This window comes from Notolepis coatsorum (genome assembly GCF_963971535.1).
Source record: "Notolepis coatsorum genome assembly, chromosome: 1".
Lineage (NCBI taxonomy): Eukaryota > Metazoa > Chordata > Actinopteri > Aulopiformes > Paralepididae > Notolepis > Notolepis coatsorum.
This window is the reverse complement of record NC_140165.1, coordinates 166,336,346-166,408,434: the sequence shown is the minus strand read 5'-3', so window position 1 is coordinate 166,408,434 and position 72,089 is coordinate 166,336,346.

Genomic DNA, 72,089 nt, shown 5'->3' with positions numbered 1-72,089 from the left:
CGGTGCCCTAGACCCTTGTCGTGATGATCTCCGGGAGCTCCGTGCGGAGAGAGGGGGTGTCGCCCTGGCTATCAATTGTTCTATCATCTGCGCCTGCAGCCGGTCGCGCTCTACTTCGCGCTGCGCATTGGCGGCGTCGCGCTCTGCTTCGCGCTGTGCATTGGCGGCGTCGCGCTGTGCATTGGCGCGGTCTCGTTCGATGTTCTCTTCCGTCTGAAGGCGTCTCTCCTCCAGTCTGATGCGGTCATACTCACTCCTTTGTTGCGCCTGGAGGCGCTCTCGTTCCGTTGCAGAGTGTTCGCGCTCGCTTAATTGTTGCGCCTGGAGGCGCTCTCGTTCCGCTGCAGAGTGTTCGCGCTCGCTCAATTGTTGCGCCTGGAGACGCTCTCGTTGTTCGCGCTCGCTCATTTGTTGAGCCTGGAGGCGCTCTCGTTCCACAGCAGAGTGTTCGCGCTCACTTAATTGTTGCGCCCGGAGGCGCTCTCGTTCCGTAGCAGAGTGTTCGCGCTCACTAAGGGCTTGTGCTTGGAGTTGCGCGTGAAGGCGCTCTCGTTCCGTGGCAGAGTGTTCGCGCTCACTAAGCGTCTTTGCTTGAAGCCGGTCGCGCTCACCCTGGAGTCGGTCTCTTTCGGTTGAAGCTGTCAGCGTGGCGATCAAGGCTTGCGCCAGTCTCTGGTCCGCCTCGCTGGGGGATGACACTGACGGAGGTGATCGGGTGCTGACAGTGCTTGTTGGAGATCTGTTCTCCTGGAGCGCTCCGGGGTCTATCCCGGTGACGCTGTCTGGAGGTATAGTCACGTCATGTCCCACTTGGTCCCCCCCGTGAGCTAAGTCAGTTTGGCTTGAACCCACTGGGGTCTCTACTGGCGGGGTCGCCAAGTCGATAGGATTGGGCATGCTTAAACTATCCGATTTATCCGTATTTAACGTCTGTTTAGATAAGCTAGGGGGTAAAACGACAGCGAAGTCCTCCAGATATGGAGGTAGCTGACGTTTGCGCTGCGGGCGTTCTAGCTTAGGGGAGCCGCTTGGAGAGTGTTCACCGCTGGCCATGTCAATATTAATATTATATTAAATATTACACTGATACCCTCCGGCTCGAAGGACCAATTGTAACTGAGGGGTTACAAAACCCTGACTGTATTAAAGATTGTGATAGATTAAACCACTGCTAGGTATGTACTTTAATTACTGGCCAGACAGTACATCAAATATAGATGGTGAACACTCACAAGAACACGGCATTGACAAAGAAATAGTATTTGAGGGTATTTTATTATTATGCAACATTAGGTTACAGAATGAGAATTAGGGTTGCGCTTGTATGGCGAAGAATATGAATAAAGTCAGTCAGCAGCATGAGTCACTGGGAATAGCAGGATTCCTACGATGGGTCTAAGTTGACGCCACCTGTCGTATAATAGCAACTATATAAGGCAATGCTGGTACCGCCTGGAGACAATGGGTTCCCTCCGGGGTGTAAGGCCTGGAGGGTAGAGGAATGTTCGGATACTCAGTCTGATTCAATGAAGAATAAAGAGACTCCACGTACAGGAGTCGGTCCTTGTAAATCCAACGATCAGCAGCAAAGCAATAGTTGTAATCCAAATGCTCGATAGCACTGATGACAGCTAGCCAGCCTCTGTCCATGAGGCCAGCCCGAGTTGTAATCCTCACGAGGTTGAATCCCAAACGATAGTGGAAATCAACGAGGCTCTTCTCCGGGTAACACGTTCCAAATCAATATAATCCAACCAGTAATGGTTCTGCAATCGCCGACGCTGTTTCTCCTGTGCACATGTCCAACGGTTCTCCGACTAGGCCTCCTCGGGTGCGGGCGACATATTTAGGCCACACACCCTGGCTAAGGTACACTAGCTAAAACACGACGAACCGCTGGGTAATGCTACACACGAACGAACTGTGGTTGCACGATATACAATAAATGAACGACTATTTACTTCACATTAGATTAGGTCGAACTTGACGTTACTGCATTAAACTCTGACACTTTACTATTCTATTCGCACATGTTCTCAACGCACGAGTGCTCAATTTACACGATGAACTACGTTGGCTTGTTTAGATGGACAAGCAGGTGATCTACTGCTGTGCGCACCTTGCGCTGTATATATACTTAAGTGATTATCTAGTCCCAAACCGCAGTCCTTGTCTGGGATCAATACGCTGTCTCCGGGCATGTTCTGACATGCCTGAACTTGTCTTTGAACCTGACGTTGGGGGCTTGTGAGGTGGCGCCTAGGGCGCTGTCCAATAAGGAGAGCGAATATTACTCTGGTTTGAATGCAGGTAAAGGGATATTCCGTGTATATATAAATAATATACAATGTTACAAAGGGTCAGATTAAACCGAATATATATATTTATTACTTGAGATATATTGTATAATATTTGTATATCGTCTGATATCCCTTGTATATTCTTTGTACATATACACGGAATATCCCTTTACCTAGGTACAGGCCAGACCATAATATTCGTTCTCCTATTGGACAGCGACCCCCTAGGCGCCAACGGCCATACCCCCAATGTCGAGTTCAAAGCCACCGCCAAGGCTTGTCTCAACATGTCCAGGTTTGCGCAGTAATACGAGACAGAACTGAGGTTGGCACTAGATAATTCACCTTACGTATAAATACGGTGCAGGTGGAAACAGCAGCACTTCGTTCAGTTCGTTCAGTTCATTCAGTTCATCATTCGTTCAAAGTAACGTATCGTCTTAACGTTAAAGCCTTCACCACGAGTCAACGACCAAGTGAAGTGAGCAACCTTGCGTCTAAATAGAGCACTTAGAACCGCGTGCGAATAGGATAGTAAAAGTGTCAGAGCTTAGTGAAATAACGTCAAGTTCGACCTAGTTAATGTGAAGGATAGTACACCGGAGAATCTACACCGGCGAATGCAGAGCCTTTTCCGGCTGGATTATATTGCTTTTGGTACTGTGGCTGCTGGAGCAGAGAACCGTCTACCCCACTGCTGTGTGGGATCTACCCGTGAGGAGCATCACTCGAGCCCGTCTCTAGGAAGAGGCTGGCTGGCTTTCATCTATGCTGTCGCGCATACTTGGATTATAGCTGCTGCTTTTGTCTGCCGATCGAGGGGAGTATATGTACCGACTCCCGTAGCTGGAGCTTATTGATTCCTCGTTGATCCAGACTTTTGCTCCCGAACATTCCTCTCCCCTGCTGGCTTACAACCGGAGGGAACCCCCTTAGTATCTCCAGCTGACTACGAGTGTACCTTATGTAATTCTTATGCTACAGGTGGTATTCAATTATACCCATCGTAATATGCTCATGGACTTACGCTCTTGACTTACTTAAGTGTTCTTCGCCATATAAGCGCATTCATAATTCTCATTCTGTAACCTACTGTTGCTATAATAATAAATCCCTCTCACTAGAACTTTAGGTGTCATTGTTGTATTCTTGTGTGGGTGTTCACCATATATACCGTGTACTGTATGGCCAGTAATTAAAGTACATAACTGAGTAGTGGTTTAATAATACCATACTCTCAATACAGTCAGGGAATTGTACCCCTCAGTTACAATTGGTCCTTCGAGCCGGAGGGTAATCAGTGTAATATCTAAATATGAACACTCCCCAAGCAGCTCTCCCGAGCTAGAACGCCCGCAGCGCAGACGTCAGCCACCTCCCTATCTAGAGGCATACGCTGTCAGTCTAATACCTAGCTTTATAAAGACGTTAAATACGGATAAAATAAATAAAGCGGATAGTCAAAGCATGTCAAATCCTACCGACCAGACGACCCTGCCAGTAGAGACCCCAGTGGGTTCTAACGAAACTGACCAAGCCCACGGGGGGGACCAGGGGGGACATGACATGACTATACCCCCAGACAACGTCAACGGGACGGTCCCCGGAGAGCTCCAGGATAAAGAAAGCGCTCCAGGGACAGAACCCGACCCACTACCAGAAAAGAAGCGCGCCCCGGAGACGGACCTCGAGGCGCGCCCAGAGAACAAATCTCCAACGAGCACTGCCAGAAGCCGATCACCTCCGTCAGTGTCTTCCCCCAGCGAAGCGGACAAGATGCTGGCGCAGGCATTCATCGCCACCCTGGCAGCCTCCGCCGAACGCGATCGACTTCAAGCGCAACAACTAAGTGAGCACGAACATTCTACCATGGAAAGAGAACGCCTCCAGGCTAAACAGACGAGCAAGCGCGAACACGCTGCAATCGAGCGAGAGCGCTTCCAGGCGCAACAAAGGAGTGAAGACGACCGCATAAGACTGGAGACCAGACGCCTTCAGACGGAAGAGAACATTGAAAGAGGCCGCGCCGATGCACAGCGCGCCGCCGCTAATGCACAGCGCGACGCCGCCTATGCCAGCGCCAATGCACAGCGCGACGCCACCCATGCCAGCGCCAATGCACAGCGCGACGCCGCCAATGCCCAGCGCGAAGCAGTGCGCGATGCCGCCCATGCCCAGCGCGAGGCAGAGCGCGACCGGCTGCAGGCGCAGATGATGGAACAATTGATTGCCATGGCGACACCCCCTCTCTCCGCACGGAGCTCCCGGAGATCATCACGACAAGGGTCTAGGGCACATTCCCCTACCCGACCAAGCGACCCGGGACCCCGCCAACAGGAGGATCCTGTCCACGTCTCCGAACCCCCTCCCCGGCCGGTCCATACGAGACCCAGCAACCGGGAAGAACCGGCCTACGTCGCCGAGAGACTGACTAGAAGACTCCAGGACCTAGCAGAGGAAGAGGAAGAGGAAGAGGAGGAATGTCAAGCCGACCAGCAGCAACGTACTCTGGACCAGGAGGCCCAGTACAGCCCCGACCAGCAGCAACGTACTCTGGACCAGGAGGCCCAGTACAGCCCAGACGTCAGCCCCGAGTCACTGCGCTACAAACCCCCGACTCAACTCACGGGTGAGTTTGACGCACCGTCAGCACCGAGGAACAGCACCTGGGTACCCGACCCCTGGTACCCACCAAGTACCAACCCACGACAACACGTACGGGGAGACTCGCCCAGGAGGCCTCTTCCCCAACGCTCACCGATGTGCCAGCCATCCATGGCATCGTACCTTGGCACACCGACGTTCCCAGACTTTACGCGCGAGGACAGAGCACAGTACACAGAATTACGGATGTGCTTGGAGACTATGATGTCCGACGTCCCTGATGAGACGTATAAATATGCTATCCTCCTCAAGCACCTGAAGGTGCCCAGAGCGCATAATATAGCGCTGGCATATTCCAACTCAAGTACCCCATACACCGCGGCTCTAGTAGCCCTCGACCAGCGTTATGGACGCATATGGGACTACGTGATACAGGAAATAAGAGATATCGACCGCCTCCCCCCAGCCAGAGACAATAGAGCATTGGATGACCTCTCTATCAAGGTACAGTCCCTGGTAGGGATGCTGGGGTCCCAAAAGGAGAAAGGGATATATGAACTGTATGCTAACGCTAATGTAGAAAGGATATTAGAGAAGCTCCCTCCCGCCCGACAAGATCGCTTCAGGCGGCAAAGAGACCACCGCGACCCCAACGGCCCAGAGGCATCCCTCCTAGACCTATCTGATTTCCTCGCCAGGGAGGTCAGCAGCCTACGACTGGACACGTTCATGTGGAGTGGACCAAGCCCAAGACCAGGACCTCGGGGATCAAATGATAACCGCCGGTCGGTGACCGTTATGCACCAAGCCGAATCAGTACCGCAGCACAAGAACCACAACACCCCCTCGACAAAAGAGGAGTGGAAGATTGAATGCCAGTACTGTGAAGGGGAACATCGGCTGTATCAATGCGACACTTTCAAGAAGCTGACCACGGACGAGGTGAGTCAGTGGATCAAAGACCACCGCCGCTGCTTCCGCTGCGCGCGCAGCCATATGGCAGCTGAGTGCCGTTTGAAGAAGAAGTGCAGCAGGTGCGGCGGCGCCCACTTGGAGGTCCTGCATGAGATCAACAGGCGTCCGTCAGGACAACAAAGTGGGCCCGTCACGGTAATGTACCAGGCCGAGGCGGTGGCACCAGTACCGAAGATCCACCAGACCGCCCCCTGGTGTCCCGACTGCTACAGCAGACACTGGGAGTCACGGTGCTACTCGGACGACCGCGAGTCGGCACCACCCCAGAAGATCCAAGGCAACCGACCAACAGGAGTGCTCCATATAGACCAGCATAGCGGGACCCCCCGAGTGCTCATCAAAGTGGTCAGAGTGCTCCTGAGCTATGAGGACAAGGTCCTGGACACTTACGCCGTCCTAGACGATGGGTCTGAAAAGACTCTCCTTCTCGCTTCCGCCGCAGCCCAGCTGGGTCTGCGGGGTGCCAAAGGAACAATGACAATACGTACCATCAGAAGAGACCAGAAGACCATAAAGGGTGAAAATGTCTCCTTCAAGATAGCAGCGGTGGACCAGCCCGAGAAGCAGTATAGTATTACCAATGTCTTCACCAGCCACGACATAGGCCTGTCACAGTACACCTACCCCATCCCACAGCTGATGGCGAAGTACGTGCACCTACGCAGACTACCTATACCGCTTATCGACGGCGCCACACCGACCCTGCTCATAGGCTCCGACCACGCTGACCTCATTCTCCCAATTGAGGCGGCCCACATCGGACCCAAAGGATGCCCAGTCGCAGTTCAGACCCGACTGGGGTGGACGCTCCAGGGCCCCCTCTACGGACTTGACAGTAAACCCACGTCTACACGCTGCCTGCACACAAAGGTGAGCGACACCGGCCACTCTCTCGTACAGCCCGTTGAGAGGCTATTGACATTAGGCGAGAGGCCTGTGAGAGAACCGTGGGCACAAGAGGGAGTTCCGAACTCCACCCCCCTCAGCTGCGCTCCAGACGTAGCTGACCTCGAACCCAGCACCCCAAGCGACTCCTTGATGGGGCGGCCGGAACCGGCCCCTCCTCAGACGGGGTACAGACCAAACAAGAGAAACAGACGGAGGAGGTGGAGGCACAGCCAAGCACAGATCAAAGCAGTCTCAGGCCCGCTTCCTCCTAAGCCCCCCTCCATCCCGTCCAGCCCGTCAGAAGCGGGTCAAGGACAGGGACAACTTAAAAGTGGACACAATCGTCATGATCATAGACCAGTCACTACCCCGAGCTGCGTGGCCGGCCGGCCGCGTAAGCAAAGTGATCACTGGTGCCGACGGAAAGGTCAGAGCGGCAGAAGTTCTCGTCCAGGGACGGACATACACCCGACCCGTGGCGAGGCTGATAGAGTTGCCAAGGCTCCCTGACTCCCTTAATGACGACCATGACCCACTGACTTTGTGAATTGCCCTACTCCTCACCACGGACATTGAGTAGTGGACAAGACGGTTAATCTGTCTCTGCTTATCTAATTAGGTGCGGACTAATTAGGAGGCGGCTGTTACAAAGGGTCAGATTAAACCGAATATATATATTTATTACTTGAGATATATTGTATAATATTTGTATATCGTCTGATATCCCTTGTATATTCTTTGTACATATACACGGAATATCCCTTTACCTAGGTACAGGCCAGACCATAATATTCGTTCTCCTATTGGACAGCGACCCCCTAGGCGCCAACGGCCATACCCCCAATGTCGAGTTCAAAGCCACCGCCAAGGCTTGTCTCAACATGTCCAGGTTTGCGCAGTAATACGAGACAGAACTGAGGTTGGCACTAGATAATTCACCTTACGTATAAATACGGCGCAGGTGGAAACAGCAGCACTTCGTTCAGTTCGTTCAGTTCATTCAGTTCATCATTCGTTCAAAGTAACGTATCGTCTTAACGTTAAAGCCTTCACCACGAGTCAACGACCAAGTGAAGTGAGCAACCTTGCGTCTAAATAGAGCACTTAGAACCGCGTGCGAATAGGATAGTAAAAGTGTCAGAGCTTAGTGAAATAACGTCAAGTTCGACCTAGTTAATGTGAAGGATAGTACACCGGAGAATCTACACCGGCGAATGCAGAGCCTTTTCCGGCTGGATTATATTGCTTTTGGTACTGTGGCTGCTGGAGCAGAGAACCGTCTACCCCACTGCTGTGTGGGATCTACCCGTGAGGAGCATCACTCGAGCCCGTCTCTAGGAAGAGGCTGGCTGGCTTTCATCTATGCTGTCGCGCATACTTGGATTATAGCTGCTGCTTTTGTCTGCCGATCGAGGGGAGTATATGTACCGACTCCCGTAGCTGGAGCTTATTGATTCCTCGTTGATCCAGACTTTTGCTCCAGAACATTCCTCTCCCCTGCTGGCTTACAACCGGAGGGAACCCCCTTAGTATCTCCAGCTGACTACGAGTGTACCTTATGTAATTCTTATGCTACAGGTGGTATTCAATTATACCCATCGTAATATGCTCATGGACTTACGCTCTTGACTTACTTAAGTGTTCTTCGCCATATAAGCGCATTCATAATTCTCATTCTGTAACCTACCGTTGCTATAATAATAAATCCCTCTCACTAGAACTTTAGGTGTCATTGTTGTATTCTTGTGTGGGTGTTCACCATATATACTGTGTACTGTATGGCCAGTAATTAAAGTACATAACTAAGTAGTGGTTTAATAATACCATACTCTCAATACAGTCAGGGAATTGTACCCCTCAGTTACATACAAAGTATATCAAACAATAAAGGTAGATTCTCAGTTTTAATCTGGCCCTTCACAACAAAACCATATAGTCACATTTTAGAATACAATAGAATAGAATTTTAGAATACAACTAGAAACACTGTCCTGGCCTGCTTCTAAGTTCAGTGGCCTGATTTTTTTTTTTTTTAAATCATCTCGCGGCCCGTGGCTGCTCGCGGCCCACCTTTGGGTCGCGACCCCGACTTTGGGAACCACTGATCTAGCACACTCTCAGGAGCAAAGCAGAAAGAAACATTTCATGCAAAGTATTCTGTATTTCTGTATGACAAATATTAAAGAAACTTGAGAAACTTGACTGTGTGTATGTGTAACTAGGAGGAATATGAGGACTGTGTGTATGTGTACCTAGGAGGGATATCAGGACTGTGTGTATGTGTAACTAGGAGGGATATGAGGACTGTGTGTATGTGTACCTAGGAGGGATATCAGGACTGTGTGTATGTGTAACTAGGAGGGATATGAGGACTGTGTGTATGTGCAACTAGGAGGGATATGAGGACTGTGTGTATGTGTAACTAGGAGGGATATGAGGACTGTGTGTATATGTAACTAGGAGGGATATGAGGACTATATTTGTAATGTGTAACTAGGAGGGATATGAGGACTGTGTGTATGTGTAACTAGGAGGGATATGTGGACTGTGTGTATGTGTAACTATGAGGGATATGAGGCCTGTGTGTATGTGTAACTAGGAGGGATATCAGGCCTGTGTGTATGTGTAACTAGGAGGGATATGAGGACTGTGTATATGTGTAACTGGAGGGATATGAGGACTGTGAATGTGTAACTAGGAGAGATAACCGGACAGTGTGTATGTGTAAATAGGAGGGATATCAGGACTGTGTGTTATGTGTAACTACAGTAGGAGGGATATGACGACTGTGTGTATGTGTGACACATTTAAATTCCCTTGTGTACATTGACAATAAAGTCATCATCTTCTTCTCCTTCTAGCAATGTTAACTAGATGGAGGTGCCTGGTCTCTGACAGGGACAAGTTGCAGGTTGAAAAAGACCTCAGCTCTGAACTCGGCAGAATCTGCACCTGGTTCGCTGATAACAAACTATCATTAGCCCTGGGTAAAACAGAGTCCATTCTCTTTGGATCAAATAACAAACTCAGCAAGACCAACTTCTCTGCTTCTCTGTTACAGTGGGTGACAATATAGTCACAAGGAAAGATGAAATTACATACCTGGGTTCCATCCTAGAGGCAAATATTTCCTGTGACAAAATGGCAACCAATGTAATAAAAAAAAATCAACCAACGAACAAGATTCTTGTACCGGATCTCCTCTCTGGTAAACAAGAATACCCTGAAGACTCTAACAGGAGCACTCATTCAAGGGTACTACGACTATGCTTGCACCTCATGGTACCAAAGCACCTGTGGTAACATTGACTGTGAATTTCATAACTAATATGTGTGAATATTAGAAAGCCATAAATGCAAAAGGAAGTGTACCTTTCAAAAGCAGAATGGATTTTCAGGGCTCAGCCAAAGGTGATATTATTGGAGTTACAAGAGACAGACATTCCAAACCCCCCCTCAAGCAATGACTAATCTAGAGAACAAACAACACCTTCTCGAGTTGACTGTATGTAAATGTAGGAGCAGAGACAGCTGGTCTAGCAGAGACCAGCACAGACTGGCTAAGGAAAATATAATTACATTATACTAGATTAGAATGAAAAACAATATTGGAATAATAACTATATCATATTAATCTATCTGAGGTATTAGAGTAAATTGTATTTGAATATCATTCAGAGTGTCAAACTAATTATGAAGATAATAGTGTCATTTCACTCTTGTTGCCAACCATATATAGAAAATAAGTCTCAATTACAAAGGTTTAGTCTAGTAAAATACACGTATAAAGTTATTCTTTATCACTGTTTGATATCAAAATGTAAGCCAAGAGTAAAACTGTGATAATATTAGAAGTGTGTAAATTCATATACACGGGAGATACATCTTATAAAATGTTTATTGGAACATGCCTCTGTGAAGAAAAGGCCACACCGACGGGGGCCATGAGCCCCCCCTCTGATGCAGCAACAGACCCCCACACAGGAGATCGATTGGGTATCGCCTCCCAGAAGACCAACCGGATTGGACCAAACGTATTATTAGAATGTGCTAGGATTGGTGGAAAATGATAGTATTTAAGAGCAAACAGTGTTAATTCAGGAGCCCAGACAGCCCAGAGGTCTGCGGCTCCCGCTCCCATCCAGACTGCTGATTATACGTGAGTAAAATCATGGACCCAATGGTTGGTTAGAGTAACGTGTACAGATCCCTGATCTGGAAACCAGATTTACTCATGTGTAATGCTTACAGTAGATTCTATTTTCATTAACAATAAGGTTAAAAATAACCTTAGATATTGATTAAGAATATACCACAGAAATGGTGCCGTTTTTAAGACCCGTTCTGATTTGTTCACATGTGAGCAAGCAGTAATAACTAGTAATAAATAACCGGGGGTTGAGGGATTTACAGTGCAGAGTGGTGACTGTCTGGGAGGGGAGAACGGGGCCAGCAGCCACCAGTTGGGGCCAGAGCGTGAATGTTGTTTAGCATACAGGGGGGTGGGACGGTAAAGCAGGGATGAGTTCTATTGCGTATTAAGTTTAAGCCGCGGCTCTCAGGATGAAATGTATTGTGTTGGCGAGGACCAGGGGAGTCGGAGATCACAATGATCGGCTCTGGCCTCGGCTGTACAGGCTGATTCTGAATGAGGGCGCAGAATAGGACATAGGGTGCTTGGTTAATTTAATCTTAATTTAATTTAATTTAATTTAAAAAGGGGGGATGGTAACACCTGTTGTGTATGATCACTGTTACAGGTCACAGGTGAAGATAGGAGAGAACAGTCAAAGTGAGATAACAGATGAAGTTATTTTTACAACTGGGAAAGGGGTTGTGACAATACGTGATCAAAGGCAGCATGCTGGCCATAGGAAGTGACAGAGAGGTGTGACAGGAGGGGGGCTAATACAGAAAGCAGCTGAGTGAGTGAGTGAGGAGATCAATAGGGGCCAGTGCAGACGCTGTTATGACGTTGAATGACTAACTAATTGATTAGAAGGAATAGCGTTAGACTCTCAGGGTACTAGGAATGCTTTGAGATTCTATCGTTGAGAGGGAGTTCCTAGACTCTTTCTGGCAGTGGGTAAGGATACAGTAAGGAGGCTGTAGTGCAGAGATTGAGTGTAGATTGTGTTTAGCCTGAAGAAAGTTGAGAGCAGAAGAGGGAGAAATAACTAACCATTGTTTGTCTGTCTGTTGGTTGATTAACGAGTGTATGAGAGAGAGTTTGAAAGTATTTGTTTATGATATGTGTAATATATGTTGAAAGCAATGGTGTTTGCAGAAGACATTGTTAAATGATCAGTGACTGTGAAAGATTGAGATGTTGTCTGTTTTTGTCTATGTCCTTTTGATTTCAGTGAATGATTGAGGCTGGTGATGACAGGTAGTAAACCGATTCTGTTATCTAGTTAAGGCCTAACAATATACAGGATGTTAGATCTTGTGTCGGGATCAGATGTCAGCTGGGTGAGCCAGCAGACCACTTTTGGTATAAGTCACATTTAGGTAAAATAAAACAATAACGACGTTAATGAGTAGTAAGGCTGTTATCTTGTCTATCAGAATGAGAAGGATATCAAAACACTTGGTCTATACTACAAATAGAACGTTAGGTTATGGCTATAACCAAGTTCTGTTAGTTAGGGGTGACGCTTGGCATCACTACTGCACTCGCTCACGTACGTGCACGCGCACTGAATAAATTCCACAAATATACCTTTAATACCAGTATTAGTCTGACCACACCCCTCATCAGCTTACCTTCATAAGCAGGTGTGTGGTCACCTGCTCTCCTCCTTCCCAAGCTTTCACCACAAGGTGAGGTCAAGGGCTGCAGCGGCCGTCTGATGCCAAGCGTCACCCCTAACTAACAGAACTTGGTTATAGCCATAACCTAACGTTCTGTTTCGTTAAGGGGCTCTGCTTGGCATCACCTACTGCACAAGGGAGGCCAAGCGGAGCCGCTGGCTGACAAATACACCCCGCTGACAGCCCCCCACAACCATCAGAACAGGGAGGGCCGAGCCCCCCCGACCCCCCCTAATGGAGGGCATCCCCCCTATTAGGGGCTTCACGGGAGGGCGACGGACCCGACCGTGCGAAGAGGCACTCAAGCAACCCAACGCACAGGGTGAGCAGACCGTGGCTTGACCCCACGACTACACCCACGCACAACCCGCATGCCACCCGGGAACGAACGGAGGAACAACCTCGTTACTGCCCCCAGAATCACGGGGTCAAGGGCAAACCCAACCCCGTGGCAAGGCCGTAGCAGCGGAGCGCGAAGGAAGACCCAGACCCACCAAAAGGACTGGACTCCCTGGAATGGGGGCCCAGAGAAGGCCATGATGCCAGCATCAAGACCCCACCAGGTGGGCACGTAGTGCCCTGCCCCCCACATCGCCAGCGTATTCGGACAAAGGCCCCTCAGTTACTGCACCTGGTATTCCCAGGCGGAATCCCATCCAAGTACTAACCAGGCCAGAACCTGCTTAGCTTCCGAGATCGGACGAGATCGGGCGAGTTCAGGTTGGTATGGCCGTAAGCCGAGCGGGCCCTGTCCCCCCAATAGTACACCGCCTGGCACACTGACCCTGCAGAACAGGCAGTCAGCATGGCCGTAAGCACACAAAAAAGGTTAACCAACGGAAGCAGGCAGCGCACCGGGGAAAAACCAGGCAACAGGCTGTTAACCCTAGCCTGGAGACTGCGGACGAGACAGGCGCCAGAGGGGACAGCTGAACACAGCCGCCCCGGCGGAAGGAGCGTAAGCTGGCGGTGTTGCATGACCAAGCCTCCATTTAAAAACCCCCACCCAGAGGGGTCGAGGCAGAGAAGGCTGACACGATTGGCAGACGTCATGAACGTGCAGGGGCACCCTCAACCGGTGAACCCGGGAGTTGACACTGCTCCAACACACCAGGGAATCAACCACCTCTGTGTTACCCAATGCGGTGGTTGTTCCTATAACCCCTCAAGAAAAAACTCCAAAACACACCTGCGGGTATACACCGGCTATACCGCAGTACAAGTGTTTCAGTTTTCAAAAAAGGGTTAACCCAGGCCTACGGGTCGCAAACATCACTTCGGACCGGGCCTGGCGGTACGGGAAGCACAGGGTCACCAGAGAAGGTCAAAAAACCACCCCCACAGGCCCCTCTTCGCCATGCGTGAGAGAGGAGCGAAAAATAATGGAGAACCAGCCCCTAAGCACACCGTACTTGGTTTTCCCAGGCGGTCTCCCAACCAAGTACTAACCAGGACCAACCTGTGTAGCGGCCGAGATCCGACGAGATCGAGCGTGTACAGAATGGCATGGCTGTAAGCCATTACGACAGTGCTGAGTAAAAACATACCCAACCAGGGTCTCCATAGCGCTTAACCCTGTGACACCCAGACCGACCTGGCATTTTTCCCCCTGAAAAAAGCCCAAGTCCCTCAGGGTACCAGAACAGCAGATCTGCATCCCCGGCGGACAACGGGTTCAACTGATCTGGACCAGCGTGACCAGAACCAGTCCCGTGCCCTAACCACGCCGACATGCCTACTCCAGGAGAAGGGCAGATATGCGTGTCGATCTTAACATGAAAAGAAGGCGCCACCCAGACGTTCGGGCGAACCGCGCCTGGTGGCCCACCCCAAGGGCGTGAGACCCCTCTACATATGTTCAGATCCATTCCGTCATCATCCCCCAGACATGAACGAGAATCCGTCGAAAAACCAACCCAGGTCGTGGGATTTGGTCGTCGGAAGAGGAAAAACCCCCATCTCAGTTGCTTTATAAAAACGCTGTTTCAACCACAAGCAACCAAGGCGTGCCAGTCAATCGCCTGTTTACAGCGAGCTAGCACTATACGTGCGTCGGGACACACCCCCATCAATGAACAGGCTATTTAGACCTGTCATTGAATCCCCAAGGCGCCCAGGGGAACGACAAGAGGGGTGTGACACTCCCTAACTCCAACACTTCTGGAATAGAAAAGAAGGAAGCATCAACAGTATGTATCCCAGTCTACACAGCCGGGGTAAAAAATGTTCACATTTTTACATCCCACCACCCTCCCATAGGAAGGAGACGGGGATCCCCAGAGAGACTTCCCACGCGAGCTGTACAGATTGAAAAGAATATATTGCACCTTGAGCCATGTAAAAAATTGGTTTTAGGGCTCTCCGGGGAAGAGGCACTGAACCCATACACACTCAATAAACGAATTGAATCGAATACATATACAATAGAATAGGACCCTTCTAGAGGGTCCACTCACTTTGACAATCTGAGGAGGAAGGCTCTGTACTCTGATGGAGGCTCCCTCACATGGAAGAAGGAGTCCGAACTCACAGAAGGCCCGAACAGGCGCTTGGTGAGGAGGAGCCCTGACCACCCCCCTGAAAACAGATCCATCACATGGACCTGAACAGCACACGGAAGTCCTACCAACAGAGACGCGCACGGTGACGTACTCTATGGCGGGGGAATTCCTGCGGTGCACACGCCCAATATACCAGGCCGTGGGACCAGGAAACTCCCTCCCCCCCCCCCGTAACGTGCCGAACCGCCACGTGACGGGAACCTTGAAGGACAGGGGGTGTACCCCTGACCGACAGAAACAAGGGGGAGAGGAAAGGTTACCAGTTCACCCCTTTACGACCCCACACCCATGATACGATGTAATGACAAAAAGAGAATATGACACAGTCATAGTCAGCTCTATGAAGCGTTTGACAGCTCCACACAGCGCATGAGCTAACCTGCTATCTGATTTTTACTAAGGAAAAACACAGAATAGAGAGGGCTCTAAGAGCCCCGGTCCAACATACACATGTGCTTCTGTGGCCAGTCCAACCCAGTTGTAGGTCACATGACACACACAACCCATCATCACCTACAAAAAATGGCAAAAAACACTCAACAGAGGAACGCCGTTTTTCCACAATGAGAGAATACATCATTCTCGATTAGTATCGGCCACAGGCCTTGCTAAGCACACATGACAGCGACCAAACCATTTTCTCTCTTAGGAAAATAAAGTTTCTCCAGCAGATTTAGCACAACCTCAGCAATCAAGCTAAGAGTTACATCGCATCCCTACCACACAAAAAGACACAATTAGTGCACAAACATGTCTGATAGGAGGATGAAAAAGTCCCCAGGGAACCGGGGGGAAAACACAATCCTCCTATTTTACCCTCAATACGGCCAGTTAAAAACAGGAAAACCTGTTAATATGTGAACACACAGTTCATTGTCATCACAGTCTGCGAAAAGAACATTCTTTTACTCACTTGTCACCAAGCATAGCTTCATAGGTTAGTTACCTTAGTTGTGAGTACACGGTACATATAAACACCATGATGTTTCTCACACAACAACCAGATCATTACATCCCGATTTGCACGGAGAAGCTAACTGCCAGTGACAAAAACAGCTCACACATAACCCGCAACGTATCCTAAATGCATTGCAGCAACACACGTTTTGGGAAAAACATCGTTATTCACAATACATTTAGAAAAGTAAAACCAGAAGACGGGTTATGAGGTCTGGTCAACCCCGTTCCTACCCGGAACGCAGATCAGCGAAGTGCAGTCACAGACACCGTAGGAACACAGCCGCTCCTGTGTTGTCCGAACTGGGCAGCGTCACCGCTCCAACCCGCACTACAGTCCTCTGTTGATGCAACCTTGCCGTCCTGGCTCAGGGCAGGGTCGACGAAACATCCCCTGTCAAGGATGACGTCGTAGTCAAGAGTGTAAAACATGTTAAAATCAAAGCACGTTCAACAGAATAGCATCAAGCTAACGGCCGCTCCAACCGTTCGGGTGCTACTGCTTCTGCTCGCGAGACGCCGAGCTAACGACGCACACGATCAGAAGCGAGCTCAAGGCGGCGCGCGAGAAGCTAAGCTACCCCGCGCCAGGCCATGGCCTATAGCAGCAAGCTAACGTTACCTAGCGATCACGACATGCTAGCCCCGCAGCTAACAGCTGACTGGCTAACAGTAGGCCCAACCTGAGCGATCCTAGCAGGCTAACGCAGCAGTTAACAGCTGACTGGCTAACCGTAAGCTAAGCAGCTATCAACTGAACCTGTAACAATGACATAACACTCACCCAGACAGGCCGCCGTTCTGAACCTCTCCTCACTTTTTAAGAGAAAAGAGAAAACAAGATGTCAACACCGCTTCACAACAGTGATTTTACCAACACCCGACGGAATCAGCACGGAAAAAATGAAATGAAAAAATCATTCATGAACAGATCAATACATATTTAGTGAGTAACAATATCCTATTTGAGCATCAGTCAGGCTTTAGACAATCTCATTCCACTGAGACTTGTCTGGTGTATTTGACTGACTGCATCAGAAAGGAGATTGATGCAAAGAAATTCTGTGGAATGATCATGTTGGACCTACAAAAGGCCTTTGATACGGTTGACCATAGTGTCCTTTTATTTAAATTGAAGGCGATTGGGTTTAGTTGGTCAGCGTTGAACTGGGTCACCTCATATCTATCAGGCAGGTCTCAGATGGTAGATGTAAACGGGACCTACTCCTCAGCCAAGGCGATCACCTGCGGGGTGCCTCAAGGGAGTGTCCTGGGGCCGCTCTTCTTTCTCATTTACATAAATGATATGAAGAATGCCTGTTCATCAGACCTTTTTCTTTATGCGGATGACTCAGCTATTCTGGTCTCCCATAAGGACTTGGCAGTAGTGGAGAGGACCCTTAGTGAGGAGCTATCAAATGTGCAGATATGGCTGTCAGATAACAAACTATCTCTTCATTTAGGAAAAACAGAGGCCATCCTGTTTGGATCAAAGAAACGGCTTGGTAAAGATATTGAAATGAAGGTAAGAGTAGGTGAGAAGCAAATAACAAACAAGGATTCTGTTGTATATCTAGGCTGCATACTGGACAAACACCTTACAGGAGAGGCCATGGCTAAAAAAGCCCACACTAAAATCTGCCAGAAAACAAAATTCCTAGCTAGACAAGGGAAACTACTGGACCAGGCAACACTTAAAATGCTAGCGGGCGCATTAGTACAGAGTCACTTTGACTATGCTGCCACCTCCTGGTTCAGTGGCGCTCCACAGGTCCTGAAAAATAAACTTCAGACAGCTCAAAACAAATTAATTAGAGTAGTCCTTAAACTACCTCCACGCACTCACCTAGGGCCAACTTTCTTTAGGCAACTAAACTGGCTTCCGGTCAATAAAAGGGTAATTCACATCAAATTAGGTCTCACACACAAGATAGTTCAAAATACAGGTCCGAAATATCTATCTAATTATTTTAATCGATTCCGTGACAATCATTCATACTCTACTAGAAGGAGCAGTACCGGATTTTATTCTGCCAAGATTTAACTCCCTAATGGGCACAAATACATTTTTATATTCTGCAGCACTGGAGTGGAACAAGCTTCCAGTGGCCCTGAAAAACATCGAAGAGGGGGGAAGTTTTAGACGTGCCACAAAGAAATGGCTAGCCAGTGAAGCATAGAATAGCCATAGGAAAGAGAGGGTAGGAAGTGCTTTTTTTTGTATGGGGTTGCTATTATGTTTTATTCTGTTTTTTATTATGATGATCTTTGTTTTATTATGATGCTCTATGTTTTATTATGATGCTCTATGTTTTATTATGATGCTCTATGTTTTATGATGTCTGTCCATGTCCAAAATCAGGGACCATGATGGAAATAAGTGCTTGCACTTTCTCATGTTTTTATCCCTTGGATGCTGTCTTTTACTCCACAATAAAAATCAATCAATCAATCAATCAATCAATCACAATACCAACTGGCCTGTGTAGCTGACTTTGAACATGAATCTGCCGCTATCGCACATTCATGCACATATCCCCTCGTGAAGGAATACTCTCATTTGGATATGAAAGATGGGGCCTTAACACGGTGACAGAGAGAATCCACTCGTCCAAAACACACAGGGATCACCAGTGTTAATGGTCGCGGCCCACTAGTTAAAACTATAATGGTCTTCAGACCAAGGCCTTCTGTCGCCTAGGTGGCTGAACAAAGGACCCTAGCCTGGGGCCGGTTTCCATAAACATTGTCAAGTAGCCCCCATAGCACTAACAGACAAGTGGAGCCTGCCAGCAAAACACTACTCACCCAACCTGGAACGCACCGCTTCTCACAACAGCGGCATGTCCGACAGTTCAGCTGTGGCCTGACAGGTTTCACCCCAACAAACACAGCAAGGAACTGCAGTTGAGAAGCATGCAGCGGCGTGCTCCCAATACGAAAACCGGTGGAGGATTTTTAGAACGATCAACATCTTCCAGACACTCCAGTACGAAGACAATATCGCCGTATTTTCTCGAAAATAGTGAGAGAGAAAATAAAGATATGATGTCAACGTATCTCCTTCCTTGTAAACAAAATTTGTCTCCACTAACAACACGTCAAGTGGGGTACTACCGAGGCACTTTCTTGTGGTGAAAGCGAGAAGGAGGAGAGCAGGTGACCACACACCTGCTTATGAAGGTAAGCTGATGAGGGGTGTGGTCAGACTAATACTGGTATTAAAGGTACATTTGTGGAATTTATTCAGTGCGCGTGCACGTACGCGAGCGAGTGCAGTAGTGATGCCAAGCAGAGCCCCTAATGAAACAGAACTGGAATTATTATCGCTTATCATTTGGTATCGTTTGTTTGAATGAAAGAGTGTATTTAGTTTTTTAAAAATATTTTAAAAAGCGGTGGTAATTTTGATTTATTACTTTCATTTGATTTTATTTCTTTTAAATGTCTTAGAAGTTAACAGCCACTGATGAGTAATCAGTATATGTATGGATGAGGTATTGAATTTAAATGTTTAGATTTCTTTTCTATTTTTAATCTGTAATTTTCTGGACTGGATGTGGTTGAATGAGGCCTGTATGGAGAAAGGGTGCCTGTGGAGGGGACTATGTGGGCTCAAAGGTGTCAAGTCACAAAGACATGTTTGAATGGAACAGTTGTGTGATGATGATGAGTGAAAAGGATGAGTGCATGTGATGTTTGAAGCTTGTTATTTTTATTCCTTTGATGTTTTTAAATATGTGTGGATATTTCATGAGTGTGGATGCCACAACAGAGTGGTGTGTGTTTATTGGAGTGTATGACTTTGTTTAAATTCCTTTTACATTTGTGTTTAAATCAGTTTTTTTCATGATCTGGGTGAGAAGGGAGAGAACTGATGAAGGCTGAAGGACGTCAGAACAGGATGTCAAATGAGCTAAGTAGTTCGATCACATTGTATGGATTATCAATGGCTCCTCTTACAAGTATGTTGACTTATTGTGTAAAAGAATTTGCATTGTGCTTTGTCTCTTCACAGCTCAGTCGAGGGGGGGAATGCATATCAATTCAGAGGACGCATGGAATACATTACATTAGAATATATGGCACGGTAACGTAGAACTTCAATGTTTCTCTGCTTCTCTTCAGTCCAATGGTGGGCAAGTACCAAATTGTGGTGAGAGGATTCTTGTGTGCATTTGCCGCCGCCCGCTACTGAACCCCATAAAGGGGGGGGGGGGGGGGGGGGGCAGGTTGTAATAACTGAACAGATGTGGTTTGGAGAAATTTCCAGGCTGAAAGAATCGTCTGACGACAGGTTGTCATGGGATAATAGATGACTAGACCTGGGGCATGTGACCTGGCCTGAGGGGGCGGAGCCGGTCTGAGGGCTGAGCTGAAAATGTGTGGAAAAGATTCTCTGAGGAATTATGAAGTTTTGGTTGGACTGTAGGGAACAGGGAAATGACTGAATAGATACTGATGGTCTTTGTTTTGTGCACATGTGATTTGCTAGAACGCAGAGACAAAGGGCGGATAGATTAACACAACGCAGGGTAAGAACATACACATCGATTAGGGTCAAAGTGAGGATAGTATGTGAAAATCTTTTTCATTGAGTGTCTGCTTTCCCTGACCGGACTGGGGCTGTGGAGACCAAGGTGGTAAGATTATGACCATTATGTGGTCATAAAGGGGGGAGGATAGATGGGAGAGCCAATTGATTAATTATGCAAATATGATTGAACTATTTTAAGAAAGAATTAACAGGGAGAAAAAAAATTGATGTAAAATGAATATTGTCATATTTATGTATGTTTTCTCTCAACCAGATCATCTAACGAGTGTGGGAACAAATTTTCCTGTAGATTAAGAATACTGGGTATTAAATTTGTGATTTATTATATTTTAGTTGGTGATGTTTAGATTAAAATTGGTTTAATTGTTTTCAACAAATCCAAAGTTGTTGTTTTAAAAAGTAGGCCTCTGGCTATGAGCCTTGAAGAGCAAAAGTTCATTGATGATATGTACCAAAGAATAATGAGAAAATTGAGAAAAAAATTATTGGAAAAAATTTATGATTTTTTTGTTTAATGTGAAAAATATTGAATGGTTAGTATGTATAGAAATCAAGTCAATGTACTGGTTATGACAATAGTAATTGCCAAAGTGAGGAATGTGGTAACATTGACTGTGAATTTCATAACTAATATGTGTGAATATTAGAAAGCCATAAATGCAAAAGGAAGTGTACCTTTCTTTTTTTTCAAACATTCTTTTTTTTAGCGTTTATCGCTTTTCTGGTCAAGCATGACCGACAGATACAGGGTGAAACGGGATATAGATCAGGGGAAGACATTCTGGCAAATGACGACGGGTCAGGGAATCGAACTCGGAGTCCACCAGATCCGTGACGCAGCACGGTTTTCCCCAACGCAGAAATAGCTATACGAGATATGCGGAGATAAGCTACTGGAGCTCCCCAGGAAGTGTACCTTTCAAAAGCAGAATGGATTTTCAGGGCTCAGCCAAAGGTGATATTATTGGAGTTACAAGAGACAGACATTCCAACCCCCCCCCTCAAGCAATGACTAATCTAGAGAACAAACAACACCTTCTCGAGTTGACTGTATGTAAATGTAGGAGCAGAGACAGCTGGTCTAGCAGAGGAAAATATAATTACATTATACTAGATTAGAATGAAAAACAATATTGGAATAATAACTATATCATATTAATCTATCTGAGGTATTAGAGTAAATTGTATTTGAATATCATTCAGAGTGTCAAACTAATTATGAAGATAATAGTGTCATTTCACTCTTGTTGCCAACCATATATAGAAAATAAGTCTCAATTACAAAGGTTTAGTCTGGTAAAATACACGTATCAAGTTATTCTTTATCACTGTTTGATATCAAAATGTAAGCCAAGAGTAAAACTGTGATAATATTAGAAGTGTGTAAATTCATATACACGGGAGATACATCTTGTAAAATGTTTATTGGAACATGCCTCTGTGAAGAAAAGGCCACACCGACGGGGGCCATGAGCCCCCCCTCTGATGCAGCAACAGATCCCCACACAGGAGATCGATTGGGTATCGCCTCCCAGAAGACCAACCGGATTGGACCAAACGTATTATTAGAATGTGCTAGGATTGGTGGAAAATGATAGTATTTAAGAGCAAACACAGTGTTAATTCAGGAGCCCAGACAGCCCAGACCGTCTGCGGCTCCAGCTCCCATCCAGAGAATGCTGTCGGCTGATTTTCATGTGAGTAAGCTGGAGTCACTGTTTGTGATATATAGATTTAGATGCTTATCTTAAAAACCAGGCTCATGTGTAAAGTGCTTACAGTAGATTCTCTATTTTCATTGATGTTAACAATGACTGTTGTATGTACATGTAGGGGTTTGATGTGCAAACCTTATTGATCCTTTGTACAGAAACATGTTGATGTGCTCTGAATAATCCTTGTATGTGAAAAAGCAACCTTCTAATTCACTCTGAGCCCCGAGGCAAATAAATACTGAGTTTGAACCATAGTTCCTCTTTTTGCCTGGCCTGACCATCTTTCCTCCTTCCAGATAACAACCTCATTGTACTGTAAAATAACCTTAGATATTGATTAAGAATATACCACACACCTCAAAGGCACTAAAAACAAGATTACAAACATCACTCAGACTACTGCTTGACCTTACTCCTAAAACCCACCTCACCCCTGCCCATTTTGACAACCTAGGATGGCTTAGAGTAGACAACAGAGTACAGCAACTTGCAATGGGCCTGGTCTACAAGATACACTACACCACTAAAGTACCCATGTACATGTCGAAATACTTCCCAAAGGTCAGTGAATACCACGACCACAACACCAGAGGGAGTTCCACAAATCATGTTCAACCCAGATTCAGCTCAAACAAGGGACTAAACACGTTTCACAATTATGCCACATCAATGTAGAACGCCCTACCCACAGCCGTAACATAACGTGATTCCCTACCCACCTTCAAAACCGCTCTCAAAGAGCATCTACGGGAGGCTGCAATTCGAAACTGGCCCCTGTAAATGTCCAACCCCCCCCCCCCCACTCAATCCCCTCCAATGTACAGTTTCTTCCCCCTCAAATGTATATACTCTCTTTTAGAAACTCTGTCTCGTAAACAGTACTGTATATTTGTATAAAATGGCATAAATGTCTGGATGTAACAGTACTGTTCATCTGTATGTTGTGTATGTCATAAATGTTATGATGAATTGAAAATGGGGGACCCTGATGTAAACAAGACGAAAGTCTTTCTCTGGTCTGCATCCCCTTAACAATTGTGTGTATTGAGCCATACTGTATTGTACCCATTCTGCAATCTGTTAATAAAGTTTTCAATCAATCAATCAAACATACCATTTTTAGGGAAGCCAAAGCTGACGGAGAAGAAAATCACAAGTAGAATTAAAACTGTCCAGGTATCCTTTAAGAGGTCAGGTTTCTCCTCACTCATGGAGCAGGAGCATTTTCCTTGTACTTTGACCACCAAGGCAGACCCGGAGGTATAGTCTGTGATAATTAAAATAAATAAATAAAATAATCTGCTGCTGGAAGGCTGACAAAGACATCAAACTCAAACTGTGATAGAATCTCATCATAAGCGATAATCAGGAATGGATGCTGCAAACATAATACTGATTAAAACAGTGTATGTTGTGTATGTTGTACTATACACTAGTACAAGGTGCAGGATGTTGCTCCTTAACCCTTTTCCCGCCAATCACGTTGTATGACGGGTTTCAAGTTCATGCGAATTATGCCAATAACGGTGTACTACGTGTTTCAAGTTCATATTTCATATTTTCGCCATGGTATTCATATTTCACTCAGAGCCTTGTCATATGCTGTGTGAGCCATCACAACTCTGCAACACTTCAATACTGCCACCTGGTGGCTGATCGGCGAGTTGCAACCGGAAGTGGATCTCTCTATTCCGTCCGGGCACTCGTTTATCGTCGCAGGACTCAATACACACACTGTGGATATGGATCCGTTGCCATAACTCAATAATCCACATGATTTGGGCGTATATTAGTATTATACAAACCAGAACTGGATTGCATCGATCCACATCACATAAGTGGGATCTGTTTGCTCTACTCTCATCGCCCAACGCTACGAGGAAGGTAAGGTAAGGTAAGGTAAGGTAAAGTAAGGTAATTTATTTATATAGCACGTTTAAAAGCACAAGAGCCAACCAAAGTGCTGTACAGTCAAAGCTTAAAATCAATGTCCTAATATAAAATACACAAATACAAAAATACAAAAAGGCACAGCAGGACAAGACAGTACATTCAGAGAGTAGCAGTGGCGGCTCTACCACTAGGGGCGCTAGGGCGCCGACCCACCTGCTGGCCAGCTGCTGTTAAATCAGAGAAGAAGACAATAAAACTTTTTCGTTTTTGTGTTTTATAGCCCTATAAATAATATAAACATGTTTAAAATTAATAATATTTACTCATTTTAAGTATGTTTGTATTTCTAATGCACAATATAACGTTATTATCTAAATAAAAAAAACATCGGTTTCCAGAGCAGGAAGTGACATCACGTTTTTTTTTTTTTTTTTTTTTTTGTATTTCTCGGCCCGGGCTATACGCGATAGCGCTCTGAGTGCGCGTCACAGTTTGATCGCTGTCTCCGTCACAGCCAATCAGTGCATACGGCGTTGTGCGTTGAAATATGACTATTATGTTGGAATCCGAGCGCGATTTGAAGCGGTCTAGAAAGCAGCGTGAACTTCCGTGAGAATTTCCATAGCCGCATTTCGCGGAGACGCTCTCTGATTGGCCGACGCCAGTATTTTTTTCCATGGCAGAATTTCACAGAGACGATCTCTGATTGGCCGAATCCAATTTCTAATGTTCCAATTCTAGCTTCTAGCTTGGTTCCTGGTACTAGGACTGTTGTTTGTCTTAGAGCGTGCCGTGCCGTGACTGCAAGTTCTTTAGACTGTTAAGCTTAGGCACTCTTTCAAAGTTGGTTAAGGTTAGAGTTTGTCATCTTAGAGCATGGCGATAGAACGCCAGGTAGTTTGCAGTCTGTTCGAGCGGAAATGGACAAAGGAATGTACTTGTTGAGTGTTGTGCTAACGTCGACGAGCTCAGCTGAGCTAACACTTGGCTAACAAGCTATATGGCGGATTACACACGTTTATCAAGCTCTCCTGCCCTGGACGTTTCAACTAAACAGTGAGTCTCTCTCTCTCTCTCTCTAACGTTAGTAGTACTAGGCTGGTGCGGGCTAACTGGCTATCGTTCTGGGAGCTAACGTTAGTAGTACTACTAGGCTGGTGCGGGCTAACTGGCTATCGTTCTGGGAGCTAACGTTAGTAGTACTACTAGGCTGGTGCGGGCTAACTGGCTATCGTTCTGGGAGCTAACGTTAGTAGTACTACTAGGCTGGTGCGGGCTAACTGGCTATCGTTCTGGGAGCTAACGTTAGTAGTACTACTAGGCTGGTGCGGGCTAACTGGCTATCGTTCTGGCAGCTAACGTTAGTAGTACTAGACTGGTGCGGGCTAACTGGCTATCGTTCTGGGAGCTAACGTTAGTAGTACTAGGCTATCGTTCCGTGATTTGTTTACTTGGTAACACGGGTTGCTAAGGAATTTAGGTTCGAGGTTGAAGAAATCTCTCTCTCTCTCTCTCTCTCTCTCTCTCTCTCTCTCTCTCTCTCTCTCTCTCTCTCTCTCTCTCTCTCTCTCTGCTTAACGTTAACGTTTGTAAATAGTTTTTTTAGGAGCAGTACTACTGCTGGCCATTCATGAAGCGAGACATTGCTGATTGTTTATTTATCGATGGCTCATTGATTTAACTACTGCAGCTCTCTTGGATTGAAAATACGTGGATCAATATCGTCTATGTTTGAATGAATGAATGAGAACTTTATTAACAGATTGCAGAATGGGTACAATACAGTACGGCTCAATACACACAATTGTTAAGGGGATGCAGACCAGAGAAAGACGTTTGTCTTGTTTACATCAGGGTCCCAGATTTTCGATTCATATCGATAGTTTAATAGCTAGCCTTGGCTCGTTTAACAATATGCAAAATATGTGTACAGCCCTGTACTCATACTGAAGTTATTCTTGGTATATAATAGGTCTGATTGTGTAACGAATCGATTCCACGTCGCGCTGTGTGTGAGAGAGAGAAGGAGAGAGGGAGAGATCTGCCTGTGTTTGTAGACGGGCGAGTTTTGTTTCTAACTTTTTTATTTATATATTGTGTTTCAAGTTGTGAATTAGAGTCTAGACTATACTTTATTTGACTGGTTGTGTGTTGTTGTAGTAACAGCTGAGCGACTCGTTCATAAGAGCCGATTCATTGCCGTGAGCGTGAGTCGAATCGCTCACGTCTTGCCATGAGTGTTGCGTGGTACTGTACTGTACATGTTTGCATTTTGCAAAATGTTTGGTATAGCGCCCCCTAGTGGCGAATACCCACCGGCCGCCACTGGAGAGTAGGACAGTAGGACAACACACGAATAGGGGAACACAAAGTACAGTAGCACACAGGGGACAGAGGAGCATAAGAAGAGATACAAGAGGGAGGGGGCAGGATAAAATTACATGGGAGTGTGTGAGTTAGGGTGTGGGAGAATCAGGGTTTATTGAAGGCCAGGGAATAGAAGTGGGTTTTTAGACAGGCCTTAAAAGTCTCCAGCGAGGGGGCAGATCGGATCTCCAGGGGAAGCTGGTTCCATAGCTTGGGGGCCACGGCCTTGAAGGAGCGATCGCCTCTCTTTTTGAGTCTGGTGCGGGGGGGGGGGGGGGGGGGGGGGGGGCAGCCGAGCCTGGTTGGAGGATCTTAGTGACCTGGGTGCTGCGTAGGGGGTGATGAGCTCTGTGATGTAAAGGGGTGCTGCACCCGATAGTGCTTTAAAGGTGAGGAGGAGGATTTTGAAGTCTATTCTAAGTGGGACTGGGAGCCAGTGTAGGGAGGCTAGGACTGGTGTGATGTGCTCTCTCTTTCTGGTACCGGTAAGGAACCTAGCTGCAGAGTGCTGGACCATTTTGAGGCGGGACATGGCTGCCTGACTGATGCCGGTGTAGAGGGCATTGAAGTAGTCAAGGCGTGAAGTGATGAATGCATTGACTACCGTTTCCAGGTCGACGGGTGAAAGGATTGGTTTTATTTTACTGATGTTGCGGAGTTGAAAGAAGCATGATTTGACTACGGCATTTACCTGCCGGTCGAATTTGAGCTCTGGGTCAAAGATTACACCCAGGCTCTTGACATGGGGTTTGAGGTGGGTGGAGAGTTGTCCTAGGCTGTTGGAGAGTGTTTTGGTGGAAGAGGGGGGGCCAAACAAAATGATCTCCGTTTTATTTTCATTTAGCTGTAAGAAGTTGAGGGCCATCCAGCTTTTTATGTCCCTGAGACAGTTTTTAAGAGAGTCTAGGTTAGCTGTGTCAGAGGGGTTGAGGGGAAGGTAGATTTGAGAGTCATCGGCATAAAAGTGATATGAAATGTTGTGTTTCTGGATGATTTCGGCCAGCATGTAGATGGAGAAGAGTATGGGGGCCAGGATGGAACCTTGGGGGACCCCATACGGTAGACTAGCTGTGGGGGAGGAGTGTCCACCCAAACTGACCGAAAAGGAGCGGCCGCTCAAGTAGGATGCGAACCAGTTTAGGGCAGACCCCCCAATACCTAGCCTGTGTTCGAGACGATCGACCAGGGTGGAGTGGTCGACCGTGTCGAACGCGGCAGAGAGGTCCAGGAGGAGGAGCATGGCACAGCTACCTGAGTCGATGGTGAGAAGCAGGTCATTGTAGATTTTGACTAGCGCTGTCTCAGTGCTGTGCCCTGCCCTGAAACCTGACTGGAATTTGTCTAATAATAATAATAATAATAATAATAAATCAAATTTATATAGCGCCTTTCATAGAACCCAAGGTCGCTTTACAATCAGGACAAAAAATAGGGCAAGGAAAGTAGGGGGGGAGGGGGAAGAGGGGATGAGGGAAAGTAGGGGATAATGGACCTAATTTAATCTAAAACTAACTGATGGGGAAAGCCTTGGTGAAGAGGTGTGTTTTTAGAGCGGATTTGAAGGTGTCCAGGGTTGGGGCGTTGCGGATTTCGGGGGGGAGAGAGTTCCAGAGGGTAGGGGACGCCACGCTGAAGGCTCTGTCCCCAAAAGTCCGTAACCTGGTGCGAGGGATGGATAGGAGACCTAGATCAGAGGATCGTAGGTTCCGGGATGGAGTGTACTGGTGGAGGAGATCAGACAGGTACCGGGGGGCGAGGGCATGGAGGGATTTGTAGGTGAGGAGCAGGAGTTTGAAGGTGATGCGGAACCTGACTGGAAGCCAGTGGAGATGGATGAGGGTGGGGGTGATGTGCTGCCAGGGCTTGGTGTGAGTGAGAACCCTGGCAGCTGAGTTCTGGACATACTGGAGCCTGTCCAGGGCTTTGCTGGGTACCCCGAACAGGACTCCATTACAATAGTCCAACCGGGAGGTGACAAATGAGTGGATCAGGGTCTCCGCCACAGAGTCTGAGAGTGAGGGTCGGAGACGGGAGATGTTCCTGAGGTGGTAGAAGGCAGACTTGGTGACAGATTTGATGTGGGAGTGAAATGAAAGTGTGGAGTCAAGGGTGACGCCCAGGTTACGGACTTCGATAGACGGGGAGATGGAACAGCCGTCAACGTGGAGGAGGAGATCTCCAACCTTCCCGAGCAGTGCCTTGGGGGCCACAACCATGAGCTCTGTCTTTTTGCTGTTGAGTTTAAGTAATTTGGTTGCCATCCAGGTTTTTATAGCGTGGAGGCAGTTGACTACAGACTGTGGGGGGAGCTGGGAGGATGGTGAGGTGCTGATGTAGAGCTGAGTATCATCAGCATAACAGTGGAAGTTGAGTCCGTGGTGACGTATAATCTGACCGAGGGGGAGCATGTAAATGGTGAATAGTAGGGGACCCAGCACAGAGCCCTGGGGGACACCGTGGTTGACTGGGGCCGGGGGGGAGGATGAGCCGCTGACGCTGACAAACTGAGATCTATTAGTGAGATATGAATGAAACCATGACAGAGCTGTACCGGTGATGCCTAGGTTGTCGGAGAGGCATTTGAGGAGGACTGAGTGGGATATTGTGTCGAACGCCGCGGAGAGGTCGAGAAGGATGAGGAGGCTGATGTGTCCGGAGTCTGCAGCAAGGAGGAGGTCATTAGTGATCTTGATGAGGGCAGTCTCTGTGCTGTGATGTGCTCGGTATGCTGACTGAAGGGGTTCGTAGAGCTCATGGTTGGACAGATGTTGATGAAGCTGGGCGGCGACTGCCCTTTCCAAGGTTTTGCTTAGGAAAGGAAGGTTGGAGATCGGCTGGTAGTTGTCCAGCACCTCAGGGTCCAAACCAGGCTTTTTTAGGATGGGAGTGATGGAGGCGGTTTTGAAACAGGAGGGAACTATTCCAGATGACAGAGAGGAGTTGATGATGTCCGTTATGATGGGGCAGAGGGTAGGAAGGCAGGCCTTGACCAGTACCGTAGGCATGGGGTCGAGGGAGCAGGTGGAAGCTTTGGCTCTGATAACCAGCTTCATGACCAGCGGAACATCCACTGGGGAGAAGGAGGAGAGAGAGCACTGGGGATGGAGGGATGCAGCTGGGAGCATGTAGTCCGGCGTCAGGGGTAAGTGAGGAGGGGAGGGGGCGGGCACCATGAGTTGTTGGTGGATGGAAGTCACTTTAGCCTGGAAAAAGTCTAGGAACTTAGAGCAGAGGTCAGGAGCATCAGTGTGGGAGGCAGTGAGAGGGCGGAGGAGACGATTTATGGTTGAGAAAAGCGATCTGGGGTTATTTTGCTGTGAGGTGATGAGGGTGGAGTAGTACGCGGTCCTAGTCTTGGAGAGAGCCTCTCTGTAGGACCTCACGTGGTCGACGAAGGCCAGACGGTGGACGGTGAGGCCAGATCGCCTGGAGAGTCGCTCCAGTCGTCGACTCACTCTTTTCATAGAGCGGAGGTCAGAGGTAAACCATGGGGCAGGGCGAGGAAAGGACACATTCCGGCTTCTGAGGGGCGCCAGAGAGTCCAGGCTGAGGGAGAGGGCGGCATTGTAACAGGCCGCTAAGGTGTCCGGGGAGGTATCGGAGGGAACCGGGGCCATGTGGGTAGTGATGAGGTCAGATAGGGCTGATGCACACACTGACTTGGTGTCCCTGAATGTGAGGGTGCGCGTTGGGCGCTGCCTGGGCGGGGGGATAGGGACAGTGAAAAGAATGGCATGGTGGTCAGATACCGCAAGGTCTAGACACTGCAGGTGGGAGGGGGGGTTACCGGCAGTGATGGGCAGTAGCTTGCTACAAGTAGCGAAGCTACATAGCTTAACTACAATTCTCAGTAGCGTGCTGGTAGCTCGCTACTTTTTAACCAGGGTAGCGTTCTCTGAAGCGGAGCTATTTATAGAACGAAGTAGTAACGTAGCGACGAGAAACGTTACACGCTACAGTCTAGACAGGAAGATCTGCGAGGAGAAAAAAAAACTCCCGTAAAAAACCCACTATGATTGGTTGGTTTGTTTAGATATGAGTGACGACTCACGATTGGGTATGGTAGGCCAAAATATTACGGGTAGGCCAATCAGAGGCAGGATAGGGCGGGACTCCAGGCCGCAAACCAGGAAGTGAACATCTAAACGCAGACCACTGAATGAGAATGAATGGATGAATTTACAATAACAGCGCGAAATAATGGCAGAGGGATTTGATGTTTCCACTGATGGCATTGATGAAGATGATGTCAACAACAATAACAACACTGCATCTCCATGGCCCTACCTGGACACGTTTATGAGTTTGACTGAAAAAACGCCTAAAACATATGTGTTTAGGTGTTTATTGTGTCAACCAAAAACGAAGCTGCTCTCGACGTCCCACACGTCCAATACTAACTTGAGAACACATATTCAGGTGAGCTGATGAAAACCCTTACTGTCTTTACATAAACATTGTCAACTGTTCCCAAACAGCACACAAGTCAGTGCACTTTTTATCAACAGCTTTAACTAACAGTCTGTCTGAGATAGGCTAGCTGCTATGAACAATATTATTGATTGATTGATTGAAAAGTGTATTAACAGATTGCAGAATGGGTACAGTACAGTACAGCTCAATACATACAATTGTTAAGGGGATGCAGACCAGAGAAAGACTTTCGTCTTGTTTACATCAGGGTCCCCCATTTTCAATTCATCATAACATATATGACACACACGACATACAGATAGACAGTACTGCTACATCTATACATTTATGACATATCAGATTTGCAAATACAGTACTGTTTGTGATACAAAAAGTGTCCAGAAAAAGAGTGTATATACATTTGACGTAGAAACTGTACATTGGAGGAGGTTGGGTTGGTGGGGTTGGTGGGTGGGGGCTGTACATTGGGGGGGGGGGGGTTGGGGTAGGGGGACACTGTACACTGTACATTGGGGGGTGGAGAAAAGAAAAAAATAGGGAAAAGATCGTCCTAGACCAGTGGTTCTCAACCTGTGGCCATGGAATGTTTTGTGAGTTACATATCTAGCAGCCAAGGATAGTATTGTTTGTCTAGCAGTGTCAAGCTTGAGTGTTATACTCTGAGTACCAGGCCACGTGAGCGGATCGGCGCGGCCGAGAAATCCGCTCTTCGCTCTTTAAAGCTTGGTCCGCTCCGCTAATCGCTCATGTTGACCCCGCCCCCAAGTCGCTCTCCGCTCCCTCACCGCTCACCTTGAATCAAGCGCTCCCCGCTCCCCGCGCCAGATCGCTCGGCTTTTTTTTATTTATTTTTTGGAGCATGGTGTAAATTAGCTCAAACTACAACAGTCTACACCCCCTGGGCCCCTTAACAATTGTTTGTATTGAGCAGCATTGTAATTGTACCCATTCTGCAATGTTAAATAACGTTGTTTATCCATTCACTAGCTCTATTAAGCGATGATAGTTAGCCAAGCCACAATGCTATGGTCGCTGCCATTAACGTTAGCATGTAAGCTAACGACAACAACAATGGCGTCGATACTTTTCTAACAGGAGTGAGTGAAGGAGGAGGAGTGAAGCCTGAACAGGATATCACAGGTTCACCCTTCTCAATTCTCATTGGTTGAAAATGGCCTTCATGTTTGTACATCGCCATCTGTTGCTTTGGCATTGTACTACATGTATATTATTACATCAGTGTTAAACCACTGTGTGAGCGACCTGGAGTGGATTGGAGCGGAGGAGAACTCTCGCTCCGGACGTCGCGCCGACCCATTTTAAAACCCACTCCTCGCTCACGTCAAAACCGCCCGCTCCGCTCCCCGCGCCGCTCACGCTCCGATCCGCTCACATGGCCTGCTGAGTACATACTGTAGTAGTATAGTTCCAATGCCGATTACCCCATGCTGCTTATTTCCGTACTTAAGAATGTATAAATGTTACATAGGATTTCGTTAATGTCTATTTTGTAGACAAATGTTTCTTGCACTTTTTCTTTGGCCAGGTTATTGTCATTTTGTTACTGTGGTTTGAGTTGAAACAGTAGTTTATCCTGTGCTGAAAAGTCTCCATTCCAATAGAGGGAGTATATATTTGTGTTTATTTTATTATTGTTTCACTGCCTTTTATTTATTACGTTTCCACAGTTCTTTCCTCATGTTAAAAGGATGACACAAAAAGCCAGACCGAGGGCTTGTTTCAGTTTTATAATAAACAATCAAACTGAGCTATTTTTTTGCCTGCCTATTTGTTTGGTGTAAACTTGATCACAAAGTAAAAAAAAAAAAAAAAGTAGTGCCGATGTAGCTAGCTATTTTAGCCATGTTCTTGTAGTGTAGCTTGCTACATTTCTCTGGGGATAGCTTCCATTGTAGTTTAGCTATATTTAATCGAGAGTAACTTGTAGTGTAGCTTGCTATATTTTCCAAGTAGCTTGCCCATCACTGGTTACCGGTGGAGCAGACCAGATCCAGAGTGTGACCTTTGGAGTGGGTGGGGCCCTGGACATGCTGCGTGATGCTGAGGCAGTCCAGAAGCGACAGGAAATTAGCGGCAAAGTTGCAGTTGGTGGAGTCAACATGAATGTTGAAATCTCCGAGCAGATAGGTGGTGAGGGACCTGGAGCAGAAGGAGGACAGGAGCTCGGTTAGCTCTGACAGGAAGGTGGTGGAGGCTTTGGGGGGCGGTAAATCAGGGCGAATTGAGGTTGAGGTTCAGGAGATCCGGAGAGAGAGAATGTAATGCATTCGAATGATGTGAGATCAGGAGTGGGGATCTCCTTGACCTGGAAGTCTGTACGATGAATGACAGCCAGCCCGCCGCCACGGCCCGTGGAGCGCGGTTTCTGGAGGTAGATGTAACCAGGGGGTGTAGCTTGGTTTAGTGTGATGAAATCCTGTTTATTTTGCCATGTTTCAGTCAAACATAAAAAATCCAGTTTTCTTTCAGTGATGATATCATGGATGAGTAGTGCCTTGTTATTGAGGGAGCGAGTATTGAGCAGCATGAACGTGGCTGTGGAGGAGACAGGCAGAGTGGGAGGGGTGCTACTGTCTGAGCAGGCCAGGGGCTTCAGACAGCTGGTGCGCACGTGAGGTGTGTTGTGATGACGTTGATGAACAACACGGAAGCGCAGAGCAGATACTACCACTGGAATAGTGGAATCTGTGCAGATGAGTTTGTAGCGGGATGCTCGATGTATATAGCGGGGGCGTTGAAGGAGTCCGAGTGATCTGATGGTATCCAGCCAGATTGGCGCAGCTGCGTTGAAAAAGCTCCGAAGTTGGTGAGAGGAGTATGTTAGCATATCGACCGGAGCAGCTAACCGGCTAACGACCAGCCACACACAACGAATCCAGCCTCGGACAACAGCACACTGCGGTGGAGTGATCAGAACTCACGAACAATCCAGGTACATGTAGAGAGTTAATCCAGTTGGGGAAAAACATGTGATGGAAAAAAGATGATCCAAACCGAAAACCCAGGAGTAGAGGGAAGCCGGCTGGCTAGTTTGACAACGGGGCTAACGATGCTAACAGCTGACGCTGACAGCGGACAGGTAGCAAACACTAGCCCAGCTGATCAGCAGAGAGGGTGAGTAAACACAAAAACCGGATAAATGAAAATTATCACACTGTTATGGCAAAGTAAAAAAGATCTGAATCTAACGTTAGTAGCCCAGACAAAAAATGTTTAGTAAGGGAAGGAACGTTAACTCAGTGGAGCGACTGAGAAGCGGCGACATCAAACGCCAGCGTCCTCTCAGCTCTCATGTGGGAAGGTGTTTCCAAGGAGGTTGTTGTGATGTAGGAAGGGGAGGAGCTGTGCCAGGACAGCCTTTTCTAAAATCTTAGATAGGAAGGGTAGTTTGGATATGGGTCTGTAATTATTGAAAAGAGCAGGGTCTAGGTTAGGTTTTTTTAGGAGGGGCTCAACCATGGCGTGCTTAAGGGCGGAGGGAACAGAGCCAGATTCCAGAGAGCTGTTTATGATAGACAAAATACTGGGGCCTACTATGTCCATGGAGTCTTTTAGAAGATGGGTAGGGAGGGCATCAAGGGGGGATGTGACAGTCCGCATGCCTGCCACCAGCTCTCTGAGAGTAGTTAGAGAGATGGGTTGGAAGTTGTTCAAAAGAGCTGGGCAGGAGGGGTGGGAGGGAGGGGGAAGTGGGCAGGAGGGCTGGGCAGGAGGGGGGGCCGGGCAGGGGGGCTGGGTAGGAGGGGGGGTGGAGGAGGACGATGAGATAGCTAATCTAATGGTTTCCACCTTCCTAATGAAGAAGTTTAGGAATTCTTCACATTTGGAGGGGGAGGCATCGGGGCAGGGGGCGGGAGGAGGGGAGGTGAAAGAGTTAATGGTCGAAAAAAGGACTCTGGGATTGTGACAATTTTTGGCAATTATTTCTGAGAAGTGCCTTTCTCTCGCCACCTTAACTGCCTCTTGATACTGTTTGAGGTGATGTTTAAGGATCTCATAGTGGATCTGCAGTTTATTGTGTTTCCACCTGCGCTCTGCCTGTCTGCACTGTCTCCTTAAAGCTCTGGTGTTCTCATCAAGCCAGGGCTGAGATCTAGGTCTGGGCCTTTTGAGTTTAAGGGGGGCGACAGAGTCGAGTATGGAGGAGCATGAGGAATTGAACATTGAGATAAGGATCTCAGTGCTGTGCTGGGCAGGAGAGGCCTCAATACTGCAGGTGTTAGGGGCAGCTATATAGGCATCACGGAACTTAATGGCAGTGGAGGGGTTAATGTGGCGAGAGGAACGCGCTGGGACAATAGCTTTGGAAATGGGGACAAAACACAGAGCATCAAAAGAGATCAGTGAATGGTCTGAGAGGACTGGGTCATCTATTTCCATGTTGTCGATGGAGAAACCTGCTGTTAAAACTAAATCTAAAATGTGGCCGAGTTTGTGTGTTGGGAAATTAACATGTAGGCTAAAATTAAGAGACTCAATTAAGTGCAGGAATTCCTTCACATGGGGTTTATTTGGGCAGCATACGTGAACTTTAAAATCGCAGAGCAGTAAAACTTTATCATAGCTGGGCATTGTCTGTGATAGGAGAACGGACAGTTCAGAGATAAAGTCACTTAGTGAATTGCCGGGGGGGGGGGGCGGTAGACCAGGATAATCAGTAGTGGATTCAGGAGTCCGACTTTGATTAGCTGCACTTCAAAACTCTTGACAGGATCCGATTTTAGAGCGAGACAATTAAAATGTTTTTTAAAAACAGCAGCTATGCCGCCTCCGCCGCCTCCTGTGAGACGAGGGGTGTTAATAAAATCGCAGTCCGGGGGACAAAGTTGAATGAGAGGAGTAGGCTGCTCAACAGTCCGTATCCACGTTTCAACCACCAGGAGAAAATCCAGTTTGCGGTCCGTAAAGAGAGCGTTCAAGTTGAAGGCCTTGTTTGTCAGCGAGCGAGCGTTGAATAGGGCCAGCCGTGGGGGGGCGGGAGGGGAGCTCTCGGGAGGCTGCACCTGTAGCAGGGAGCGGAGGCTATAGGGGTTTGCGCCGCGACATCCATTGGGCCTCCATGGGCGATGAAACCCAGGGAGAGACAGACTCTGGGCTGGGCCGGTGAATGAAAGCCGGCGGGGAATAATTACACACACCGGGTTGGACGATCGGCGGGGCGGGGTTCTCTGGAACTCCACGGGCACCAGGTAGGAGCGACAGGTGTTTTTCCATTTGGCCGCTGCGCCTCCTCGTTTTCTCCGCTTCCTCGAACGTATTTTGCGAAGGGGGACAGCGAGGCATGGACGTATTAGTTCGGCTGGTAGTTTGGCCAGCCAGGGGTGGGGAAGAATCCTTTCGCCCGGTGATCTCTCCATGAAATCCCCACCACGGAGGTCCATAAAGCAGTCACGGATATCCAGGAGTAGTTGTCGGTCGTAGATTATTTTTGTTGGATGGATACGAGACACAAACCAAACGAGGACAAACAGTGATATTAGGACGCAGCGGCAGGCAGCCGAAAACAGTGGCGCAGCCATCCTACTCAGCTGTCAGGGAGACCATGAGGTACCATGAGGTGCAAGCATAGTCGTAGTACCCTTGAATGGAAGCTGCCGTAAGTTTCAGCGTTTTTCTTTATCATTTTCTATACAAACTGCTCTGATCTTATATCACCCATACTACATAATTCATTTAACGTCGGTCACGGAATTATAAACGACCCCCCCCCCCCCCCCCCCCCCCCCCCCCCCCCTCCGTTCACCCGCGGATGATCAGTCATAACGTTTAGGACCATGTACAGTTGACATTTTCTTTTGTTTTTTTGTTTTTATTTTTTATAATTTTTTAAACAAACATATAAACAAACATGACAACACACGATAAGATATACAAGCATTAATTACAGTGCATATCCAATGAAATTACCATTTAGTCAAATATCTTATACATGATATACCCCTAATACCTGTTATCTAAAAACCTACACACATATGCTCTAGCTCGTACCCCCCCTCCCGGACCCCCCATTGGATAATCCAACCATTATAACTTGTTCCTAACCAGACATTACCATTATATGCTAGCTTTTATTCTCTCCACCACTTCTAACCACATAGTCATTTTGGATTCATTGAGACCCAAAATTCTTGCTGTAGATATTTCTTGATAAATCACATCGAGATATGTAAGAGTCCAGACCTTCCGGCAAATTTTTTCCGGTTGAAACCATCGTGATGCTATCAGCTTTTTAGCCACTGTGATACCGGATAAAACCAATCTCTTTAGCTGTGGAGGTACTGCATGTTCAAGAAGTAATACAGAGGGGTGTACAGGTATATCCAGATCCAAGAGATTTGATAATTGCTGGGTCACTTCTTTCCAAAATATCTTAACTGGTGGGCAGTCCCAGTACATGTGCATAAATGTCCCTTCGTCCCCATTTGTATATAGGGAGCATTTGGAGTCTTGTTTAAGACCCATTTTGTTCAGTCTTATAGGAATTAAGTATGTCCTGTGAAAATAGATTGATTTGTTGATGGTCCGGGTTCCTTGATGCAAGTCGTACATTTACCCAGGCCTCTTGCCAGTCAAAGTCTGTCTCCAGGTCTGGTATATCCCTCCTCCAGACTGAGTCTAGATGGAGGGTTTCATACGAGGCCGTTAGTAATTGATGATAAAAATCTGAAACAAAACCTCTCGATGTCTCTCTTTCATAGAAAAATGTGTGGTATCTGTGGTGCACAATTGGTATCTTTAATGGAACACCGTGAGCTTTCAAACATGCCAATAACTGTGCGTAATAATAGTATGTGGACTTGGTGAGATTTTTTTTTTTGCGTATTTCATTGAAACTACAAAAACCCTGTTTGTTGAAAACGTCTCCTAATGAGTGTATGCCTTGCTTTTCCCATCTAGGGAATCTTATAGGTTGTTTTCCAATCAAGAGTGCATTGTTATTGAATAAGGGAGTATGATTATGCCATTTATGTGGGATAGAATTTTTTTTTTGTGTTTCACGCCATGTCCTGATCGCATGAGTGATTATGGGGCCAAATTTCCGTTCGCATTGCTTAATTGATAATTTGGTGTATACTATGCCCTTCAGCCTATGTGGAGCTACTATATTTTCTTCTAAATTTCTCCAGGATACTGATGCTTGGGGATCAAACCAAGTTGTTAGTGGTCTTAAAGTGTACGCCTTAAAGTAGTGGTAGAAATCTGGGAATGCCATACCTCCGTCTGCTTTGTTTCTCTGTGCGGTGGATCTTTTTATGGTGGTTTGTTATTCCAAAGTTGAAATTTTTTATATAACGTTGATCGGTATCAAATGGCATTTGATAATCTAATATATGCATTTATGTCTATATCTCACGTTCTAGGAAATACTGCAGAAAACGATAAAAACATATTTATACTCTAGACGGTATTTTCGTATGAATGTGTGAATGAAAAAGTAAAACGTTCCTACATCCTGAACGATAGATAATCGATGTTCAATGGGCCATAGTAATGTCAATTTAGCAATACAATTTAAAAAGTTATAGCCCTTGTAAGATCTTGATCAAACTGGCCAGTATCACGTCTTCGTCTGTTTGGCCCTCCATCCAATTCCTCTGCGTTGTGTACTTTTAATGGTCCTGACGTCTACGACACTGGCTGATGAGATCCTATCTCCCCCGTTAGTGCAATCCATAAACCATAATAATTCTCCACCTCCGTAAGAATCCGACACTTCGACACCGTGAAATACCTTATGAGGAAAAGCGTTGTTTTATTGCTATAAACAGAACCTCATAATCAGATGTTATCAGATGTTATCAAATTGTATCGTCCTTGAAGAGTCTATTCTAATGATCTTTCGGTGTGTTCGTCTATCGTCCTTTTGTTATTCAGTCCAATAGTGTTCAGGCCTGGTCTTTAGCCTAACCCTCCTCGCGTTAGCCGAAGCTAATGATGATGTGGCATTCTTCCCCCCCCCCCCCCCCCTCTCAATGAGAGGAGAGCGTGTCTTCTGTGTGATCTCAGTCCTACTCGCTCTTGGTCAGATTCTAGTCTGCCTTACACCCGGAAACACCGTTCGACTTATAGATGTTCGTCGTCGCAACGACGGCCCCGCCTTCTGGTTGTCATGCGACGTGTTGTCATGACAACTGCGTTAATAACCTTTACACACATTTCACGTTTCATTAAGATGAACCTCTCTCCCTCCTGCTCTGGGAGACACTCGCTCTTATCTCAGATGTTCTTACAAGGAATGTCAACAAACAAAACACCCTGCTCAGTGTGGTGCTCACTCGCTCTAAACCAACCTCTGCTAAGCCAAACACATTTCTGCCCTCTCTGACCTGGCACCGTTAGATGCTACCATCTTCCCCCAATCTATACATCACATACATTGAAAAAGCACCCCAAATCCCTCACCCTGCAAAGAAGGTGAACATCTCCATAGACTTACAGTACTGGCAGAGAAAGGTATAAGATGATCAAAGTGGTTGCAGGGAATGGGTTAAGGCTTCAGCTAATAGTGTAGGACATACAGGGGTACGTTTGCAGGGACAGAGGTACAAAACACCCCCACACTCTTCCCCGATAATCATAATTGTACAACTCATCTTCCATAAGAATATCCCAAATACAAGATTACAAAACAGAGGTATGCTTAAAGCAAGCAAGCAAGGAGCATGCAAGGAGAATCTTCAACTGAATATATCATTGTCAGATTGGTTGTGATACCTTGGTGTAATTACAATAAATAAACAAGACCATTCGTGATTCGATGCAGAAATAATTGGTAGCATAATTCTCAAGCTAAGACCACATTTCCCATAAACCCTGTCGCTTCCTGTTGCTGCTCTCCATTCCAGCATGGGGTTTGTTGATGATGAGAGGGTGAATGGCCCTCTTGCTAACTGGGAACAAGGAATAATTTTTGGTGATAAAGCAAGTTATGTGCCGTATTTGCTATCGCGTCCCGCTCTGAGCCTTACGAGATACTCTGTGATACATATTGTATCTCCCACGAATAAAAAAACACATGCACCCCACCTGTATGGGGCCCCGCCCCTAATGGTGGCCACCACCCATATAACCATGACCCTGGTCATGAAACACCCTTCCTCTGTTTTCGTCCCAGCGTATTGGATGCGTGCACTATACGAGCTAGCGGAATGAAAAGATTTAGGAAGATTAATAATGTTGAGGGTTAACCGGAGAGTTGTTTTTCCCTGGATTCTCCGGAACTTGTTTCGGCGACGCATGAGACCTGTGCTGGTGGTTCCTCGGCTGACGGCGACGGACCGAGGGGCAGCGTACAAGGTTTGGCTAACGGGTCGGCTTGTACAAAGGTGAGGTCTGTGTCGGTAGGCGTCGATGTCGGTGTTGGTCGTGCTGTGGAGTATGTTTCGGCACCAGGGCCGGGGCGGCTTGGCGATCGTTCCACTGTAGTGGGCGATGTCTTGGCGATCCTGGAACATGCTGTTGACGCTAATGCTGATGCTTTTGCTAATGCTAATGCTACTGCTGCTTTTTCTGCTGACGCTGATGTTGACGCTGGAATGTCTAATAATCCCCGCCGCGGGTTTCCGCTTTTCCCTCCTCTTGCCAGCTTCATTGATGAAGGTCAGTCGGTGGTGGGTGGGGGGAGGTTCGCTGAGCTCTATTTACCTTTTTTACGGGTGAAGGGGCTGACGACGGGGTGCAGCCCGGGGGTGCCTTGGCTAAGTAGCCAGGTAGCTTCTTGTTTGTGCCCAGGCGGGGATGAACGACGTTCCGCCCGGCCGTTGCTTGATAGCATGTCGGCTCGGAGGGTGGCAGTATGGACGAATGAGTGGTATACTGCTGCAGGATGGCATTTAGCGGCGGCCAGTGTTGTGGCTCAGCTGGCTACTTTCCTATCCGAGATGGCGTCGGGTTGTAGGTCTTTGGGTCCGACCGACACTGTGAATATGATTCATGTTTGTGGTGTTATAGAGATCTTGACTCAGTCGCAAGCTATAACTGCGGGGAGGGTTCGGATGCTATCGACCTTGGTTGTTAGGCATCTTTGGTTGGAGCAGTCTCCTCTTGGGGAAGAGGATAGGTTTTCTCTCCTCACGACTCCTTTTTCCACAGATAGTCTTTTTGGGCGTTCTGTGGAGGCGCAGGCGGTTTTTGATTCGGGTCCTACACCGCCTCACGCTGTGCAGCCGGAGGTGGGAGCACGATCTCGTCAACGACTGTGGCGAGGTCCTCGACAGGCGGCCATGTTTCCCCCGCCAGTGGTGCCCTGGTTGGAGAATCGACAGGGTATCGCGAGGCTGACAGTCTTGGCGGCCGAGGGATCGGCCATTTTGGGTGATTTCGGGGTTGGTAAACCACCCCGTCGTCATTTTGGCGCGAGCAGCCCGCTCCCCGTTCAGTCCGCTTTCTGTTACCCTCAGAAGCGGGGCTCTGAGTGTGTTCCTTTGGCTGCGGGCCGCGAACCTTCTTTGAAGCGTATGCGGCCCCATTCTTCGCTTCTCATGGAGACAGGGGCTGACACCCAGTTGATGGCTGAGCCTGGGTCTGTCCGTGAGAATGTTCCGTCGTCGCGTGGTTCCTACACCGCAGGTTGTGGGTGGGTGGAACCTGGTGTTACAGCTGTCACTAGTTTCAGTGGTCAGCAGGGGGACTCGGTGCCTCTTCTGTTGAAAGCTCAGCAGGGGTTACCCCAGCTTCGCCCTCGCCAGGCGGGGTGTCGCGCTGTTGCCTCCCACTCCCGTCAAACCGGCAGTGGTCTGCAAAGGAGAGGCTGGCGTGATTCGGGTGGTAGCAATATCACTGCAGGGCTTCGGCGTGTAGGAGTCCATGGGGTCCTCAGGCCTTGCGTGTCTGGCTGCGGAACGTCTCCTCAGCGTGTGCTAGAGGGGTGTTCAGGGGGTGAGTGTGTGTCCACAAGCTTGATGACCGCTCCTCCCGTATCAAACCGGCCCTTTCTGTCGGGGTCCTCCCTTGGTTGCTTTGCACGACGGGGGGGACCGGGCCAATTATCTGCTGTTCCTTGCGGCCCAGCGTCAGTTGACGGCGGGGCCACTGTGGGATTATGTTCACATATGGCGACGGGAATGTCCCTTGAATCAGTGGATGAGGAGAACGTTAGAGGAGGGGCTGGTTTTGCAATTTGCGCAGCCCCATCCTCCGTTCTCAGGTTTGGTGCCGACCCTGTTGTCAGGGTCAGACGCAGTGACAGCCCTGGCCGACGAGATCCAATCTCTGTTGGCGAAGCAGGCCGTCGTTGTGGTCCCGAGAGAGGACGCAATGTCAGGCGTCTACTCCCCTTATTTTCTGGTGCCCAAGAGAACTGGGGGGGTCAGACCTATACTGAATCTGTCCGTGTTCAATCGGTTGATTGTAGCGAGACCGTTCAGGATGTTGACCGTCCGACTCCTTCTGCTTGCTGTCAGGAGGGGGGACTGGTTCACCTCCATAGACCTGAAGGATGCGTATTTTCACATACCCATTTTCCCTCCTCACAGGAAGTTCCTACGGTTCCTTTTTCAGGGCGTAGCGTACGAGTACCAGAGGATGCCGTTCGGTTATTCTCTGGCTCCCCGCACATTCACCAAGTGCGTGGCGGCTGCTCTGGGGCCTTTACGTCGTCGGGGGATACGGGTCCTGTTTTATCTCGACGACATTCTGCTTCTCAGCCGTTCGGAGGAGGTTGCCAGGTCTCATACTCGGCTGGTGGTGGAATTCCTCACCGACCTGGGTTTTGCTGTGAATTGGAGGAAGAGTACCCCTCTTCCCAGTCAACAGGTGGAGTACTTGGGCTTGACGTTGAGGTCGATGCCCATGCTTGCGACCCTCTCGGAGCAGCGTCGGAGGGTTCTCCGTCACACGCTCGGGGGTTTCCGTCCGGGAGGGACGGTTACGGCGCGGCAGGTGATGCGCCTGCTAGGCCTTATGTCGGCGGCCCACACGGTGGTTCCTCTTGGCCTCCTTTTTATGAGGCGGATACAGAGGTGGTTTCTCTCTTTGAGAATAGATCCGGTGTGGGGCAAAGGGAGACGGTTGACGGTTCCTTTGTCGATATGGGGGGATCTCGCTTACTGGGGGAGGCTGGGTATCCTCTCCGCGGGGGTCCTCATGGGCGGCAGGGGCTCCCACGTCACGGTTTTCACCGACGCCTCTCTCACAGGTTGGGGAGGGGCGTTGCGGTTCCATGTTGTGGGGGGCAGCTGGACGGGTCATGCCGACCCGGCTGTCCTGCATATCAATGTGTTGGAATTGAAGGCGGTTCTCCTGGTCCTCAAACGGCTCGGCCACCTGGTGGTGGGCAGAAACGTTTTGGTCAGGACGGACAATGTGACGGCGGCGGCGTATATCAACAGGCAGGGTGGGACTCGTTCCGCCCGCCTGCTCGGGGTGGCGCGCGAGCTGTGGCTATGGGCATCCCGCAGGCTGCGCAGTCTGCGGGCGCTCCACGTTCCTGGTACGGAGAATGTGGCGGCGGATGTGATGTCTCGGGGCGGTCCTCGTCACGACGAGTGGGAACTCCGCCCCGACATAGTCAGACAGATTTGGGATCGGTTCGGGGTGGCATCAGTAGATCTGTTTGCGTGCCGACGTTCTCACAAGTGCCCCTTGTGGTTCTCGCTCAGGCGAGCGGATCGTCCCCCCTTGGGGGTGGATGCCTTCTCGACCTTTCCATGGCCGCCCGGGCTTCTGTACGCCTTCCCTCCTGTGCAGCTGTTGGGTCAGCTGTTGGAGCGGATACGGAGGGAGCGCAGGACGGTGATCCTGGTCGCGCCGGACCGGGGCACGTCGGTGTGGTTCCCGGTCTTAATCCAGCTTCTGATCGCTCCTCCTTGGGTCATTCCGTGGTCAGCGACGGCCCTCTCGCAGCACGACGGAGTGATTTTCCAGCCTCCGGTGTTGGGTCAACGCCTGGTTGTGTGGCTGGTGAGAGGGTGAGTCTGGTGAGGATGGATCCCGCGGTGGTTGATACCATCCGGTGTGCGCTTGCTCCCTCCACTGTCGCGGTTTACGCGGGCAGGTGGCGTGCGTTCCAGGATTGGTGTAAGGGGGGGGGCTGGGACCCAGTCTCCTGTCCCCTGGATGCTGTTCTGGGTTATCTCCAGTCTCTTCTTGATAGGCTGTCGGCTTCGACAGTGAGGGTATATGCGGCTGCTATATCCTCCTGTCATGAGGGTTTTGAGGGGACTGCTTTGTTCAGCCACCCTCTTGTGAAGCGTTTCCTGCTTGGCGCTCGACGCGTTAAGCCGGTGCGACGCTCCTTGGCTCCGACTTGGGATCTTCAATTGGTCCTCGGTCGGTTGTCCTTGGCCCCGTTTGAGCCGCTCGAGCAGGCGCCGTTGGGACGGCTGTCTTTCAAGACCGCGTTCCTACTGGCTGTCACTTCCGCTAAGCGCGTGGGTGAGCTCTGTGCTCTCTCGGTACGTCCAGAGTGCCTGTCTTTTCGGACCGATTGCGGTGCCACTCTGCGACCTAATCCTGCGTTTGTGCCTAAGAATATCCGGAGTTCTTTCTGCTCCCGGGATATTGTGGTTCAGGCGTTTCGTCCTCCTCCTCACGCTAGTGAGTTAGATGCAGGCCTTCACCTGTCATGTCCAGTCCGTGCTTTGGGGATTTACCTCAGCCGTACTCAGCACTTCAGGGTTTCCGACCAGCTTTTTGTCTGTTACGGTGGGGATCGTGCTGGTAAGGCACTGTCGACGCGGCGCCTGTCCCATTGGTTGTGCGAGGGTATTGCCCTCTGCTACACGTTGGCTGGGCGGGATCCCCCTGGGGGCGTCAGGGCGCACTCCACTCGTGGGGTGGCTGCCTCTGCCGCTCTCCTGGGTGGGGCCTCGGTGGAGGACATCTGTGCTGCGGCTTCTTGGTCCTCACCGGGCCCCTTTGTAAGGTTTTACCTCATGGACATGACCGGGGGTTCTGTCTCCCAGGCGGTTCTGGGGTCTGTGGCCTTTTCTGCTTCCCGTTCTTTGGTCGGGTAGCAGGAGTGTGTAGGTTGGGCCACAGTGTGTTGGGTCACACGTGGTTCCGCCTGTACGGTGTGTTCAAGGGGTTCTGGCTCTCTCTTGTTCGCATTCGGGTGGAGTTGACTGCGCCCCCCCTTCATTAGGAAGGATGGGGTGACAGGGCTCCCCGCACCCCTTGATGTGGGCTTACGGGTCCTCAGGGGGTACATCTGTCGGGTCTCGCGCCCGCTCTTCCCCATTATCTCGTAAGGCTCAGAGCGGGACGCGATAGCAAATACGGCACATAACGAAAGGTTATGTAGATAACCTAGTTATGTTAGTATTGGCTGAGCGTCCCGCTCTGCGCGCCCTGAGTTCCCTCTTGAGGGATCTTTTCCTGGGACGGGTTTTTGGCGAGGAAGGGTGTTTCATGACCAGGGTCATGGTTATATGGGTGGTGGCCACCATTAGGGGCGGGGCCCCATACAGGTGGGGTGCATGTGTTTTTTATTCGTGGGAGATACAATATGTATCACAGAGTATCTCGTAAGGCTCAGAGCGGGACGCTCAGCCAATACTAACATAACTAGGTTATCTACATAACCTTTCGTTTTGTGGACATCAATGGACTCATCACACAATATATCAATAGAAAATAGAGGATATCAATGGACTCATCACACAATATCAATACAAAACAGGATATCAATGGACTCATCACACAATATCAATACAAAATATATCAATGGACTTGTGGCGGTCTTGTCAATTATCATTCATTCTCGTCTGTCAAAGTGTTTAAGTACGCTGTTATGTGTTATCCTCTGGCATGTACTTTTACCCAGTAAAATCAATCAATCAACCCTGCCAAGGTATGGACATTGAATTAAGATAAGATAAGCATTGATCCCCATGGGGAAATGTTGGCATCATAGCAGCATGGGGAAGGGGAGGTACAGGTATAGGCAATATAATTAAATCTCAATATAAAAATATGAGACAAATAATCAGTTTAGACAAAAGTGCAGATCACGGTCTGTATACCATACATACCATCATAATATCTGTTGCAATACATATGGAAATAAATAAAACAATTTCACAATGATATATTGATATATTGTGACGAGCCTGGTGTTGTTCAAGCTCGACACGGACCAAAACAAACAATTTCAATGTCCACACAAGCACAATTCCAATAAATAAATGATATTTATTGTTTAACAGCCAATGGGCATTAGGGTAGTCGTATAACAGTCCAGGGTCAAAACACGTATCAGGCTCTCGTACAAAAGGAGGGATTGTTCAACTCAGAGTTTGTCTTCCGGTCCAGGGTCAGTACACAAGGGGGTTTCTCAGCCAGTCTAGGGTCCAGTACACAATGAACACCTTCTCGCCTTCACCTCTCCTCTCAACTACCTCTCACCTCGCACAACTCCGTATCAATAATCACTGTCTCTCTGTACTCCACTACTACCTCACCTCCACTCAACAATACTCTATCTGTCCTAGTGTTTTATGTTTTGTGTGTCTGGTGTGGGATGTGGGTGATCTAATGGTGCACAGGTGTGTTCTATCAGTCCTAATCAGCTGCCTAATTGCTTCTCCTCTCCTCGTGGCAGTAGTATCTCCCATCCTTCACGTAGCCATGGGACGGGGGATGATATCTGCCACAATATGAAAACTATTTAGCTATCTGGATTTGAAGCACAGAATAAGAACAAGAGAATTGTGCCAGAATGAATGCTCCTAGAAAAGGGTTCAGGGGCTAAATCTGCCCTCAATAATTATTTCAAAATAAGGCCTAATTCCTAATTGCCTCAACGACTACCGCCCTGTAGCCCTCACCTCCATAGCCATGAAGTGCTTTGAGAAGCTAGTGAAGGGCTACATCTGTTCCTCCCTCCCCATCAACCTGGACCCCCTGCCATTTGCATATCGCCCCAACAGGTCCACGGAGGACGCCATAGCCCATGTGCTGCACACAGCAGCATCACACCTGGACAAGAGGCAGGGGAACTATGTGAGAATGCTGTTCATCGACTACAGCTCAGCATTCAATACCATAGTCCCCTCCAAACTCATAGCCAAGCTCAGGGACCTGGGCTTGAACTATGACCTCTGCCAGTGGGTCTTGGACTTCCTGACGGGCAGACCCCAGGTGGTAAGAGCAGGCAACTGCACCTCCTCATCCATCACGCTCAACATAGGGGCCCCCCAGGGCTGTGTTCTGAGCCCCCTCCTCTACTCCCTGTACACACATAACTGCGTAGCACAGCGGAACAACAACACAATCATCAAATTTGCTGATGACACAGTAGTGGTGGGCCTGATCTCTGCCAACGACGAGAGGGCCTACCTGGAAGAGGTAGAGAATCTGTCAATGGTGTCAGGAGAACTGCCTCTCCCTGAACGTCAGCAAAACAAAAGAGATGATTGTGGAATTCAGGAGGTCGGGGGTCAAGGACTACAGCCCCCTCAGCATCGACGGGGCACCGGTTGAGAGAGTGAACAGTTTCAAGTACCTCGGAGCCCACATATCCGAGGATTTGACATGGACCACACACATTGACAGTGTTGTGAAGAAGGCACGACAACGCCTCTACTTCCTCAGGCGCCTAAGGAAGTTCCAAGTCAGTCAGAAGATCCTTAGGAACTTCTACTCATGTACAATAGAGAGCATCCTGACTGGCAACATCACCTCCTGGTTTGGGAATAGCACTGCACAAGACCGTAGCAGACTACAAAGAGTGACACGTTCAGCCGAACGCACAATTGGAGGGGGGCTTCCCACCCTCCAGAACATTTACAACAAGCGGTGCAGGGGGAAGGCTAAGAGAATTATTAAGGACTCGAGCCACCCGAACAACTGCCTCTTTGAACTGCTGCGGTCAGGCAAGCGATACCGGAGTCTTAAGGCGAGCACAGAAAGACTCAGAAGAAGCTTCTATCCCCAGGCCATCAGGCTGCTAAACGAACAATAAACACTATGCAACAACCATCAAATGCACACAGCACACACACCCACACGCACACACTCACTTAATCAAACAACACACTGCAGCACCCACTCTCCACACTTTAGATCACACAAACACACTTTATATTTATTGATAAAGGATTTCCACTACAACTCGTACACCTACTGTAAATTGTACCTAAATTGCACCTCATCCCATTTCTGCCTTGCACTATATAGTATTGTATATTAGTACACTGCATAGTATTGTATATTATATGGTAACTCAGTTACGTCTATTCTGCATCGAACATTGTACATATGTCTATACTGAACACTGTGACCTCATTTTTTTACTTCTAATTTACATGCTATACTATGTTATTTTATTTCATACTTATCTTGTCTTGCACAGTCTCTGGAGCGTAACAGTAAGAAGCATTTTGTATAAAAGTATTCTGTACTTCTGTATGACAACTATTAAAGAAACTTGAAACTTGAACTTGAAACTTCATTTGATTCGTTTTATTATTCTAATTCGTGACCTGTTCTGTCTAAATGTTTAAATGTTGAGCGATTTGCAGTGTCAAATTTTCCACAGGATAATAAAAGTATTTCTATTATATTCTATTCTATTCTAAGTCATTCCATATGTATTGGCCTAATAGGCTATTACCATATCTTACTTTGCAGCCCGGACATTTCCCCCCCAAACTTGAACTTGAACAAGTCCATAGCCTATTTAATCCACTCTGTTGTTCTATATTCAACCTTTATCTCCTCCATCTCTGTCTCAGTGTAGATTAGAACATTGGTTCTCAAACCTTTTCATGTCAAGGGCCCCCAAATAGACACGCAATAATGTCTTTATGTATTTTATATTCATATATATTTATATTTACTGCATATATATCCATATCTGTCTGAATATACCTGCATATAATCATTTTATATACCCATGTATACACCGGCATATAACCCATATAACTCTGTATGATAGCATGTACAATAATGCTGTATAAACCATATCTATATATTTATTCTTACCATATATATATATCTATCCACATCTGTCTGGACATACCTGCATATAATCCTTTTTACTGTAGATACTATATCTATATCTGTACATAATCCCTTACCTACTCTTTTCGTTGTACTGTACTTGTGCTATATAATGACAATACATTTTAATCAAATCCAATCTAATTGCAGTGGAGGGAGAGCCTAAAATCAGAATAGTCATTCTTGTATTCTCTCATTGGGCTATAAGTTCAAGTGAATAAAATATGAAATATGAAAAAATGAAATCAAACTATTACTTGTTTTGCTGGGGGCCCCTTGGAACCCTCTCAACGACCCCCCACTTTGAGAACCACTGGATTAGAACTCCAATTGGATCCTAGAAGACAGAAAAGCCACAAGGCTCAGTCTGGTCGTCCTGCTCCGTCATCATCGCCCTCCTCCTCCCCAGGGCCTGCCTGGTCTGTGTTGTCCCTGCCAAGGTCTGAAACATGATCACAACAGGATGTGGGACGGGGTAAAACTCAGAGTGCTTCCTTCGCGTTGCCAGTCACTTGGGAGCTCCATCAATTATCCGTGCATTTTAATGCGCCTCCTGAACCCGAGCTGCTGGTGTCTCTCTCAGGAAGTAAAGAGCTGGAAACATGCGCTTTAAACCTTTTTATTCTGGAGTTTTTAGAAGAGGCTCAATGGGTCTCGTTTCCCCCTTCCTTTAATTGCAGTTGAAGAAGTTTGTCTCTTCTATAGCCTATATATGACTATTAGGCTATGTTACAATCTTTTTTATTAATAGATTTGGACAGAAATCTTTTACAAATTTTCCAGGAGGTTTTAATATCAATGATCTGCTCATTTTATACCTGTCTATAAAATGTCAAGTTAGACCGCGCTCTCAAGATACGACACTGGGTGCTGAAATCCCATTAAGTATTATATAAAAGAAGCAGTGAAGCCAGACCAGCACTCTCAGGTTCAAAATTTAATGGCAGCCTGAAACAAACATGTTTCGGAATTACATATTCCTTCTTCAGTGTTATAGCTTGCCTGTCTATAACAAATAACCTTTATTATTATTATTATTATTATTATTATTATTATTATTATTATTATTATTATTATTATTATTATTATTATTATTATTATTATTATTATTATTATTATTATTATTATTATTATTATTATTATTATTAGTGTGGGTGACCTGGCGAAGCCAGGTTGCCACCCACACTATACATATCCATACTCTTTTTATTATTCTTTATTCCACCGATTTTGCAAACACTTTGCAACACGTAAGCGTTCGCGCCCCATACACGTGAAAGGTATCAAAACTATACATATCCATACTCTTTTTATTATTCTTTATTCCACCGATTTTGCAAACACTTTGCAACACGTAAGCGTTCGCGCCCCATACACGTGAAAGGTATCAAAACGAGCGGCTTGCCTATGGCAACACCGGTCTCCGAACTCGTAAAGTTTCACCGCACCGTCTGGCTACGAATCGACTTTAAACGGTAAAATATCGGTCCCATTGGGAATGCATTGCATTTTAGAGTGTAGCAGCTGAAATAATCTTTTTCCCCCTACCTTGGGTGAATTGCGAGTGTGATCTCAATTTTGGACGTAGAAATAAAACAAACACATCAAAACGATGACACGGCTGTCAACCCGCTCACAAAAGAAAAATAAATGGAATTGGACATTTCTATCTCAACTGACGACCATTTGTTTGAAGGTTCTCCTCCCCATTGACCGCCATGCAATCGCACTCTAGAAATCACATTTTTCACACTATTTTTTAGCCTTCTGTTCCGATCGCCGAAGGAGTGCCACAATATCGCACGAATGTCACAATATCGCGCACAACCCTTCGCCTACTCGTTGTAGTGCTCATGTGCGCGTCACAACGCTTCATCTCTTATAGTTTTCTTTTAATCAATGTGACAATGCAGTCATGCATCTGCCTCCATAGAAATGCATTGGATAGAAAATATGCAAGTCATAGTGATTGCTTCACCTGTGTGGCTCATGGCTCACTCATGATTGGTTCAGCTGTGTGGCTCGTGGCTGAGCTGCCAATGACATCATCCACTTAACCCATCATTGGCCATCACTGTGTTGCACTACTGAATTGCTGACAGCGCCCTCTGTCTTGTGGGTTGTGTCATTGTACTCAGTAGGGATATCCTCTTTCATTTTTCATTGGTCCATGTTGACCCCCTTTCATTGGTCGATGTTGACCACTCCCCCGATCCTTAGACCACGCCCCCTTAGGCCACACCCCCTCAGTGTATCTCTTGAACCGTTTGTCGTAGAGACTTGCGGATTGTGCCATTGGTCGATGTTGACCACCTTTCATTGGTCGATGTTGACCACTCCCCCTGTTGACCACCTTTCATTGGTCGATGTTGACCACTCCCCCGATCCTTAGACCACGCCCCCTTAGGCCACACCCCCTCAGTGTATCTCTTGAACCGTTTGTCGTAGAGACTTGGGGATTGTGCCATTGGTCGATGTTGACCACCTTTCATTGGTCGATGTTGACCACTCCCCCGATCCTTAGACCACGCCCCCTTAGGCCACACCCCCTCAGTGTATCTCTTGAACCGTTTGTCGTAGAGACTTGCGGATTGTGCCATTGTACTCGGTGTAATAGTGTAATAGTGTGTAATAGTGTAATAGTGTGTAATAGTGTAATAGTGTAATAGTGTGTAATAGTGTAATAGTGTGTAATAGTGTAATAGTGTAATAGTGTGTAATAGTGTGTAATAGTGTAATAGTGTAATAGTGTGTAATAGTGTAATAGTGTGTAATAGTGTAATAGTGTGTAATAGTGTAATAGTGTGTAATAGTGTAATAGTGTAATAGTGTGTAATAGTGTAATAGTGTGTAATAGTGTGTAATAGTGTAATAGTGTAATAGTGTGTAATAGTGTAATAGTGTCTAATAGTGTAATAGTGTGTAATAGTGTAATAGTGTAATAGTGTGTAATAGTGTAATAGTGTAATAGTGTGTAATAGTGTAATAGTGTAATAGTGTGTAATAGTGTAATAGTGTGTAATAGTGTAATAGTGTAATAGTGTGTAATAGTGTAATAGTGTGTAATAGTGTAATAGTGTGTAATAGTGTAATAGTGTAATAGTGTAATAGTGTGTAATAGTGTAATAGTGTAATAGTGTGTAATAGTGTAATAGTGTAATAGTGTGTAATAGTGTAATAGTGTAATAGTGTAATAGTGTGTAATAGTGTAATAGTGTGTAATAGTGTAATAGTGTAATAGTGTGTAATAGTGTAATAGTGCAATAGTGTGTAATAGTGTAATAGTGTGTAATAGTGTAATAGTGTTATAGTGTGTAATAGTGTGTAATAGTGTAATAGTGTGTAATAGTGTGTAATAGTGTAATAGTGTAATAGTGTGTAATAGTGTAATAGTGTGTAATAGTGTAATAGTGTAATAGTGTGTAATAGTGTGTAATAGTGTAATAGTGTGTAATAGTGTAATAGTGTAATAGTGTGTAATAGTGTGTAATAGTGTAATAGTGTGTAATAGTGTAATAGTGTGTAATAGTGTAATAGTGTGTAATAGTGTGTAATAGTGTAATAGTGTGTACTAGTGTGCAATAGTGTGTAATAGTGTAATAGTGTAATAGTGTGTAATAGTGTAATAGTGTGTAATAGATCATTTAGTTTGATCTGCCACTTCTTGGACACATGGTGCCATGAGAAAGGGTGAGTATTAAATAATACAACACGAAAGGGAGTTTGTGTTATAGTTAATAAAATCACATCTGTAGTCATCTTCAAATGGTCTATGTTGACCACTCCCCCGATCCTTAGGCCGCGCCCCCTTTTTGTATCCTTTGAACCGTTTGTCATAGAGACTCGCGAGAGACCCTCTCCCCCGTTGGCCGGCGGTGCACAGGCGTCACCCACACTTTCACAATTTCCCCCGCGCGGAATTGTCTAGTTATTATTATTATTATTATTATTATTATTATTATTATTATTATGTTCACACTGCAAGCCTTTGTGCTCAATTCTGATTTATTGTTCTGATCAGTTTTTTTGTTTGGCTGTTCATGTTATTTAAAAATGTTCCTGAACTGACCTGCACGCAACCCTTTATCTGCCAGGGATTATTCTGATCTTAATCACCTCTCTGCCACCACTGTAAGTCTATGGAGATGTTCCCCTTCTTTGCAGGGCTATAACTTTTTAAATTGTATTGCTAAATTGACATTACTATGGCCCATTCAAGGTCCTATATCTATTGTTTAGGATGTAGCAACGTTCTACTTTTTCATTCACATATTCATACTAAAATACGGTCTAAAGTATAAATATGTTTTTATCGTTTTCTGCAGCAGTCTGCAGAACGTGAGTTATAGCCATAAATACATATTAGATCATCAAATGTAGTTTGATACCGGTTGACGTCAGATTAAAAATTTCAATTGTACAAGGTCCTAAACGTCATGCCTCATCATCTGCTGGTGACCGGAGGGAGGGGGGGGTTATAAGTCCGTGGCCGACGTTAAATCATTTATGTAGTATGGGCGATATATAGATCAGAGCAGTTTATATGGATACTAATAATCAAACACGCTGAAACTCACCGCAGCTTCCTCGTAGCGTTGGGCGATGCTACTGGAGCAAAAAGATCGTTATTATGGGATGTCGATCTAGTTGGTCCAGTTCCAGGTTGTATAATACTATATATGTCCAAATAACGTTGTTTATTGAGTTAGGGCAACCGATCGATTATCCAGTGTGTCGAGATGGAGCCCCGGGAGCGATAGCGAGTGGCCGGACGAAATATGGGTGAGCACCACTTCCGGCCGCTCACTTCCGGTTTTGGGGATTCACCGATCGGCCACCAGATGGCAGTCTTGAACCGTTGGAGAGTTGAGAGGAGATCTGCAGCACCCGTCAAGTCTCCGTGGGTGAAATATGATTGCCATGACAGATTTTTGAAATATTGATCTCAAAGACGCTGTACGACATCATTGGCAGATTACGCATGGCGAGGAATGACGTCTTAACACGTCATTGGCGATTAAAGGTTAACAATAAAGAAGATGGACGTGACAAATGTCAATCTAGAGTGACGTAAAAGACCACATGATCAGAATTAAGACCACATGATCAGAATTGAAAAGATCAGATTCCATCAGATTTGGGCCACTTTCGTCTGCAGTCTGAATGTAGCATTAGAGTTGTTAAAGGTGCTATAGATAACAACAACAACCCCTTCTATAGTAATTGTTCTCAGCTCTACGGTTTTGATGACACACCTTGGATTTGAAAGTAGGCTATACCATTATGGGTGACATCTCTTCCTGAGTTAGCAGCTTGTTTCCAAGGTAACAAGCATTATATTTACAGCACCAGATTCTCCAACTCTCCCAGGTAGGCCCTCTCGTCGTTTGCAGAGATCAGGCCCACCACAGCTGTGTTGTCCACAAACTTGACGATTGTGTTGCTGTTGTGCTTTGCCACAGCGAGTAGAGGAGGGGGCTCAGAACCTGTGTTGAGAGTCATGTATGAGGAGGTGCAGTTGCCTGCTTTCACCACTTGGAGTCTTCCTGTCAGGAAGTCCAAGACCCACTGGCAGAGGTCGTAGTTCAAGCCCAGGTCTCTGAGCTTGACGATGTGCTTGGAGGGGACTATGGTGTTGAATGCTGAGCTGTAGTCAATGAATAGAATTCTCACATAGTTCCCCTGCCTCTTGTCCAGGTGTGATGCTGCCGTGTGCAGCACATGGGCTAATTTGGTGTCCTCCGTGGACCTGTTGGGGAGGTAGGAACATATGTAGCCCTTCACTAGCTTCTCAAAGCACTTCATGGCTATGGAAGTGAGAGCTACATTTCAGTTGGTTCAGGGACAATAGTGGACTTTTTCAAACAGGTGGGGATGACAGACTCTAGGGACAGGTTGAATATGTCAGTGAATACCGCCAGTTTGTCAGCACAGACTTTTGTGTCTGGGGATGCCATCCGGTCCTGCTGCTTTCCTGGTATTCCTGAACACTGAGGGCCGAATCCACAAATAATGCTAATTGCACCCAGGGCCGCCTGGGAGAAATGCGAGGCCCTGTGCGGGATTTAAACTGACCCTCCACCAAAGCAAGGCCAGAGAGAGAGAGAGAGAGAGAGAGAGAGAGAGAGAGAGAGAGAGAGAGAGAGAGAGAGAGAGAGAGAGAGACATTGGAAATAAACAACCCAAAACCAGAGCAAATTGAAATGCTATTTGGCCCTAAACAGAGAGTACACAGTGGCAGAATACCTGAGCACTGTGACTGACCCAATACTAAGAAGATGCTTGACTAGGTACAGACTCAGCGAGCACAGCCTAGCCATCGAGAAAGGCCGCCATAGGCAGACCTGGCTTCCAAGCGAAGACAGACCCACTGCACACAAGATGAGGTGGAAACCGAGCTCCACTTCTTAACAACCTGCCCACTATACCAAGACATATACTTCCCACAAATTGCAAACACCCAAAGAGACTTTGAAAACATGGACAATAACTCAAAACTCCCATACCTACTGGGAGAAATACAAGAATGTGAAATAAAGCCATTTGAATTGAAGAGAGAGAGATAGATAGAGCATGTCTGTGTGTGTTAGAAAGAGAGAGATAGAGAGAGAGCATGTCTGTTTGTGTGTGTGTTAGAGAGAGAGCATGTATATGTGTGTTAGAAAGAGAGAGAAATATAGAGAGAGAGAGCATGTCATTTTGTGTGTTAGAGAGAGATATAGAGCATGTCTGTGTGTGTTAGAAAGAGAGAGAGAGAGAGAGAGCATGTGTGTTTGTGTGTTAGAGAGAGAGAGCATGTCTGTGTGTGTGTGTGTTAGAGAGAGCATGTATGAGAGAGATAAGCAAGACAGCTAAGATGAGCCCCTAAAGGATATTCAACTTTTAATGGAAGAACAAAACAGAAGGAAAAGATAACTTCACAAAGGCAACATGAATATACATAGATCCAAAAGGACAAAGATCAACACTTAAATCCAAAGAGAAGAGGGTCTATACCAGAGAAAACAAAGTAGCAACGAGCCAACGGCCGACATCAGCTAAATAGGCTAACTGCAAATAGAGTAGCCAGGTACTGACAACAGCTAGCCGGCCCGTTTGGCTCAATATAACGTTAGCTACGTTAGCTAGCCGGCCCGCTTGGCTCAATATAACATTAGCTACAACAGCTAGCCGGCCCGTTTGGCTCAATATAACGTTAGCTACGTTAGCTAGCCGGCCCGCTTTGGCTCAATATAACATTAGCTACAACAGCTAGCCAGCCCGTTTGGCTCAATATAACGTTAGCTACGTTAGCTAGCCGGCCCGCTTGGCTCAACATAACGTTAGCCAACATAACGTTAGCCTTAGCCACGATAGCTAGCCGGCCCGAGAGAGAGAGAGAGAGAGAGAGAGATATATCCACGGCGGGAATAGAATAGAGTGCATTAAAAACTCACCAAACGTCCAAGAGGATGGAGACAACCGCGTGGAGTTGACGAAGTTCATCTGCCGAACGACCGTCCTTTTCATCTTGGCATAACAATGCTGCACGCGCTCTCTCTAGGTTAGCTAACGCTAGTTAGCCTTTAGCTAAGCTAGCTACTAGCCGACATGGCTATCCCGACTGAACCACATGTTAGCACTCGATATTATAACGTAGCTAAAGCTAACTAGCTGTCCCTGCCTTTAGCTAAGCCGACATGGCTAGCCTGACTGAACTGTCTAACATACAACTTTCATCTTCAGTCCATCTGCCGAACGACCGTCCTCTTCGTCTTGGCTGGCATAAGCATAACCTCCAATGCTGCATGCGCGAAATAGTCAAACGCAGCTGACGCACGCCGGCCGACTGTAGACATGTAACCCCTCCCTTCGTTGAAACCAATAGTATGTCTGCTGCAGAGCCCCAGAGCTCCAATAGTGAGTATGTCTGCTGCAGAGCCGCAGAGCCAGGAACAAGTCAGACACATTCTACAAACGTGTCTAATGTGAAATATATAAGCATATAAGCAAAACTAGATTTTAGGTCTGTGGTGAAAAAGGGCCTCGCGGGAAGGGGGGCCTCGCAAAAAATAATAAAAAAAATTAAAAAAAATAATAAATAAAAAATATAAATAAATAAATTTGTGCGAGGCCCCCCTTCCTGCGAGGCCCTGTGCGACCGCACTGCTCGCACCCCCCCTGAGGCGGCCCTGATTGCACGCTTAACTGCGTGAGTTTAGCACACTGCTCCGTTTTTGCGAGCCATCCACGAAGGACATTGCGCGGATGTAGGGTTGCCACCTTTCACTAATAGAAATAAGGGACACCTTTCATAGAGAATTTTTTGGGGGGGATTTTGTAACTATTTAAAAAAATAATATTTCAGTTTTAGGGTTAGGGTTAGGGTTAGGGTTATGTTATTTAATTATTTAGGGGGGCCAGCCCCACAAACTCCTGAAATGCATAGAAAACAAACAGTCAGCACTGTTGTAGCTGAGGTTGTGTTTAACTGTGTGGTATACCTGTGTCACCTCAGCTGCAGTAACCTAGAGGGGAGGAGTGGGATGATAAAATTGAAATGAAATGAAATTGAACAGTATGACTTTTATATTGTTGTCTGAACACTATTTATGTATTTATGTTTAAGTATTTATTTAAGTATTTTTGCATTTATGTATTTATGAATTCTATTATTTATGTATAATTTATTAACTGTTAATCCATTATGAATAATTCCGTTTTCCAGATGAGCATAACAACATAAGGGTTTAAATGGGCACACTATTTAATTATATTGATTAATATAAATACATGTTTATTTATTAGACTTTAAAAACTCAACATTAATGAACAATCAACCATATTAGTCAACTGAAATAGCCTAGACTATGCCCACATCAGCAGCCAATATGTAGGCTCCTGGCTGCCAGGGCAGGTAAATAGAAATACTGACATCTAGTTAAAAACACAACCAGATAAATAAGATGTAATATCCCATACCGAATCAATCTCAGGAGATGTTTCAGTCATGAAGAACTGTGAAACCTGTGCTTGGGTCCTTTGAGTTCTTATATTTCGGGAATATTTTTGTTCTCCTGAGGCATGCTGTTTGACGTCAGTCAGTCCACCATGCGCCACAGAAAACACACACCTACATACTTTGCAGTTTGCTTTATATACATCGCCACTGACGCTGTCAAGCCAGGGGTTTGCCAGTTCCCACTCACGTCTGTACTTCTGGAGGCGTTTTGTCGTTTTAGGACGCGCCGGTGGAGTAGTGTCTGCTGTATTCAAACAGCCCGGTGATGCAGTGACTGAGCTGAGCAGAAGTAACTTGAGGATTGGCACAACCGCACAGAACGTTTTAGCAACGTGAAAGCGCAAATTCTCATTCGTCGTGAGCTGCTGAGCGCACGCCCATCATACCAGAGTTGCCAAGTCTGTTTATTTTCCGCAACTTTTGGACACAATTTAGCTTGTTTTTGGCTTGTTTTTGTAGGTCGGCTGGCTCATTTCTCTCACAATACTGGCAAGCTTAAAATACGGGACAAAGTGCGTCCCGTATCAGTTCAATACGGAACGTCTTTTAGTTTCCAATTACGGGACGATTCCGTATTTTACGGGACAGGTGGCAACCCTACGCGGATGGGATACTAGCGCAGAAATGCCCATATGTGTGCAGTTTGCTCTTGATCTTCTCCAGCACAGTTTGTTGGCAGATATCAGGAAGGGGGAAAATAAACAAAAATGAGGCATAGACATAACAATATTTTTCACCATTAGTATTCCATTCATTTCGTATTGTATTTCATTTACTTCGTAATGTATAGAGCTTGCTTAATTTGTATTTTCATGACAGGGGTGCAATTAGCACCGTGCAATCCATTCTTTGTGGATTCGGCCTCGAGTCTCCTTTGGCAGTGGCGCTACAATACCTTCTATTGTAGTGGCCTGTAGGCTATTGTTGGAATTTACAGCTTCAAAGCATGCATGGAAGTATTTGAAATTTAATTGAAGGATAAACCCCTTGAGATATGCTATCTCGTTTTCGAGGGGGTCCTTTGTTCATAGTGCATCAGTGTTCACCATGGGGTGGGTGCCTTTGTAGTCTGTCATTGTTTTGAGGCCTTGCCACATACCTCTGGAATCAGCCTGTTCAAACCGAAGTTCCACCTTATCCCTGTACCAGTTTCAGTTTCAGTTTAAATTTATTTGTTAGAGAGGGACAACGTACATTAAGGAACATTTTATAAAATAGAATGTAAATGTACCCAATTGTCACCAAAAGGCTAGTTTACATTGGCAGTCGCCCTGCCAGAAATAATGGGCTAGTACCTAGTACAAGAAAACACAAGTACAACCACATTAGCAATAACACACATGACTCCCACTGTCATGCCTCCCACTCACTTGGATCTCATATTCTCCTGTAACTCCAGCATCATTAACACCACGGTATCTCCCCTGCATGTGTCTGACCATTCCTTCATATCCTTCTCACTAACTCTCAGACTTGCACTGGCTCCCCATCGCAGCACGAATCGACTTCAAGGCCCTCAACCTGGCATATCGTGCGCCGAAGGGAACGGCTCCCGCCTACCTCCAGTCAATGGTCTCTAACTACACACCCTCAAGACCCCTACGCTCTGCATCCTCTGGCCGCCTCCGACCAACTCCTACCCGAGCTCCGGGAGGGTCATCAAAGAAAAGCCGCCCATTCTCGGTCCTTGCCACACAATGGTGGAATGAACTTCCCACCACAATTAGGACAGCCGAAACCTGACCAATCTTTCACCGTCGACTGAAGACACACTCCTTCAATCAATGTCTGAAAAAGATTTATAATAAAATAACCCTCTTACTGTCATTCACTCTTCCTGATATACTAACATACACTCAACACTATAGCACTCAAGTCTTAACACTTTGATGAACATTGTTACTCAGCTGATAGAGTTGTACCCTTCCTACTGACTTGTCGCACAAAACTTTGGATAAAAGCGTCATGACAAAATGTCAAATGTAAATACATAATTGAACCCTTATATACACAGCAATATACACAGTTCAATCCCCACATAGTATACACAATCAGTGTTCACATCTTTGATTATCTATCAATCAATTCCTAAGATAAAATGTTAAGGTGTTGAATGAATGAATTCTCGAATGTTCTGATTTTATTCCACTCAAGCGCTGTTTTATAAGAGAAAACTGACTGCCCAAATACGCTCGTTCTAAATGGGATTTCGCAGTCTCCTCTGGCTGTCCCTCTGGTGACTCTGGCTTCCCCTCCAGTAGCACCAGTTACATAGGAGCGAAAATGGACTTGATTGCAGAGTGGAGGTGGTGCCAAGTTATGTCGGATTTTGTACATTAGGCAACACCTTTGCCTCCATCACTGTTCTCCGTAGGTTGTAGTGTGCCACCCTGTGCTCGTCCATGTTGCCTGTCATGAGCCCAATGTTGTAGGCTGAGGTGCACGTATTCAGAGCCTTGCGGAAAGATTTGTCTACCCAAGGCTTTTGGTTTGGGAAAACTCAAATTGTGCTGGAGGGGACTATTTCTTCTACCAGAGTACCAACAAAGTCTAGCACTGTTTCTTTATAATCACCGATGTTGTCTGTGCTCTCACAAAACACGCTCCAGTCTGTGCAATTAAGTGCATCTTGGAGCGTGCTTAAGACTTTGTTGATACTTTGTCATGAGCAAGATGGCATCGTGGTCTGATTTACTGAATGGACTAAGTGCCTGTGACCCGTTCTTGAATTGCAAGTAGCAGTTGATAAATAATACTGAATTAAGACAATAGACAATTCTAAATTACACAACACAGCCAGAGCAAGAGTTCCAGAGACACACAAGCACATCCCTTCCCCCTTCACTCTCTCTCTCTCTCTCACTCCACACACACACACACACACACACACACACACACACACACACACACACACACACACACACACACACGCACACACGCACACACACACACACACACACACACGCACACACGCACACACACACACACACACACACACACACACACACACACACACACACACACACACACACACACACATACACACACACACCAGTGATGCCGGTAACGCGTTACTAAGTAACGCGTTATTGTAATCTGATTACTTTCCCCCGAAAATAGTAATCTAACGCGTTAATCTTTAAAAGCCAGTAATCTGATTGCAGTTACTTGTCCAAGTGGCTGTGCGTTACTATTTCGTTACTATCTCATCATAAATTCATAATGCAGGCGGAATGCAGTATTTTATTTCGTTTTCGACAGTCAAAAATACATTTTGAGCTGTTTTTCTTATTTGGGAGTGACGTAGTGTGGCAGTGAAAGGGTTACACAAGAATGTGTCCCGCGGCGTGACTGGACACTCTGTCTGTGAGTGACTCTGCTTTGGTACAATCACATTCCCCATCCACAGTCTGCGAATCAGAGGCAGAGTAGGGCGGGTCTTCACAGCACGTCATGTGACATATGCGCCAATCGTGTGACAGCAGGGCTCCGTTGTTACAGCCTCGTCTGCATTCGTCTGAGAATTCCACCCCAAAACGCTTGTCTAAACGCAAAATTAAAAGTGAAACCGCAAGAAGACTTTTGCGGTTTCTGTTCAGACTTCCACCCCAAAACGCTCGTCTATGCATATGCGGAGGAAACAAAATACTGTCTACCGCTAAAAACAGCACATCCAATTGCATTGAAAGCATCTGGAATCACAACACTAGCCGACGCTTCGACTAGGTACAGGAGGACTCGGAGGCCAGCCAAACAGCAAAAGAGAGAGATTGTTTCTTTCCCTTTTGATTAATGTATATTTGATGGTGGCAGAGCAAAAGCTCTTATTTGCCAGATTTACAGTTAATTTACATGTTAAAGAGAGACTGATTGTATGTTTATAGAGAGACATTTATAAAAACAATTTAATAGTTACAGTTGATATAATTGAATAGTTCAGCCTGCATTTGTTAGATGTGAATGGATACACTGGTTTTGTAAAACCACTGGCTGGCTGCTCTAATGCTGTGAGCATCATAGACTGTTGCTTTACCATACTTGATGGTACAGAAGCTGAAGCACTAGTTTAACAATTTACGTTATGTGCAGAGAAACAAGTTAAAAACAATTTATGCACTTTCAATAAAGCGTTTAAAAAAAACTGTTGGGGGAACGACGACGACTTCGTAACCTAGTTACTTTCAAAGTAACTAAGTTACTCTGATAATCAAGTAATCAGTAAAGTAACTTGGATTACTTTTTAAAGGAGTAATCAGTAATCAGTAATCGGATTACTTTTACAAGTAATCTGTGGCATCACTGACACACACACACACACACACACACACACACACACACACACACACACACACACACACACACACACACACACACACACACACACACACACACACACACACATTGACTTCACGCTGGACACTGCTGCATCTGGCAAACCTCCAGACCAGATCACAATCAGTGTATCCACCAGTGGAGGTTTCTCTATGACAACACGTGAAAGACAAATTCACTCATAATTCATAATTATTATTAATTTACATATACCTATATATATTATAAAAAAAAAAAAAAAAAAAAACTATATATATATATATATTTTTTAAATTATTATTATGATTTTTTTTTATTATAAATGTTTTCCTCTGTAAAAAAAATGCCAGTGAATTTTTTTTTTTTCAAAAATGGCCAAAATTGACAGCTCTGAGCAGGCCTGCACTGCAGTATTGCCTGCAGTAATTATTCGTGAAGAAAACTTCACAGGTGTGACCCATTGTTAAATAAATAATAAATAACAGCGAATCAAAATAGGCTATTAACTTCATCTAAGAACGGTCTGTGCAGTTAAACTCTTGCCATTGAATGGAGGATTGATTGATTGACAGCCCTTGACATCCAATACACGGAGGTTGAATATGATTGGCAGCCTTGCAAATCCAATCAGAGATTTCTGCATTGCAAAGTCAAAATGGGTCCAGCTGCATGTGAGGAGGATAGGTTTAGCTCGGGCCAATCTCAAGTTTCTCAAGTTTCTTTATTAGTTGTCATACAGAAGTACAGAATACTTTTATACAAAATGTAACATAAAGAAGCATTTTGTATAAAAGTATTCTGTACTTCTGTATGACAACTAATAAAGAAACTTGAGAAACTTGAGATTGGCCCAAGCTAAACCTATCCTCCTCACATGCAGCTGGACCCATTTTGACTATGTGAAAGTTGAGACTATGAGAAAGTTGTTGTTTAGTAGTTAGTAAGCTGTACAGCTATAACAAGTCAGGCTAAATTAAACTTTGCGCCAACATTAGGACCGAAGTATAAACCAGCAACTGAGCAACATGTAGAAGTGGATTTATGCATCTGGATCAGAAAAAACGTTGTGGATGAAAAAGTAAGTATAGGCTACAGTGCTTGTATGCTAACAGTAGCTAGGCAGCTTAGCCTACATCACAATGATAATCACCAAGCTAACTTACTGTACACACTGTAGGGCTGGGCAATTAATTGAAACAGAATCGCGATATCGATTCATAGACCTATGCAATCTAATTTCTAAGTTATGACTATTTTCTTTTATTAAAAAAAAACGTTTTTTTTTTTTTTTTTTTTTTTTATATTATTATTTTATCTGGGTTGAACATGATTTGTGGAACTCCCTCTGGTGTTGTGGTCGTGGTATTCACTGACCTTTGGGAAGTATTTCGACATGCACATGGGTATCTTAGTGGTGTAGTGTATCTTGTAGACCAGGCCCATTGCAAGTTGCTGTACTCTGTCGTCTACTCTAAGCCATCCTAGGTTGTCAAAGTGGACAGGGGTGAGGTGGGTTTTAGGAGTAAGGTCAAGCAGTAGTCTGACCAGTTTGTTTTGTGATGTTTGTAATCTTGTTTTTAGTGCCTTTGAGGTGCTTTGGTACCATGAGGTGCAAGCATAGTCGTAGTACCCTTGAATGAGTGCTCCTGTTAGAGTCTTCAAGGTATTCTTGTTTACCAGAGAGGAGATCCGGTACAGGAATCTAGTTCGTTGGTTGACTTAGTTTTATTACATTGGATCCCATTTTGTCACAGGAAAGATTTGCCTCTATAGGATGGAACCCAGGTAGGTAATTTCATCTTTCCTTTTAAGATAAGATAAGATATTCCTTTATTGATCCCCTTGGGGAAATTCAGGCATCATAGCAGCATGGGGGAAGGGGGGGGTACAGGTAGTGAAAACAACACAAGCAGTGTAAACAAATAGGTCAATATAATTTACTATCTAACTAACTGAAATATACATTATTCATTATTCACAGTATCACAGTATCCACATAAGGTGCAGTATGCATAAGGTAGTGTTATTGTCCTACTTGGGTTCCTATTAGTTCTAGGTCGATGTCTGGCAGCAGTCGCTGCCCACTGTTGTGGAGCCTGATGGCCACTGGTATGAAGGACTGTCCGAGGCGGTTAGTTGAGTGTCGGGGGGGTATGAGTCTGTGGCTTCCTTGTCACCTTCACCTAATATGTTTTGATCTGGTCAGGTGCGCTGTCACCTAAAATGTTTTGATCTGATCAGGTGCGCTGTCACCTAATATGATTTCATCTGGTCAGGTGCGCTGTCACCTAATATGTTTTCATCTGGTCAGGTCCGCTGTCACCTAATGTTAATATGTTTTCATCTGTGTCCACTGACCACTGACACACAGTGGGGGATGTTTTAAAAATATTATTTAATATATAATATAATATAATAATTTGTGCTTCACCTAAAAATTTGGTCAGCAGCCTCCACTGGTATCCACTTAAGTCCATTAGAACCTTTGGTGAGGGATCTCACCAGATTAGCCCAGATCAAATAATTCAACTCATTGTCACAAAATGCCACAAGTCACTAATATACGACCGCCCAAAGGATTATAAAAATCCCGGTCAGGTACTGGTCAAATACCACACTCTCCATCAATCACAGATCGTTATCAATAAAGACAGACAGACACACACGCACATATGTGCACGTAAATGTGCGTACCACGCACTCTTTGACTGTGAATAACACCATGCTAAAATTTACCAGACATGAAAAATCTAAGCAAATGAATAAAGGGAAGATGATTAAACAGAAGGTTTTGTAGATACAGTACTGAATTCTGCCATCCGGACACATGCAATTTGAAATATGATTATAGAATATAAAATATCAGGCCTAAAATGGTTATGTGATTAAAATGCGATTAATTAGATTAATTAATTACAAATCCTGTAATTAATTAGATAAATTTTTTTAATCGCCTGACAGCACTAGTATATATTTTATTATTCAGATATTGATTGGAACTGTGGTGGGAAGTTCATTCCCCCACCCTGGAGTGAGGAACATTCAATGACCCCCCAGCAGAGCATAGGGATCTTGAGGATGTGTAGTGTGACAAACCTGATAGGATACAGGTTCGCCACGGTTCAAATACAAACAAATGTGAATGTCCAAGTGTGAATGGCTAAGAGAATTATCAAAGACTCCAGCCACCCAAACAACTGCCTCTTTGAACTGCAAGCGATACCGGAGTCTCATGGCAAGCACAGAAAGACTCAGAAGAAGCTTCTATCCCCAGGCCATGAGGATGCTCAACGAACAATAACACTATGTAACAACCATCAAATGTACTCACAGCACACACATCCACACGCACACACTGCAGCACCCACTTTACATACTTTAGAACACCTAAACACAATTTATATTTATTGGTAAAGAATTTGCACTACAACCCATACCTCATTACACCTTACTGTAAATTGTACCTAAATTGTACCTCATCCCATTTCTCCTTTGCACTATGTAGTATATTGTATATTAGTATATTGTATAGTATATTGTATGGTAACTCACTTACAATTGAACATTGTACATATGTACTGATAGAAATCGGTGTCTTTTTCAATGTATGTGATGTATATATTGGGGGAGATGACCACATCTAAACGGTGTCAGGTCAGAGAGGTTGAAATGTGTTTGCCTTAGAAGACGGTGATAGAAGAAGTGGTTCAGAGCGAGCAGGGTGTTAGTGTGAGTACCACACTGAGCAGGGCAGAATGTTTTGAATTCCCCAGTACATCAACAAATATAACGGCGGGGCAGGAGACACAGGAGCAGAGCGATGGAGGTTTTGACAGTAATTAAACGTTTTGATGTGTGTAAAGGTTAAAGCAGTTGTCATGACAACGCGTCGCATGACAACCAGAAGGGGGGCGGGCCGTCGTTGCTATGACGAAGATCTATAAATCGAACAGTGGTTCCGGGTAGGGGCAGACTAAAATCTGACTGAGACTAAGAGGGAAGAAACCAGAGGAGACTCTCTCCTCTCATCACAGAGAGGGGGGGGGGGGGCAGAATGACACATCATCATTAGCTTCGGCTAACGGGAGAAGGGTTCTGGCTAGACAAGGCCTGAGCCACCATTGGACTGAATAACAGCAGAGACGATAACAATGAAAATACAATCTGATAACATCTGGGCTGAGGCTTCTGTTTATATCAATAAACAACGCTCTTTCAAGAAAGGTATGCTGTCAAGGTGTCGAATTCTTACGAAGGTGGTGAGACATTACGGTGGCGGATTGCACTAACGGGGAGAGATAAGGATTGTATCAGCCAGTGTATGAGACGTCGGAGAGATAAAACACAATGCAGATGGGGAGATGATTACACAAGCCAAACAGATGACGACGTGATACTGGCCGATTGATCAGAATCTAACAGTACATACTGAACACTTGTGTCTACGTACGTGACTTCTATTTTATACTTGCTATACTTATTTTTAGGGATGTCCCGATAAATTTTTTTTGCTCCCGATCCGATCCCGATCATGTGATTTTGAGTATCTACCGATACTTTTATTTGTTTTTTTTTTTCATCCCAATTTCTCACATTACATTCACCCTGAATGTTGACGTTATCCAGGTGAAAAGTTAACTTCATTCAAGCGAGGCATTGCAATCCTTGACATAAATCATTTGATGTATAATTAAATCAAAGGAAATGCGTTTGTTTTGGCAAAATTCTTCTGCTCTGTGTGACAATAAATAAATGAATGATGATATGCAATTTAAAACCAAAACTAAGGCCTCAGTATGGTCATGTTTGTTGAATACTTTTTTTTAAAGTAAAAAAAGAAAAAAATCCGATTTTTCTTTTTTTTTTTTTATCCCGATCTTCGGAAAATCATGTGATCGGCCCCGATCACGTGATCGGATCGGGACATCCCTACTTATTTTATTTTATACTTATCTATTTTTGTCTAGCACAGTCTCTGGAGCGTAACAGAAAGAAGCATTTTTGTATAAAAGTATTCTGTACTTCTGTATGACAACTAATAAAGAAACTTGAACTTGAACTTGAACAAGAGCAATTTAGGGTGAATTCAGCGGGAAAAGCAATAGAATGGTCGTTATCCGGTCCGGGGGGCAATAACACAAAGCAGGCTCGCCGACAGAAAAAGGGATTGTTCACAATTCAGGATCGTCGTCCAGTCCAAGGTCAGTACACAAGGGGGTATATCAGCCAGTCCAGGGTCCAGTACACAAAGAACACCTATCTCACTTTCTCCTCTCCTTCTACTTCCTCTCACCGTCGCAACTCTGAACACAAATCTCTCTCTTTCTACACAACTACTCCAACACCTTACTCCGCTCAACTGACTCCTCTCGATCTCATTGTTAATGTAGTGGGTGGGATGATTGTGGGTGCACGTGAGGTGTGTGTCTACTAATTATGTGCAGGTGTACTATGTCAGTACTAATCAGCTAGTGTGTGTGTGCATGTGAGGTGGATGTGCCTAAATGCTGTGCAGATATGTTATATCAGTACTAATCAGCTACCTAAGTGACGGATATATCTCCAATCCTTCACGTATCCAAAGGAGGGGGGAGGAGATCTGTCACAGTAGTTACCATTGGCCGGAGGTAGGAGGGAGTCTAAACCATAAAGTTTGATCATGGCTAGAAGGGGTCATTACTTCAAAAATCGATGGTCACACACAAAAAAAATCATCTCTATTTTAGTTTAGAGGTGGAATGTGTAATGCCATTTTTTTTTAAATTTATTATAACCTTACTAGGTCTGTCAATATTGATTCTATTATATTCATTTGAAAAGCTAAAACATGAATGATAGATAGAAACTTTATTTGTCCCCACAGGGGAACTTACTTTGCAGCACAATCACAAGGCATTACATCACAATGTCAAAAGCTCATACAGGCGACAATGGCTCGGGAGGTAGAGCAGTCGTCTGGCAATCTGGAGGTTCCCGGTTCGATTCCTGCTCCTCCCGGAGAGATATAGAGAGAGAGATAGACATCTTATGTGACCAGGAATGAGTAGGTCAAAGGTCAAGGGCGATAGAGTGCTAGTGCATTATCTCTAGAGATAGATAGAGAGATAGATACACATCCTATGTGACCAGGAATGAGTAGGTCAAAGGTCAAGAAGGATATACAGTAGTGCTAGTGCATTAGCACTAGAGATAGATAGAGAGATAGATACACATCCTATGTGACCAGGAATGAGTAAGTCAAAGGTCAAATGTCAAAGATCAATGGGGATAGAGTGCTAATGCATTAGCACTAGAGATAGAGAGATAGATACACATCCTATGTGACCAGGAATGAGTAGGTCAAAGGTCAACGGTCAAAGGTCAAGGGGGATAGAGTGCTAGTGCATTAGCACTAGAGATAGAGAGATAGATACACATCCTATGTGGTCAGGAATGAGTAGGTCAAAGGTCAAAGGTCAAATGTGATAGAGTGCTAGTGCATTAGCACTAGAGATAGAGATAGATACACATCCTATGTGGTCAGGAATGAGTAGGTCAAAGGTCAAAGGTCAAATGTGATAGAGTGCTAGTGCATTAGCACTAGAGATAGAGATAGATACACATCCTATGTGACCAGGAAGCGTGTATATTTTCCCTAACGGAGTTGCACTTCCGCGTTCGGTTTGCGCGATCTGATTGGCCTAACAAACTGGTTAAGCTTGGCAACTCTTTCGAAGTCACTCTCTTTCGAAAATGGTTAAGGTTAGGGTTAAGGTTAGGGTTAGGGTTAGTTGGTTAAGGTTAGGGTTAGGGTTAGTTGGTTAAGGTTAGGGTTAGGGTTAGTTGGTTAAGGTTAGGGTTAGGGTAACAGCCTGCTGGCACGATTGTTAGGAGTAACGCGATTGGCGCTGAAAAAAACGTCAGTGGCCAATCAGATCGCACAAACCGAACGCGGAAGTGCAACTCCGTTAGGGAAAATATACACGCGACCAGGAATGAGTAGGTCAAAGGTCAAAGGTCAAAGTGGATAGAGTGCTATAGCACTAGAGATAGAGAGATAGAGAGATAGATCCTATGTAACAAGGAATGAGTAGGGCATTAGCACTAGAGATAGAGAGATAGAGAGATAGATACACATCCTATGTGACCAGGAATTAGTAAGTCGAATATCAAAGGTCAAAGGTCAAGGGGGATAGAGTGCTAGTGCATTAGCACTAGAGATATAGAGATAGAGAGATAGAGAGATAGATACACATCCTATGTGACCAGGAATGAGTAGGTCAAAGGCCAAAGGTCAAGGCGGATAGAGTGCTAGTGCATTAGCACTAGAGATAGAGAGATAGATACACATCCTATGTGACCAGGAATGAGTAGGTCAAAGGTCAAGGGGGATAGAGAGCTAGTGCATTACCTGTTTAAAAACGTATTGGCTTGTGGAACAAATTCAAACTTGGATCTATTTTGAGATCCAGATGGCAACGATTCAAATGAGGAGGCAGGTGGGGGTCACCGACAATGTCGTTTGCCTTATTCAGTGTTCTATCTCTGTAGATGACGTGGGCATGGACTGTTTCCAGCAGCTGGATAACTAACGGCTGCAGAACCCGAGAACTATTATGAGTCTGACCACTAAGTGTGTCTGATTCATAACCACCAAAACCTACACAGACTACAACGTATGACGTATATCATATCATGCCGGTTAGGGTACAGACCCTCACCTGCACCTTGTGTGTATACTGTTTATTTTTCTCATATTTAAAAATTCAGAATGAATTAGTAATTAGTGCAGCTTTCAGTAGTAATTTGGTGCAGCTTTCAAAGGCAGGCATTAAAGCCCACCCTCACCATCCCACGCTGCGTGGGTTAAGGCTTTGAAACAAACCATGAATAATAATCTAAAATAAAAACGTTCAATATGGAAACCATTGCAGAGGCGAAACTCGACTGGACTGCACAGACTGTAGATTATTAGAAAGATACTTTGGCTTTAGGTTAGTTTTTTTTTAGTTTTTTTTTATGCTGTTTTTGTTCTCCAAAACACACAGTACTGTATACGGGTACAGTGGGTAGGATGGTACAGGCAAACATCATACAAAATGTGTGAAGACCAACTAAGCTTTAGGGAAATAAAAACAGGAAAGGAATGTTCAGAGATGGCACTATAGATTAGATCGTATACAATATATACAATGTATTGTCAAGTCAAGTCAAGTCAAGTCAAGTCAAGTCAAGAGTTTTATTTGTCACGGCATACAAGTATACAATGAAATGCGGGTGGTTTTGCCCGCAACGATGTGCAATACAGTGGTACAACATATAATAGAATCCAATAAGAACAACATTGTGCAATAACAGGTAACAGGTAACATGGTGTGACATCTCGGTATCTGTACATAGTTATTTACAGAGCATATAGGACATGCTAGGTAGCTTTGGTAGTGCAATACACTGTTACTGTTGCTCTACTAATTTAAAGTGGCCTTTCCTTTTGGCCATAAGTGTGGGTGTGTGCGGCATGAGTGTGTGCCCGCTCATGTTAAAGTGTTAAAGTGGCTGCTAGTGTGTGAGCGTGCACAGCGTGCGTGTCGTGTGTGTGCTCATGTGTGCTTGTGTGTGGATAGTTCAGTGTTCTGTGGCACTCAATGTTCATTGTTCAAGGCTCTGATGGCCTGGGGGAAGAAGCTGAGCCTAAGCCTCTCTGTCCTAGTAGCTGGGGTTCGCAGGCGTCTGCCTGACCTCAGCAGCTGGAACAGGCTGTTATTGGGGTGGTGGGGGTCTTTCATTATTCTGCAGGCTCTGGATTTGCACCTCTTGTTGTATAGAACCTGCAGGGGAGGTAGTGCAATACCCGTGGTACGCTCGGTTGAGCGCACCACTCTCTGTAGGGCCTTCTTGTCCTGTGCCGTGCTGTTTCCATACCAGGCAGTGATGTTTCCGGTCAAGATGCTCTCTACAGCTCCTGAGTAGAAGGATTGGAGTATCTTCCCCGATACTCTGAACTTCCTTAACTGTCTCAGGTGGTAGAGGCGCTGCTTCGCCTTCTTTACGACTGTGTCTATGTGTGTTGACCATGTCAGATCCTCTGAGATGTGGACCCCCAGGTACTTACAGTAAAGCTGCTCACCCTGTCCACGGTAGCCCCGTTAATCATCAGTGGTGTGTGTGTCTCCTGCTGTCCTCTCCTATAATCCACGATCAGCTCCTTGGTTTTACCAATGTTCAGGAGCAGGCTGTTGTCCTGGCACCAGCGTTCCAGTACCTCAACCTCCTCCCGGTAGGCCTTCTCGTCGTTGTCCGAGATCAGCCCCACCACCACTGTGTCGTCTGCAAACTTCACTATGGAGTTGGAGCTGAACCCTTCTGACGGTCAAGGTGAGAGAGGGTGCTGTGCAGTACCTGGGAGACCGCGTCGTCAGTGGACCTGTTTGTCCTGTATGCAAATTGCATAGGGTCCATATCAGGGGAGGGAGGCACAAATGTGGTCCTTGACCAGCCTCTCGAAACATTTCATGACCACAGAGGTGAGTGCCACCGGTCTGTAGTCATTGGGACATGTTGGGGAGGGTTTCTTCGGTACAGGGATGATGGTAGACATCTTGAAGCAGGCAGGGACCACTGACTCCGCCAGGGATTGATTAAATATGGCGGTGAACACCGGGGCTAGCTGGTTGGCACAGGACTTGAGTATGCGTCCTGTTATACCATCTGGGCCAGCAGCCTTTCTGGTGTTCACCTGCATAAATGCTCTTCTCACACTGTGTTCTG